General features: G+C 39.4%; 1 protein-coding gene and 1 long non-coding RNA gene across 3 annotated transcripts; both read right to left on the bottom strand.

Annotated features, from left to right (window-relative positions):
- Nucleotides 1-26,138: 26,138 nt before the first annotated feature.
- Nucleotides 26,139-44,598, bottom strand: CGA (glycoprotein hormones, alpha polypeptide). 2 transcript variants are annotated; one of them, XM_082729837.1, is made up of 4 exons: nucleotides 44,505-44,598; nucleotides 28,493-28,599; nucleotides 26,908-27,092; nucleotides 26,139-26,485 (listed from the first exon to the last, which is right to left on the bottom strand). In XM_082729837.1, the coding sequence occupies exons 2-4, from the start codon at nucleotides 28,590-28,592 to the stop codon at nucleotides 26,408-26,410; spliced, it is 363 nt and encodes a 120-aa protein (XP_082585963.1). In that variant the 5' UTR covers nucleotides 28,593-28,599; nucleotides 44,505-44,598; the 3' UTR covers nucleotides 26,139-26,407. The 2 variants fall into 2 exon arrangements, with proteins under 2 accessions (XP_082585963.1, XP_082585962.1); XM_082729836.1 differs by lacking the exon at nucleotides 44,505-44,598 and adding an exon at nucleotides 34,687-34,850.
- Nucleotides 44,599-49,593: 4,995 nt separating this feature from the next.
- Nucleotides 49,594-71,860, bottom strand: LOC309864811. The gene is made up of 3 exons (XR_014311772.1): nucleotides 71,807-71,860; nucleotides 50,830-50,965; nucleotides 49,594-49,909 (listed from the first exon to the last, which is right to left on the bottom strand). It is a non-coding gene; the product is annotated as an uncharacterized lncRNA (long non-coding RNA).
- Between the last annotated feature and the right edge of the window lie 229 nt (nucleotides 71,861-72,089).

Here is a 72,089-nt window from a genome sequence, read left to right as displayed (position 1 = left end):
ACTGAGGATTAAAACATGGACTCCAAGGTCTACTTTGCAAAAATGTCAAAAACATTCAAAACCATACGTGGTAATAATACATGCCTAGATATAAAAGATGATTCAAAACAATATAGTTGAGGGGCGCCTGACTTGACTTGCTCCAGTGGTGAAGCATGCAACTCTTAATCTTGGGGCTGTGGGTTCAAGCCCCATCCTGGGTGTAGAGATTACATAAAGAAATAAAATTTTAAAAAATAAAATAAAATAAAGAGGCACCTGAGTGGTTCAGTTGGTTAAGCATCTGCCTTCAGTTCAGGTCATGATCCCAGGGTCCTAGGCTCAAGCCCCAGCTCTGGCTCCCTGCTCAGTGGGGAGTCTGCTTTTCCCTCTTCCCTTCCCCCACCCATTCTCTTGCTCTCTCCCTCTCTCAAATAAATAAAATCTTTTAAAAAAATAAAATTAAAAATATATAAATAAAATGGTGTTGTTATGATTATTTTTTTTTAATTTCATAAGTTCAAAGCCAATTAAATCCCTAAACCAACCCACAGAATGCTGTCAAAGAGCCCTGGACAGAATTCTGGTGTGCCACTCCTGTTCTTGTTGAACATCTCCTAGTCTACGTGTTTATCAATAGCGTGAGACACACATGGAATGATTGTTACATTTCTAGATTATGTAACACTAGACCAGATGGATAAGACAATTCAGTAGATCCTAACAACATTGGGACCAAAATCAACAAGGCAAAATTTGACGTGAATGGTCTCATGCTTGAACTTTCCAATAGCGGTACCTCACCGTGCCCTAGAAGCCAGTCATGGCTGAAAGACCTATGTGGCTTTGAGTTTGAGATGAGCTAACATAAGGGTCCTATCACAGGTGGAAATGTAGGCTACAGTAGTCTCCCTTATCCACAGGGGTACATCCCAAGACCCCTAATGGATAAGTGAAACTTCTGACGGGAAGACCCTGTATATATTATGTATCTTTCCTATGCCTCTTATAAAGTAATTTATAAATTAGGTCTCATAAGATATTAACAATAACTAGTAATAAAATGGAACGATTATAACACTATACTGTAATAAATGTTATGTGAATATAGTTTCTCTCTCTCTCTCTCTCAAAATATATTAATGTACTGTACTCACCCTTCCTGGGATGATGTAAGATGATAAAATGCCTGCATCATGAGATGAAGTGAGGAGAATGATGCAGGCTTTGTCAGGCTACCACTGGCCTTTTGATGATACATCAGAAGGAGGATCATCAACTTCTGGACCACAGCTGATCGTGTGTAACTGAAATTGCAAATAAGGGAGAACTATTGTACTTGACAAGACACAGGCAGTATCCAAAGGAAGCAATAGAGACACATTATGGGAGGGGCCCCAGTGCAATAGGCAGGAAAGGAAGCGCTCTCCTCATGAGTCTATGACCCTTCTCAAAAGCCCTGGTAAGGTGGCAGTGGGAACAGGCAGATTTGGATATGTTCATATCCATCCAATGTTTAAACTACTAAAGTGTCTATTTCAATAATAGCCTCAGGGAATAAATACTAAAAACTATCACAAAAACTCAGGTTTGTATTTGGGGATGGGGGCAGAGTGGTTTGGCTTGGTTTGGTTTGAATACAGAGCGGCAACAATAAATGAAATGTCATGAACCAAAGGAACAAAAGCAAAAAGAAAGAAAGGTAAGAATTGCAGTCATGACGATTGCAATGGTCTCTTCCTATGCCTCTCTTGGAGTCACCAGTTTCTTCAGTTCATTTCAAAGAAAATTAATCAATTGGTTCTAATATTGCTTCCATCTCCAAATTTTATATATATATATTTGCCACACATTGCCACTGGGTGGTGCTCCAAGTCAACAAAAATATCTTAGGGTTGCAATAAGCAAGTAAATAAAAAGCAGGCAGGCATTGACTGGTTTTCAGACACACACCCAAAACGATTAAAATATTTTCTCTTTTGTGTTGATGCATAAATGAGCACAAACCCTGAAAGAAAGGAGGTAGAAGGAAGAGGCCATCTTTAAAAAGAAAAAAAAAAAATGCATCTCTGTTACCGAAGAGAAAAAAACAAAAAACAGCCAGCTATGAAAAGAGGTTGCTGCAACAGTTTTCAGACATCAGTTTCATGCAATCTCCTGAAGGTGTGATCGGTGGCTTACAGTAATGGCAGAACTAAGGGGCTTATACAGTTATACAGAGATTTGTTTTTTTATTATTATTATTATTCAGCTTTTTCTCTTGCACAGAGGCACTTGCCTCTTCTGAAGCTGATTCACGTATGGACACTGTGTGGACATGTGCTTCCCTGATGCATATATGTTAAATGTATTCCTGCAAAGAAAGCCAGGGATGCCCTTGGGGCCCAGAAGGTCTATCTGGCTCCAGCATCTATCCCTTTGGGAACATCAAATACAAAATGCCGCTCAGACAATCAACTATTGCACTGTTTTAGATAAGGCACTTTCCCCCTTTATCAAATTCCTGAAAGGAAAAGGTGCAAACCAGAGAAGAAAAGAATAATGTGCTTTTCATCGCCTACAGAGCATGTGCTGAAAGGTCCTTTGTCAAAGAGAAAATGGAAATCGGATGTGTCTTGATTGGCTCTCACATTTGCGTGTGTAGCTATAATAACATTTGTTTCCATTTTTCAGTTTCTTTTTATTGCCCTGATTTACCCGATACAGGTTTAACAAAATATAGTTGGGTAATAACAAAACAGCTAGTGGTGCTGGATAATTAAAAAAAAAAAAAAAGCTGACATTGAATGAGCTTTTATTACATGCCAGGTGCTGAACAATTCACTTCCTCATTCCCTTTAATACTCATAACCACCCTCTCAGGAAGGAATTTTTATCATCTCTACATTACAAGTATGGAAATGAAACCTCAGCAAGGTTAAGTAACTTGTGCAAAAACACCCAGCTAGGAAATAGCAGTTCCTGGCCCAGATGCATTTCTGCACCAAAACACATGCTCTTCCTTTTCCATAAGTGCATTTCAGCAAGATCTCAGTTGTCCTACTTAAGGCACTGCACCTGAGAGAAGGTGTCCTGGTTATGAGCTACCTTGCTGGCCCTGCCCCCTCAGCTCCTTCGATCACAGAGCAACACTGGGATCTGAGGGTGATGGAAGACCCGGTTTTCCGATGGGAATTTCACCCAAAATAAGCACCACGCCCCCTCTGTTCAGCAGAGTTTTGATTCTGCTGACCTTCATTTCCATCCATGACAGTCACTGGAGATCACCCAAATCTACTGAGCCATGAGGTGACTTAACCTCACTTGTGTTTTTAAATCTTTGAAACATGAATAATAGAAATACCTACCACTCAGGGTGTTGTGCAAACTGAATGAACATGTATAATGCTTCCAACCTTGCATGGCCCACTGCATAAGCTAACAAGTGTTGGCCATTATCAGCATCATCGATCCCACATCTCTAGGTTTGCAACCCCTTTTCCCACCATGGCCTCTCTGCCTGCCACCTCTCTGCACACATGACTTCCTGTCTGCCATGGAAGCATCTACCCTGCCAGGTCCCTCCTTCTCCAAGGAATCTTGCAGCTTGCTTACAAGACTATTGTCACTGAAATGCCACCAGGTTCCTCACACTTTCCATATTAAATAATAATGATACTTCTCCATGATCTCAAAGTTTACATTTTCTGTCCTTCCACTACCCAGTACTTTCAACAATCTGCTTCCAACCTATCTTTCCAAGCTTCTCTCCCCAGTTTTTGCTTTATTCCAGTCATGCCTCATACCAAGCCTTTGTACACAATGTCCTACATGCCGGCATAACCACCTTCATTTGTCAAAAGTTGACTTACCACTTAAGACATGGATGAAATTCTACTTTCTGCCAGCCTGATGTAACTGTTTTCTCATAGGAATTCCCACAGCTTTCTTTTTTGGAAACTTCTTTATTTCTCTGAACTTATTCACTTGTTTTATTGTTATTTCATCCTTGCTTTTATGGCTTTTTCCTCAAGTAGGTTATAAGCAGAATGAGGGCAGAGACTGTTGAAATTGTATATACTTAATTAGCTATATACTATAGCTAAAAGTCCTGAGCAGGTATATGAGAAGCTCTGAAGGAATTATTTACCAGAACAAAGCCAGACAGAATTCCTCCCCCAGACTAACAGGAGTCAATATTTGTGATCCTGAGAGTCTGAAAGCTTAAGTGGAAGTTCTAAGATGGTAGATGTGAGATGTTTGGTCCTCTGCATTTCCTGAGGTAACAAAGTATTGTTAGAATTACCAAAGGGAGAGAATAGCAACCTCGCTGGCACCAAAACGTTGGACAGATTAGTTTTGCCTAAAGACTCTAGTCAACCAAATGCTCCAGCAAACTCTAAGAATGTAATAGAACTTGCTATTACCAGGAAATTTTAGGAATTATCAAGAAAGAACATGCAGGCCACAAAGATTGTGAAATAAAATGTGTTTTGTTTTTGTTTCATTTGTCTACATATTTTATTACTTTAATGTGCACCGCTCCCCACAGGTTTGATTTTGATGTTCCAAACACTGACCACTCTGAAGAAAACATGGTCCATATTTGGAAACTTTTTTGGCAGGTCAAGTCTACATAGTTCTACAGGGGCCAGTCCTAATTCTCAGTAGCTCAATAAAACTAAGCTTAATTTTTCACTCATACTACTTGCCCATTGTGGGTGGGAGGCCCTGCTGCATATAGTAACTACTCAGGGACCCAGGCTTATGGAGGCTTCATCCTCTAGAAATTCACCCTGGAACAGTCCCTGGGAGGCAAAGAAAACTTACATGAAAGTCACTTTCACTCATATCTCATTGGTCAGAAGTGGTCACATGGCTCCCCATCTGCAAGCAAGGACTATATGTGGACTTTTTATATAAGCAAGCACGCCTGTATTCATCCAAGACACACTGATCTACACTTCTCCTCTAATGGATATCAGCTTCTGTTTCTTGTGTAAAAAGTTCAGAAAACTCGGGGGGACTGGTCACAGATGGCAGAGGAGTAACAGGCTGCGATGACATCAAGTCACAGGAGCTCAGTTAGATAGTTATCAAACCATTCTGAACACCTACAAATGCAATAGGAGATTGAAGAGAAGAAGAGCAGCAATTTTGGGAACAGAAAATCCACCACTTTCTGAAAGGTAGGACCTACGGAGAAGTGAATCCAAAGTGACGGGAAGATAGACCGTGAGGCGTGGGAGGTGCTGGCTCCCAGCAAGCGGCAGAGCAGCAGAGTACAAAATCAGAACTTTAAGAAGTCTGCTCCACTGAGGGACATCGCTCCAGAGGCTAAGCCAGGGTGGAGCCCTCATGGGGACAGTGTGGTCTCAGGTCCCTCAGGGTCACAAAAGGATCAGGGGTGTCTGAGTGTAGCAGAGCTCACAGGTATCAGAGCAGGGAAGCTGGCTACAGAGACGGAGCTGAGGAGTAAGCTCTCAGCTTGGGGTGACCTTAAACTGTGATCCGTGACACAGTAAGGACACTGCTCTTTGAGCAGGCACCCCACAAGTGTCAGATCCGGGGAGAGCCACCAGAGAGCAGAGCAGCAGGAATCTGCTGGGTTTGGAGACTCCAAATGGGGCTGTGTGCCAGAGACAGAAACACTCAGTCACGGGCGGGGAGAGCTCGGAGTGCGGCAGGAGACCAGGGAGACGGGAGTGATTGACCGCTTTTCTCTGAGGGCACACTGAGTAGTGGGGCCTGAGCTCTCAGCTCCTCCAGGCTGGAGATTGGGAGGCTGTCATTTTCATTCCCATCCTCCAGAGCTCTACGGAAAGCATTCAGGGACCAAAAGCTCCCAAAAGTGAACTGGAGCAGATTACTTAGTCCCACCCCTGGCAAGGGTGGAGCAATTCCACCTTGGGAAAAGACATTTGAGGATCACTACAACAAGCCCCTCCCCCAAAAGATTAGCAAGAACATCCAGCCAAAACCAAGCTCACTGATCAAGGAGAACAGCAGGATTCCAGAGCTAGGGGCAGAAAAGGATGCAATTCATGGCTTTCTCCCCATGATTCTTTGGTCTTGCAAAGTTAACTAAATTTTTTTTCTTATTCTAATTTTTTAACTATTCCTCTTTCCCTTTCAACGTTTTTTAAATAGTTTATTTTTATAATACTTTTTAAAAAAATCTTTTTAAACCTTCATTATTATAGTCATATTTTATCCTTCATTGTATCTAAAGTTATGTTTTGTAGACATATAGGAGTTTACTTTTTCCTAAAAAATTTTGGGATACAATTTCTTCTAATAGATCCAAATACACCCTAAATCAAGCACAAGACTTTGTTCTAGTCTCCAGCGTGAGCACATTCTCTCCACTTTTTTTCTCTTTTTCCCACCAACTTATCAATTCCTTTTTTATAATTTTTTTTATTTTCATCTTTACAGTCATATTCCATCTCTTCGTTGTGTTTACTCTTATTTTTGTATATGTTTTTCTTTCTTTAAAATCTTAGGAAGTAGATTCTTTTAACAGACCAAAATACCCAAAACCAAGTGGGTGGCTCTATTCTATTCACCAGTCTAATATATATATTTTTTTTAATTTTTAAAAATTTCTTTTTACCCCTTTTCTTCTCCCCCAATTTGGGGTCTCTTCTGATTTTGTTTTTTGTTTTCTTGTTGGTTTTTTTTTTCTGAGACCTTTGCCACCATTTTAGTATTTTATTTGCTCCTTCATATATTTTTATCTGGATAAAAAGACAAGATGGAAAAACTCACCACAAAAAAGAACAAGAGACAGTACCAAAGGCTAGGGACCTAATCAGTATGGATATTGGTAGTATGTCAGATCTAGAGTTCAGAATAACAATTCTCAAGGTGCTAGCTGGGCTCAAAAAAGGCATGGAAGATATTAGAGAAACTCTGTCTGAAGAAATAAAAGCCCTTTTTTGAGAAATAAAAGAACTAAAATCTAACCAAGCTGAAATCAAAAAAGCTATTAATGATGTGCAATCAAAAATGGAGGCTCTTACAGCTAGGATAAATGGGGCAGAAGAGAGAATTATTGATATAGAAGACCAAATGATGAAGAATAAAGAAGCTGAGCAAAAGAGAGACAAACAACTACTGGACCACAAGGGGATAATTTGAGAGATAAGTGATACCATAATATGAAAAAATATTAGAATAATTGGGATTCCAAAAGAAGAAAGAAAGATGGAAGCAGAAGGTATATTAGAACAAATTATTATAGAGAATTTCCCTAACATGGCAAAGGAAACAAGCATCAAAATCCAGGAGGCACAGAGAACCCCCCTCAAAATCAATAAAAATAGGTCCACACCCAATCATCGAATAGTAATATTTACAAGTCTTGGTGACAAAGAGAAAATCCTGAAAGCTTCCCAGGACAAAAAGTCTGTAACATACAATGGTAAATATATCAGATTGGCCGCACACTTACCCATAGAGTCCTGGCAGGCCAGAAAGAACTGACATGATATATTCAGAGCATTAAATGAGAAAAACATGCAGCCAACAATACTCTGTCCATCTAGGCTATCATTGAAAATAGAATGAGAAATAAAAAGCTTCCAGGATAAACAAAAACTAAAAGAATTTGTAAACACCAAACCAGCCCTACAGGAAATATTGAAAGGGGTCCTGTAAGCAAAGAGAGAGCCTAAAAGTAGTAGACAAGAAAGGAACAGAGACAATATATAGTAACAGTCACCTTACAGGCAATACAATGGCACTAAATTTATATCTTTCAATAACTACCCTCAATGTAAATGGGCTAAATGCCCCAATCAAAAGACACAGGGTATCAGAGTGGATAAAAAAACAAAACCCAACAATATGCTATGTACAAGAAATTCATTTTAGAACCAAAGATACTTCCAGAATTAAAGTGAAGGGGTGGAAAACAATTTGCCATGGTCATCAACATCAAAAGAAAACTGGGGTGGCAATCCTTATATCAGATCAATTAGATTTTAAGCCAAAGACTATAATACGAGATGAGGAAAAACACTATATCATACTCAAAGGGTCTGTCCAACAAGATCATCTAGCAATTTTAAATATCTATGCCCCTAACATGAAAGCAGCCAACTATATAAACCAATTAACAAAATCAAAGAAACACATTGACAATAATACAATAATAGTAGGGACTTTAACACCCCCTTCACTGAAATGGGCAGCTCATCCAAGCAAAAGATCAACAAGGAAATAAAGGCCTTAAATGACACACTGGACCAGATGGACATCACAGATCTATTCAGAACATTCCATCCCAAAGCAACAGAATACACATTCTTCTCTAATGCACATGGAACATTCTCCAGAATAGATCACATCCTGGGTCATAAATCAGGTCTCAACCAGTACCAAAAGATTGGGATCATTCCCTGTATATTTTCAGACCACAATGCTCTGAAGCTAGAACTCAATCACAAGAGGAAAGTTGGAAAGAACCCAAATACATGGAGGCTAAAGAGTATTCTACTAAAGAATGAATGGGTCAACCAGGAAATTAAAGAAGAATTGAAAAAAATCGTGGAAAAAAATGATAATAAAAACACAATTGTTCAAAATCTATGGGACACAGCAAAGGCAGTCCTGAGAGGAAAATATATAGCAGTACAAGCCTTTCTCAAGAAACAAGAAAGGGGCGCCTGGGTGGCTCAGTGGGTTGGGCCACTGCCTTCGGCTCGGGTCATGATCTCAGGGTCCTGGGATCGAGTCCTGTGTTGGGCTCTCTGCTCGGCGGGGAGCCTGCTTCCCTCTCTCTCTCTCTGCCTGCCTCTCTGTCTACTTGTGATTTCTCTCTGTCAAGTAAATAAATAAAATCTTTAAAAAAAAAAAAAAAAGAAAAGAAACAAGAAAGGTCTCAAATACACAACCCAACTCTATACCTAAAGGAGCTAGAGAAAGAACAGCAAAGAAAGCCTAAACCCAGAAGGAGAAGAGAAATCACAAAGATCAGAGCAGAAATCAATGAAATAGAAACCAAAAAACAGTAGAACTTATCAACAAAACTAGGAGCTGCTTTTTTGAAAGAACTAATAAGACTGATAAACCCCTGGCCAGGCTTATCAAAAAGAAAAGAGAAAGGACCCAAATTAATAAAATCATGAATGAAAGAGGAGAGATCACAACCAACACCAAAGAAATACAAACAATTATAAGAACATATTATGAGCAACTATACACCAGCAAATTTGACAATCTGGAAGAAATGGATGCATTCCTAGAGATCTAGAAACTACCAAAACAGAACCAGGAAGAAATAGAAAACCTGAACAGACCCATAACCAGTAAGGAGATTGAACCAGTCATCAAAAATCTCCCAAAAAATAAGAGCCCAGGGCCAGACGGCTTCCCAGGGGAATTCTACCATTTAAAGAAGAATTAATACCTATTCCCCTGAAACTGTTTCAAAAAATAGAAATGGAAGGAAAACTTCCAAATTCATTTTATGAGGCCAGCATTACCTTGATCCCTAAACCAGACAAAGACCTCATCAAAAAAGAGAATTACAGACCAATATCCTTAATGAACACAGAGGCGAAAATTCTCACCAAAATACTAACCAATAGGATCCAATAGTCCATTAAGAGGATTATTCACCACGATCAAGTGGGATTTACTCCTGGGCTACAATTTGGTTTAACATCAGCAAATTGATACAAACCATTACTAAAAGAAAGCACAAGAACCATATGATACTCTCAGTAGATGCTGAAAAAGCATTTGACAAAGTACAGCATCCTTTCTTGATCAAAACTCTTCAAAGTGTAGTGATAGAGGGTATATACCTCAATATCATCAAAGCCATCTACGAAAAAACCCACAGCGAGTATCATTCTCAATGGGGAAAAACTGAGAACTTTTCCCCTAAGCCCAGAACACGGCAGGGATGTCCATTATCACCACTACTCTTCAACATAGTACTAGAAGTCCTAGCCTCAGCAATCAGACGACAAAAAGAAATTAAAGGCATCCAAATTGGCAAAGAAGTCATCAAACTCTCACTCTTTGCAGATGATATGATACTTTATGTGGAAAACACAAAAGACACCACTCCAAATCTTCTAGAACTTGTACAGGAATTCAGTTAAAAATACACAGAAATCAGTTGCATTTCTCTACACCAACAACAAGACAGAAGAAAGAGAAATTAAGGAATCGATCCCATTTACAACTGCACCAAAAACCATAAGATACCTAGGAATAAACCTAATCAAAGAAGCAAAGAATCTGTACTCAGAAAATGATAAAGTACTCATGAAAGAAACTGAGGAAGACACAAAGAAATAGAAAAATGTTCCACGCTCATGGATTAGAAGAACTAGTATTGTTAAAATGTCTATGCTACCTAGAGCAATCTACACATTTAATGCAATCCCTATCAAAATACCATCAACTTTTTTCAAGGAAATGGAACAAATAATCCTAAAATTTATATGGAATCAGAAAAGACCTCAAATAGCTGGAGGAATGTTGAAAAGGAAAGCCAATGTTGGTGGCATCACAATTCCAGACTTTAAGCTCTATTACAAAGCTGTAATCATAAGACAATATGGTACTGGCACAAAAACAGCACATAGATCAGTGGAACAGAATAGAGAGCCCAGAAATAGACCCTCAACTCTATGGTCAACTAATCTTCAACAAAGCAGGAAGAATGTCCAGTGAAAGAAAGACAGTCTCTTCAACAAATGGTGTTGGGAAAATTGGACAGACACATGCAGAAGAATGAAACTGGACCATTTCCTCATACCACACACAAAAATAGACTCAAAATGGATGAAGGACCTCAGTGTGAGGAAGGAATCCATCAGAATCCTTGAGGAGAACACAGGCAGCAACCTCTTTGACTTCAGCCACAGCAACTTCTTCCTAGAAACATTGCTAAAGGCAAGGGAATCAAGGGCAAAAATGAACTATTGGGACTTCTTCAAGATCAAACGCTTTTGCACAGCAATGGAAACAGTTAACAAATCCAAAAGACAACTGACAGAATGGGAGAAGATATTTGCAAACAACATATCAGATAAAGGGCTAGTATCCAAAATCTATAAAGAACTTTTCAAACTCAACATCCAAGAACAAATAATCCAATCAAGAAATGGGCAGAGGACATGAACAGACATTTCTGCAAAGAAGACATCCAGAGGGCCAATAGACACATGAAAAAAAGTGTTTCACATCATTCAGCATCAGGGAAATACAAATCAAAACCATAATGAGATACCACCTCATACCAGTCAAAATGGTTAAAATTAACAAGTCAGGAAACAACAGATGCTGGTGAGGATGTGGAGAAAGAGGAACACTCCTACACTGTTAGTGGGAATGAAAGCTGGTGCAGCCACTCTTGAAAACAGCATGGAGGTTCCTCAAAAAGCTGATAATAAAGCTACCTTATGACCCAGCAATTACACTACTGGTTATTTACCCTAAAGATACAAATGTAGTGATCCAAAGGGGTACGTGCACCTGAATGTTTATGGCAGCAATGTCCACAATAGCCAAACTATGGAAGAAACCTAGTTGTATATCAACAGATGAATGGATAAATAAGAAGTGGTATATATATATATTGGAATTCCATGCAGCCATCAAAAGAAATGAAATCTTGCCATTTGCAACGACATGGATAGAACTAGAGGGTATTATGCTGAGCAAATAAAGTCAATCAGAGAAAGACAATTATCATATGAGCTCCCTGATATGAGGTATTTGAGAGGCAACATGGGGGGTTTGGGGGTAGGGAAGGAAAAAATGAAACGAGATGGGATCAGGAGGGGAAAAAAAAGATAAGAGATTCTTAATCTCACAAAACAAACTGAGGGTTGCCGGGGGGAAGTGGGGGTATGGAGAGGGTGGTTGAGTTATGGACATTGGGGAGAGTATGTGATATGGTGAGTGCTGCGAAGTGTGTAAGCCTGACGATTCACGGACCTGTACCCCTGGGGCAAATAATACATTATGTGTTAATTTTTAAAAAAGAGAATTTTTTTTTAAAAAAGTTCAGGAAACTCAATGTTATTTAAATAAATGAACACACTGGAAAGAACAGAGAGTTCAAGCAGATGACTTCAGTGTGTTTAATTCCTGATCAGGATTTTAAATTCCTTCTGAACTCCACCAATATCTGTCTCTTTTAGTTAAAATAATCATCTAGGCCTTCTTTGATATTTTGATTAATGGAACAATCAGAGAATGTGACTAAGTGGAACATTTTTCTCTTTCCCTTCCGAGTAGAGAATGGACAGCCAATAAACACTTGAATTTATTTGGTCAAGAACAAGGTTAAAGACTTACCATTTTCCTTTGTGCTCTGACTTCATGGAGTTGTTGTTTGTAGTAGCAGTGATTTTTTATTGCCTGTGTCCTGTGAGAAAGATTATGTGTTAATAAGAACCCCCTAACCAGCCTTCTTCACATAAAAATGTGAAGTGACATGACAAATGAATCCTTTGAGGAAATTTCTCTAATTTGAATAGAGCCAAAACCACGGGGGAAAAGGGCAATAATCATTGCTGCTTTCTCTTGCTGAAACTTAGCCCAAGATGTTTATTTGAGAGAGTTAAGGATGAAGAAATGCAAAATAAATGATTTTCAAGCAGTACTTCAAAACTAAGATCAAATGTCCTTGAGGAAAACAGTTTCAAAAATTGTCCAGATTCTTATTGCATTCTTACATCAATTAGGACTTTAGGAATCATCTGGAACAGCAGTTTGCTATCACTGGTGGACATTAGAAATACCTGTGGCGGGGTACCTGTCTGGCTCAGTCAGTAGAGCATGCAATTCTTGATCTCAGGGTTGTGAGTTCAAGCGCAGAATTGGATGTAGAGATTATTTAGAAATAAAATCTTAAAAAAAAAAAAAGACATTCAGAAATTAAATTCTTTAATAAGTCAAGCAGAGAAAGACAACTATCATATGATCTCCCTGATATGAGGAAGTGGTGATGCAACATGGAGGCTTAAGTGGGTAGGAGAAGAATAAATGAAACAAGATGGGATTGGGAGGGAGACAAACCATAAGTGACTCTTAATCTCACAAAACAAACTGAGGGTTGGTGGGGGGAGGGGATTTGGGAGAAGGGGGTGGGATTATGGACATTGGGGAGGGTATGTGCTTTGGTGAGTGCTGTGAAGTATGTAAACCTGGTGATTCACAGACCTGTACTCCTGGGGATAAAAATATATGTTTATAAAAAATAAAAAATTAATTAAAAAATAAAAGAAATTAAATTCTTTAAGAAACACCTGTGGGGGTGCCTGGGTGGCTCAGTTGCTTAAGTGTCCTACTGTTGATCATGGTTTAGGTCTTGATTTTGGGGTCATGAGTTTTCAGCTCTGAGTGGGCTCTACTTTGGGCATAAAGGCCCCTCAAGGGAAAGACTATGTTATTTCACTCACTAATGTGTAAAAAAAAAAGAAGAAGAAAGAAAGAGAAAAAGAAAAGAAATACCTATTGAGTTTTCAAGTATACACATACTTTGGCTCAAAAACTAGGAAGACTGATTCATTGGGTCTGGGGTTGGGCACAAGGATCTGTAATTTTTAAAGCCTTAAGTGAGGTTACAATTTTTTTAACTAGGAAATTAAAAGAACCTGTTACCTAAAGGAACATGGCATTCTGCATTTTGTTCTTCAGTGCTATCACCAATGTATTCTCCATTTATTGAACTAGGGAAACTGAGTCAGGGCACCAAGGGAAAGAGTCATTATCAGAGCAGAAAATAGGATTTTCTCAACCAATAATCATTGCCCATTATTTGCAGCCACATAATTGATAATCAAATTCTCTTTCCAAACGTACTATCTTTATCTGCTACAAGCAGGTTGTTGGTGCATGACAAGAGAACAACTGGCATTTATCTTCTCTGTGTCCTTGGGACAAAAGCAAATTCTTTGTGATGTGGCCCTGTCTACCTTCATCCATTCCAGAGATACCAGCCAGATTTTTCTATTTCAGCAAGTCAGCTGGACTCTAGGTAGGGCAGAAACATGGATTAGATGGCCCCAACTGGAGCAAGAATTGGGGCAGGGACCCAGGTGTGGCCGGCCCTTGGAGAGTCTAGTCAGGCTTTACTGAGGAGTAGCCAGTCAGTGTCAGAGAGATCCAAAAAGTAAGGAATGCGTGGGAGTACATAGTCACCAAGAATTCAGAGATAAATAAAACCTGGGGAGCCACTAGCAGCTAGACTTTCAGAGTCTGAAAAGGCATTGAATTAGGGCTCTAATAAACCTAGAAAAGTATCTTAGGTAGATGTCCAAGCAGATTGAAAGTCAGGAAAATTCTGTCACAACAGTCTGTGATTAAAGAACAATTAAGCAGCTTAACTGAATTTCTTTACTAATTTTTTCAACGAAAACATGAATAAGTCTGTTACTGACCCCTTTACATAGGTTGAGAGCAAAACTCAACTGAGAACAAAATCACTTCCTTAGAGCAGCATGCCTCCCGCACAGATTCAGCCAGAACGCCTCACTTCCCAGCCTACAGCACTGAACCACCAAGCCGAAGTACTGGCCAATTTCCTCACTCACACCACATCAGAGCAGGCCTTGGAGTGCGGAGACAGCCATTGCCTCTGACTGGAATGTCCTTGGATTTCCTTTTCTGCCTTCTGAGGTGATGTCTGTGGGTCAATGCCTGCCTTAGAGATTTCCAACCATAGAGAGTGGCCCCTACCCAAACCTCCTATCCCAGGCAGAGATGAATACCCCCACCCCTCCCCACCTCAAGCCAGCACACCTCAAGGCATTCTCAGGGACAGTGAGGTTGGTCGAGGAGGAGAATCATTGTCTTAGAATGAATATCTGTTACACGTGTATTTGAAAGTCAACAATTCTAACTTCTTCACTTAGGTTGAATTCAGATGAAACTAAATTTAAACAGCAGATACAGTGTGGCCATGTTAGTGAGCATATTTCCTCTTCTTTGTGTGTATGCATTAAAATATCTATTCACCGTGATTGTTTCCGAGTGGTGGGATCATGAGTGGTGGGATTACGAGTAATTTTTTTGCACTGATTTTTGTGCTTTTCCATATTGATAGAATTATTTTAACAATGATATTTTTATAAAATGAGTAGTCCTTTTAAAAGAGACTTTATCTATCTTACCTAAAAATATCTACCCAGTCCCACCCAGCCCACTATCCTCTATCACTTCATGATATTGGTTTTCTTTATAGCCCTTACCACAGTTTGTAGTTATATACTTATTCATTCATTTGTTCATTTTCTGTCTCCTCTTGACCTTAAACTCCTCAAGGGAAGGACTATGTTATTTCACTCACTAATGCGTACACAAAACCTAGCTTTGGGCCTGGCACAGAGCAGCTGCTTGATGGAGGCCTGGCACAGAGCAGCTGCTCTGAAGTATTTGTTGCCTGACAGATGGGTAGACAAACATGTGATGTAGTAGAAGGGGGTCCAGCATGACTTGAGGGAAAGAGAAGAGACTGAATACTGATAAAGAAGATCAAAGAAGGCATCCCAAAGAAGGAGACACATGAACTGAGTCTGGAGCATTGAACAGGATTCCAGGCAGCAAAGAAGGAAAGCTCTCTAGGTGGGGAGACTATCCAGAGTGAGGGTACAGAAACATGCAAGGATATAAATGTTTGTGAAACAGAATCTGCGTGTGGCCAGAAGGTAGGCAGAATCATATGGGGGAAAAAAAAAAAATGAGACAGGAGGGTTGGGTTGGAGCCCACTGTAAAGAGCTTGGAATCCCTATTAAGTAGTGGGGACTTTAATTTACAAGGCAACCTTAGAACGTAAGGGCAAAAGAAAAGGAGGGCAAAGGACAAAAAGTCTAAGAAATACCTTGTGGAGAGACGAAGATGAGAAATGAGTTCAAACAGAGCAGCTGGAGTTGAGGAAAACCAGGAGAAAAAAGTGTGGTGGGAGGCAAGGAAAAAGTGTTTTAAGAAGGAAGAGGCTCAGAGTGTCAGATGCTGCAAAGAGAGAAAAACAATAGAATTTGGCACATACACAGATTAGCAATGACTGTAAAAAGACTCAATACAGTGGAGAAGGGGATACAGGAATATGATTATAAGGAGAGTTTCTGTAAACTTATTTTTTTAAAGATTTTTATTTATTTATTTGACAGACAGAGATCACAAGTAGGCAGAGAGGCAGGCAGAGAGAGAGGAAGGGAAGCAGGCTCCCTGCTGAGCAGAGAGCCTGATGTGGGGCTCGATCCCAGGACCCTGGGATCATGACCTGAGCCGAAGGCAGCGGCTTAACCCACTGAGCCACCCAGGCGCCCCTCTGTAAATTTATTTTGAAGTTATTGTGGATTTGCAGAAAAGTAGGAAAGTAGAACAGAGTTTCCATATACCCTTCACTCACCTCCTGCTAATGTTAACATCTTGCATAACCAGAATACAATGATCAAATCCAAGAAATTAACATAGGCACCATACTATTGACGAAAGTACAGATTTTATTTGGATTTTACCAGTTTTCCACTACTTTTGTTTTCCTGTTTGGGGATCAAACCCAAGAACCCCACTTTGCGGTTAACTGTGTGTCTCCTTATTCTTCTCCCATCTGTGATGGTTTCTCATCTCTCCTTGTCTTTCATGACCTTGAACTTTTTTAAAAGAACTGGTCAGTTATTTTGTAGGTTTTCCCTCAATTTGCACTTGATGATTTCTCAAGATTAGATTGAGATTATTATGCATTTCTGATCTGTCTTGGCTTGTCATTTTGGGGGGCTTTGATGTTGATAACACGTTATTCCTGGTTCAAAGTTATGACTTTTCCCTTTATAATGAGTAGGTGTCTTTGAGCAAATTCTTCTTGATGATGTAAACATCCTATTTTTTCCTCAACTTCTGCCTACCAATTTTAGCATCCAGCATCCTACAATTATTACTGTGGTGATAACTTGCTATTTTTCTCATTCTTTCCCTTTTTATTAATTGGGAGTCTGCCATAAGGAAAAACTATATTGTGTCCTCATTTGCTCATACAGTTAAGCATTTATATCAGCAAGGATTCATGGATATTTATATTATGGGTTTAATCCATTATCTTGCTATTTAAGTTGTTCAAATTGCTCCAAATTTGATCACTGGGAATTCTTTTAGGTTGCTTCTGTACTTCACTCCATCAGGTGAAGTTCCTCATTTAGAGATTTGATTTCAGCTTTTCAAATAAAATCAGCCTTGTAGAAAGATTGTGCTACAATACTCTACCCTCACAAAAACTCTCCACTCATTTCCTCCTCAAACCTTGGAAGAGATTGATTAGGAGGCTTGGATAATGTCAAAAGCTGTTATAAAGTAGCCAGTAAGGTTTTAAATTATTTGTTGTCACCTTACAGGTGAGTATGAGAGCAGGTATGAGAAGAAGCACATTCTCCTAGAGCAAATGCCAGAATCACCTGTGTGGGGGGGGGAGGGGCAACCACACCATCTCCTTCCAAGTAGTGGTGAACCACTGTCACTAATGGGTATCACACAGTCCTTCAAGTCAGCTGTTATGGGGAAAACATAGAGGTAGGGAAACACTAATATAGGAAGTTCTGAAAATGAGAACACAGCTGTTTGTCAACCCCCCCCCCCAATCTGCCTTTGGTCATCAATGTATTGTCCTTTTATAACATAATTTTAATCTACAACTCTCTTGAATTCCCAGGCTCATCAAACTTCCAAAGGCACAATTCTGAAAGGCAAAGGGGCCATCTGGAACTCAAATGGCCCTGTGTGGGGATCTAGGAGGATTTCAGAGATTTTAATGTTCCTGGTGAGGGGCTAAGCATCAGCCTTCAGGAAGGTCTCCTCCACCCCCAAATTTCACCACAAATTGCTGCTTCCCATTTTTACATTGGAACTGCTCATGCTAAAAGGTAAAAGTATATTATTTCTCTTCTAAAATATAATCAAAGACTTACTGGTATATGGAATAAAAGAGTCTGAAAACTTCAAAGGTTGATGCAACTGGAGGTACCCTTAGGGAAACTGTGGAATTGATAACAAAATTTCCTCAAAGATATGGGGTAGAATTCTTTGAGAGAAAGGTTTGTGAAATGTTCAGAGAGAAAGCCCATAAACCCGCCCAACTTCAGTATTTCTCTACCACTCCTTTACCTTCTCTTCCCTTCATGCTCCTAAGGGGGTAGGGAGGACAGATTAGGGCAGCAAAGTTGTCCAGCTACAACCCCTCTCCTCCAGCAAACAATGGATAGGTGGAGGGACACTATCCTTCAAAGCTCTGGAGCTGAGTAAGACTTGGGGATGTCATGTACAGTACGGTGACTTTTAACAATACCATATTAACAATATGGTATTTAACATTATACGGTAGTTAACAATACTGTATTATATAGCTGAGAGAGTGGATCTTAAAAGATTTCATCACATAAAAAAAAATTGTAACTCTGTGAGGTGATGGATGTTAACCTGGGGCAATGATTTCACATATAATATATGATATATAAGCATACACAATATATTTATGATATATAAGCATATATCAAATCATTATGTTGTGTACCCTGAACGAATACAATGTTATATGTCAATTATATCTCAGTAAAAGTTGGGGCGGGAACAAACACATTAAGAGCATAGTAGTTTTCAACAATATCTCCTAAATAAACTAATTTAAAATTCAATTTTATGTTTCAAAAAAAGAGAAGGCCAGGATCCCCAGTCCCAATTTATCTCTATGGTAAACTGGGCCCAGAACTCTCTGAAATCTTAAGTAAGTTATTCTCACCATCCTACCCAAATTCAGCTCTCAAAATCAAGTAAAAAAACACATGAGTAAATGAGTCCACAGAGATGAAAAAAATATTCTGTGGCCCTTTTTCCAACCACCGGAGAGAAAATTGACTTGACAGAATGAACTTATGAAGGCACTTAGAAATATTTTTATGTTCACTAATGTAAAATGATAAAGACAGTGAACCAAATGAAGATAATGTTAATGGAATATCATACATCTTAAATCATATAACAAGTTACTATATAATTAATTCTATTTCCGTTCTTTATCTTGCTAAACATTTTTCAGGATCTCTCTTTCCTGAATGTTCAATAGATGTGTTTGTGTATGCTTTGTTGTAGACAGCAACCAATCTTTTTTGTGTTTTTTTTAAAAATCTTGCCTTCTATCCTACTGCTTCCTAACCTTTCACCTCATGGCATACAGGAAATCAAATGGGATGAACAGACAGGTATTTCGAGATGTCCATATGAGCCATGATTTTTTTTTTAAAGATTTATTTATTTGTCAGAGAGAGAGCGAGCGAGAGCGAGCACAGGCAGACACAGTGGAAGGCAGAGTCAGAGGGAGAAGCAGGCTCCCTGCGGAGCAAGGAGCCCGATGTGGGACTCGATCCCAGGACGCTGGGATCATGACCTGAGCCGAAGGCAGCTGCTTAACCAACTGAGCCACCCAGGCGTCCCATATGAGCCATGATTTTAAATAAATAAATAAATAAATAAATAAATAAATAAAAGATGTCAAACTCCTCATCAAGTCTTTTTAATGACAGTCTCTTACAATTCTGGATAGTCCTTACCAGATGAAAACATTGTGCATGTTGGGAATAAAAGAATTTTCAAGCCACTATTTCACAAGCATTCAAAACTTTATAATAGTATAAACTCTATATAAAGAACCGGTGGCTTTTCCTTTTTTTTTTCATGGACTGTTGTCATGTTGAAATTCATGTAATAATGTGAATAGATGTTGAGCTTTAACTTTAGCTCATCCAATATCTCTGAATAATGTTGAAGCTATAATTTGCTGAGTGCCCATGCATTAAAACTGTCACCCTGCGGCTAGCTGAATGTCACTAAAAGGGCACATGAGAGGCAAATGAACAGAAGGATGGCATCAAGATGAAGACAAATGTACCCCATCAGCTAGACCCATCCTGCCAGGCATCCCTGGAAAAGCACACAGGCTCGCCGACCTCGCCCTCCAACTCCTCCAAACACTCAGTGTACCATTTGTCCACGAGGTGCGGAGTCTCTGCCTCTGACCTATGAACTAGAGGAGGGAGCAGAGGGGAGAGGCCTCTCTTGGCCAGGCTCAGTTTCACAATGCCGTGCTGAGCCCTTTTGTCTTCAGCTTCAGGAACCACGGGGCACACCTTCAGAGCTTACTCTAAGTAGATGTCTTCCACATCACAGTGTGGTAACAGAGACACAGTCACTAGAGTAACTATAATTTAATTTAAATAGTTAAGAAATTCTCTCCCTGGGGGCTCCTGGGTGACTCAGTCGGTTTGGGTCAGGTCATAATTTTACGGTCTGGGATTGAGCCTCACATTGGGTCTTCTCCCTCTCCTTCTGCCCCTCCCCTCTGCTTGTGATCATTCTGTCTTTGTCTCTCCTCTCTCTCAAATAAATAAATAAGATCTCTTTTTTTTTTAAGATTTTATTTACTTATTTGACAGAGAAAGATCACAAGTAGGCAGAGGGGCAGGCAGAGAGAAAGGAAGAAGCAGGCTCCCTGCTGAGCAGAGAGCCCAATTCAGGGCTTGATCCCAGGACCCTGGGATCATGACCTGAGCTGAAGGCAGAGGCTTTAACCCACTGAGCCACCCAGGTACCCCAATAAATAAGATCTTTAAAAAAAAAAGAAATTGTCTCCCTAATACTCAAAGTTAAGTCTTTAGTTTCTCCCACCATAACTTCAACCCGAGCATCTGCCAGCACCTCCTTCCTTATCCACATGCCCATCCCACTTCCTCCATCTTCACAAAGCACAGGTGCATTTCTAGGTCAAGCCCAGGTTTCCTTTCTTCCTCTCCTTTCATCCCTCGCAAACCGTCTTGGGCAAACCACTACTTCTGCTTTGCCTCCCAGTTCCCCTCTGTTTCCCAGACCTAGCCCTGATGCCTCCTTTTTCTAGTGATCCCCAACAGGAGTTGTAATTGAGAAAAAGGTATGTGTAAGGAAATCTGTACATGGTGAAATTCTACTTAATGTCAACTTACTTGAGAATCAATTACTGTTACAGATAATTTACAACTGAATAAGGGATCACTTTGTGATCAAGAGCACTTGGAGAAAATGGATATAGTTTGCTTCCCAGCTTTACTCCCCTACTTTTCTGCAAATATTTCATTCATGGAAATGGCTTTAAAACAGCAGAATATCTTCATTAGAAACATTCTCCCCAACTTTCAGTTACGTGCCAAACTCCCTGGCTGCTTCTTCAGAGACTCCTCCCTGACCCCCATTTCCCTCACTCTCTTCCCAAAACCTCGGTTTGCAAGTCCTTCAGATGAGTAAGCTCTGGAAGTCAGGTTCAACAGGCAAGTACTTATCGGAGCATGCGTTTCTCTAGGGTTCCGGAGCGAAATTCATTTAAAAAATTCAAATGTTATTTCCTTTTTATGTCTCCCATGTTGAAGTTTGATGCAATAATTAATTTCTCTCTTTGCTTCAAGCAAACTCAGACTTGGCTTTAGTTCTTTGTGAAAACAACATTTAATATTTACAATTCCATATGCTACCCAGTTTCGAATAGGAGAATATGGAAATCCTACTTGGGTTTCAGAAGAAATAAATCACTTTGTTTCTCCTAATGAAGTTCAAAAAGAAAGTGTCTGAAGGAGGTGTTGAATGAATCAAAAACAAAAACAAAAACAGAATGTCATAATGGTAAAACTGAAGCTCTAGCTTCAGACAAAACATCAGTGGACAGTTCATAGTTCAGATTTCATTTCTTTTACTAACATGACATTTCACCCTGAGCAAATCTCCAAGAGAGTGCCGATTCAGGACCCAAGGAAAAATAGGTTCTTTGCAGTTAAACACTTCATACCTTGAGAGGAAATTGGAATTTGAAAGAAACAGCACAAAACTGGATATGGGGAGACCCAGGGTTCCATACATTCTCAGTCCCTGTACAACCAAAGTTCTTTGTGCCTCCATTTATTCAATTGTCAGATGGAGACAATGCCACCTGCCCTGACTTGCAGTCCACAAAGGGCTGAGTCAGACACACCGACATGAGGCACAGAAAGCTTTGAGAAAGTAAAAGTGCTGTACTGATGTCAGGTGGTTTGACATTGACTAACTTTTTATCAAGTGAGGGGACCTCTCTGGACCTCTTGAGGTTTGTGGTCCTCACCAACTTCTTCATGTCAGCTTCATGGTCATTTACATGTGTATTCTCTGGTTTTACCTTCCTGTTGGACCAGATTATGGGCAGCTCTTCTAGTTTCCGCATAGGTGTTAAAAGCAAAATCAAACTATTTGGGGGAATATTTTCTCCAGAAGCCTCCCAAACCTATAAGAATATTAGGAATCAACATTTGGGATCTCAGATTGGAATTGGAGACATGTGGAATCTAAGATTCTCACCAGTTTAGGACATTATCTCCCACAGTCATATTAAGATAAAGAGGTCATGGTCGTGGCTAGCATGGAAAGTTGCACAGTGTGTGGACTGCACAAAGGGGTTAAGAGCTGACTGATATCTATTTTTCTGTGCCATTTAGTTCTGAAGCCATTGACTTAAGGTGCTCTGCCTGCCCAGAGAGGGCATTTTCATCCATTTGCACAAAGGCTCCAGAATGGCTAGAGGTCTTCACTTTGGGTGATTACTTGGATTCCGGCAATGGTGGAAGAAGAGGTGGCAGCGTATAGAGCCATGACTTTTTCCTCTCTGCTTTAATCCAGGTCAGCCACCTCTGAGGCTGCAAACTCCTCCAGCACCCCTTCTTGCCTCTCCCCTGTCCCTCTCACACGTTTTTCCTGCCCCAGCTTTTTCTACTCCCTCCATTCTTCTTTCTCTTCCCTTCCCTGGGTCTCTTTCCCCCTCATTGTTTGCTGCCCTTTCCTTCTGCTCCCAGGAGACAGACTGAGTCGCAGGAACCATCCTTGTTCCCTGGCCTCCTCGTTGAGCTCTCATCATCAGTGGCATCCCCATCATTACTTAGAAGTTATGGCTCCAGGATTCTTGCTACAACTACAGAGAAGCAGAAGTCTAGCTTTTTTGTTTTATCCTTTCATCATTCCGCCTGACACCCCTCTCTCCCTAGTAACCAGGGTCCATGACCCGAGCAGACAGACCTGGTGGTCTGTTTATCTTATCTCTCAGGTTAATGGTCAACTATGTGGCCTCCGTCAGATGTGTAGTCATGGGGGGAAGAAAAAAGATACCCAGGAGACTGTGTCTTAGTCCTAAGGAAAGAATCCCAAAATGGTAGAATTTCAGGCAGCTTTCTGGCTGAGGTAGATGGTAGAGATTTTTTTGGGTAGAATAATCGCTCAAACACATGCTTGTTCTACCTCTTTCTTTTAGGAATTTTTCACAGATAGGCTTGAAACAAAATGTCCAGCCCCCATGCCTGCCTCTCTTCTGCCTCGCTGCTTTTATGGTTGAGATTGTAATCTGTTCTCTAGAGAGCTCATATCAGGGCTTTGAACTCGACCGTCGCACAAGACATAATCATTGTCTCAGCCAGGCTGGCCCAGAATCCATGGTTGGCGGTCCAGCATCTCTTCATCACACCCTCACACACTCCTGAGCAATCCTAGACGCCCCTGTGCTTTTGGCCTCACCCACCCCTGACGACCCTCAAGCCTGTACCTCAGGGCTGGAGTCCTTTCCTGAGCTCTGTGTCACTGTACAGGCTGCCTATCAGACAAGTTCACCTCATATTCCTTAGACGCCTTAACTCACAGGTCCCAGACGGAATGTCATTCCCGCCTCTGCTGCCATGCAAACCTTTTCCATTTCCTGGTTATTAACCCAGTCATCCACCAGCCACCCAAAGAGCCAGGAGCAGCACCCACAATTAGCTCCTCATTTCCTCCTAATTCCTCCCAACTCCATCTCGTTCTTTTACTCTCATCCTCACGGCCAGCGGACTAGCACCGTCTCAAGCCAAGACAATTGCAAATTTGTAATCCTGGGTCCAGCCTCTCACTTTGCTTGCTCCCAAAATGATTTTTCCAAAATGGAAAGCTAACCATATTAATTCTTTAATAATACCTTTTCCATTCAAGTACTCCTAAGGCAAGCTCATAGCAGGTGTGGGAGGGGTCAGAAGAGCAGGGTCTGGAGAGCCCCACTCTCTGCACAAAGCATTTTTTTTTTACTTTGATTTTTACAATTTCACATTCTATTCTATAATGTGTTGGTCTTTGTTTTAAAATCAAAATAATATTTCCCCAAAGCTTCAAGCAAAAATTGATCTTGCAGAAAAGGGTGTTTTATCCTGCAGCTTCTGGAACCCTCAGGCCCTCTAGTTTGAGAAGCTGCTGTCCTAGCTGGAGTGCACTTTCTCTGCATGTTACACCAGGACTTTGACAAATGTCCGTTTGTCTCTGCGGTTGCAGGACTTATCCATCTCCCTGTGATCCAGTCACACTGAACTTCTTGCAATTCTGTGAGTGTCACATCTGTTCCCATCTCAGGATGTTTACTTTTACTGTTTTCCTCCAACTAGACTGAGCCCCTCCCTCATCTCTCTGCTTAACTCTTAGGCCCAACTCCAGTATCATCTGCCCTGTGAAGCTGTCCATGACAAACCCTACCAGGCCGAGTTAACCATCCCTGTTTTGTGCCACCAAAGTCCCACACCTCTCCCATAGCATATATCCCATTAGATTGTAATTCTTTGCCTATGTCTTTTTTCCCCAGTGGACTGTGGATTGCTGCAGAGCAAGTCTTCCCAAGCCCAGCATCATGCCTGGCCCATGCCCAGATGGGAAGTGAATATAGCCAAGACATTTTGTCCTAATGTTCTCCAGGGTTGATCTGATTGATCTGAATGACCATAAAAATGTCTCCTCCTCCTCCAGAGTGTCAATGGACAAGGACACTCTGATCAAGGGCAGGTCAGTAGCTTTCCTCTCCTGCGGAATTCCCCGACGAGATCTCCAGATCTGACACATGGTAGATTCTCAGTGAATATCTATTAAATATCTGTATGAACTAATGATCAGCTCCACTGTTCTCTTGAATTAAACTAGATTGTATTTTCTCCATCTTATCTTTCCAGGAATCCTGATATCCCTGATGTCTCCCATAATGTAACAACATGCCAGCACTTACTAGACACTAAATAAATGTATAATAAATGAACAAATGGAGTAATATCTTCATGTGTTTTTCTAAAAAGTACATGCACTCATTTTAATTTTTTATCCTGCTACCCGGTGTGTTTACCAACCTGTTAGGAACTAGTTTTTCATTTAGAAGTGGAATCTTGACAAATTAGTGATAACTAAAATTATTCTGAAACCTTTATCTGTGACCAGTGTGATTTTTTTCTTTTAATTTCAGGCTCCTTTAGGAAAGAATTTTTGAGTGGCTTTAATCTCTTCCAGAGCTAATATAATTTAAGGTATAAGGCCATGAGCCTCAGAGGAAGGACCATCTCTGTTTTTAAGTATAAATACTTAATAAATGTGACACCGCTCTTAAGTATTTGGATACAAAAACATAAAATTCTACTAAAGTAAAAATCTTGGCACCCCATCTAGCCCACTGTGAGGGCTCAGTGAGTACTTTGCTCATCATTTATTCATTCCCTTCTAGGCTTGAATGTGGACTGTAAGAGCCAATGTTGGTGGATTATCAAAGCAGTGCTCAATTTTTATTGAGGACAACAATGCCCTTTCCTTAACCACCATTCAGTTGTAACATTGTTGCCAAGGACTAATAAAATGTACTCTTTTTTTAGCTAGGTATAAGCCAAGTGGATAGGATCTTCAGGTTGGAAAGGATTTTGTCTTGCTCAAAACTTACAGCAGTGTTTTTTAATTCTTTTTCCCTAATTTTGCACATTTCTCTCAGTAGAAAGTATCTGATCAAACGTCCTCAATCTATGCAGAATTATTTATTTATAAATTTTATACATTTAGTACCATTCTGCTATATATATACTTTTATAAAAGTCATCAAAGGAGTGATATAAAAATGAATAGCAATGGAGGTTCTTGTGTTTTCTTTCCTCAAATCAACAGATTGTTTTATAACTAGCCCACTGGCTAAAGGAAGTACTTCTGGATCTTACGAGAAGGATCTTGGCAAGATCAGTGTTCTCCAGGGTCACTGAGTGCATGGCACCCTGGCTCACCCATTGGCTCCCTCCCTTCAATGAATCTTATCAAAAGTACCTGGCTTAAACCCTTAAGAAAAAATTAGAATCCAATGACAGAATGATGTTTTAAAAGGCTTTATTTCCAGAGGAACCAGCTTTTTATGTTCATGCTAAATGCAGTACTTCACTCCAAATGAAAAGAACTAGACTTCTGATTATACTGTAGAATAACGAGAAAGGCAGTAAAGCTGCAGTACATCCCCGAAGCACACCAAAAGGAGTATGGTAAGGAAAAAAGGGGTTTTATCTCACAAGGCCATAAACACTGAAAAATTAACTTTTCACTCCAGGAAATCAGCAGTCATCAACATGCTCTTTTGCAAAACATTTAAGATTTGTGATAATAACAAGTACTGCAGTGGCATTCCGTGTGGTTCTCCACTTTGGCATTTCCCATCACTGTGGCCTAAAAGGAAAGTAAGAAAAAAGATGGACGGACGGATGGACGGATGGATGGATGGAGGGACAAAACTGAAAAATGTTAAATAACACTGTCTGTAGGCAGCTGGACTAAAGAGATGCTTGTTCTGATTGCACATTCTCTATTTCAGCTAATATTTCACTCTAAAAGTTTGGGTTTGCCCTGTGTACAAATGTTATACTTTCTTCTAACCCACCCCTCATCACCTCCACAGCTGTTCCTTGCATTCTGAATAAGTCCAGCTTGTCCCCACAGGTTATTTTTGATGTAAAGGGATGAATCCATGTACCAATGTCAAGCAAAGGATGGGTCATTAGACACTTCTGACATGAAACCCCATGGATGTGTTCTGGGGACATTTCTCAAGTTGCCAGTTAGAAAACTTCTGGGGCCCTCTAAGTTCTCACCTTGGTAAACGCTTTGGCCACACAGCATGTGGCTTCTGAAGTGATGTTCTTTGGGACCAACATCGTCTTCTTGGACCTTGCTGGAGTGGGATATGCTCTGGAGAAGCAACAGCCCATGCATTGAAAAATTGGGGCACCCAACTTGGAGAAGTATTTGTTTTCCTTTAGCTTGCATTCTGGGCAACCTACCACCAAAAAAGGCAAAGAGTAAAATAATCCAAGAATGACTCAAAAAGAAATAGCTCAAGGGGTGGAACATGTGACTCTTGATCTCGGGATTGTATGTTCAAGCCCCACCCTGGGCATAAAGCTTTTTTTTTTTAATTGAAAAATAAATTTTTTTTAAAGATTTTATTTATTTCTCAGAGAGAGAGGGAGAGAGAGTGAGCACAGGCAGACAGAATGGCAGGCAGAGGTTGTGGGAGAAGCAGGCTCCCTGCTGAGCAAGGAGCCTGATGTGGGACTCTATCCCAGGATGCTGGGATCATGACCCGAGCCAAAGGCAACTGCTCAACCAACTGAGCCACCCAGGCGTCCCAAAAAATAAAATTTTTTAAAAAGAACCTGAATTTTCCCTGATTATGAGACGGTAAATATTCTTTTTCCATTGGAAATAGAAGGAAAGTAATAAACGTTTTTTTGGCTGTTCACTTTCGTGCATAGTATCTATTTGTACTGATTGTATTTATTTTCATGGGAAATAATTTTTGCAGATGCATGAGAGATCTCAACAGTCATAGTTTCTCACATAAACATAAAAAAAAAAAAAAAAGAGGAGTCGTTTCTGTCTCTTCAACCATGGATTCTCTATCCGTGTTAATAGCATGCCTATAGGAAGCACAAAACTTGACAGATGAAACACCATGCTCATCTGAAAGGAGAATTTTGCCCAGAGGCAAAACAGTTTCCCCTTTAGAACATGCTATTGTTTCCCCGCCCCCCGCCATGGAAATTCCAAATATTGACAGAGAAAAATAAGTCAGAATTAAGAAAACTTGGTGAATGGAGAGCCCTGATATCAGATGGGGAGCATCCACATTGGAGAACTGGGATTAAAATATTACCAATTGTCTAAGAAAAACCATAACCAAGAGTAGCTCACAGTTTCATCACATACAGAATTATATCAGCTACTCTATGAGATTTTTCAAACAATACAGCAAAACAAATGTACTGCATAAAATGGTGTTGTTTTTCTCCTTTGTTAACTGATGTGAAAATTCATCTACAGAGGAAATGTTAAGATCTTCTCAAATCTTCTGGGAAAAACGTAAAAAAAAAATCGAGCTGACTAAATAAGGAGCATTTTCTACTTATAAAACTCAGATAAGGAATAATAAGGAATTTATTTCAGATGAAAATGTATATGCTGCTATTTAAGTGGACATGTTAGATAAATTTTCACTATACATTATCTGAATCTAATTTAACTTTATGTGTATAGTTCAAAAGTGTCTGGATATGTACCCAGCAGCAAAGATTTATCACATTTGAAAAGGAAGTAGAAATGAAATTAATGGAGTTATTGATGTACATCTAGAAATGTGTGTTTTTCTTATTACTGCAAATCCGTTCGGTCACATACCTTGTATTGTAAACTCTCCCTCAGGAAAGGAATGGAGAATATGCAGAAACACAGACAATGTGGCCAGAATGACAGCTGCATATTTTCTGTAGTAATCCATGGCTCTCCTGCAAAACAAAAAAGAAAAACAAAGTTACTCTAAAATTGGCTTACCAGTCATAAAAACAACTAGTAGTTTTAACAGTACTACTAGTAATACTCATCAGTGTCTTGACCCCTCAGCTTATAGCTCCAAACACTCTCTGGAGCCATGTAAATAGGAAAATAATTTTTCCTTAGGAAAGAGCTAGGAAATCGAATCTTTCCATCTCAAATATAAATCAATAGAATTGGACTTGATGCAAATAAAAAATTCTCTTTTTAAATACATCATTCTGCTAAGCCTCAGTGTTCTTAACTGTAAGACATGAAACTTGAACTAGATAATGTCTAAGAAGACAGAAAAGGCAAAAGAGAGAGATAAGCTCATATAAAATAGATAAGCTTATATGTGATATATAAAATGTATAAGCATTTGAGTTCATCCTTCCCATTCCTACACTGCCAGGTAGGAGAACAGAAGGAAAGGATAATGGGGCACCTGGGTGGCTCAGTGGGTTAAAGCCTCTGCCTCCGGTTCGGGTCATGGTCCCAGGGTCCTGGGATCGAGCCCCGCATCGGGCTCTCTCTGAGTCGGGGGGGCCTGCTTCCCCCCTCTCTCTGCCTACCTCTCTGACTACTTATGATCCCTGTCTGTCAAATAAATAAATAAAATCTTTATTTAAAAAAAATCAGGAAAGGATAATGTCTTTCCTGCTTTTTTTTATTAAGATTTATTTTATTTATTTGAGAGAGAGAGCATGAGAGGGGAGGGGTCAGAGGGAAAAGCAGACTCTCTGCTGAACGTGGAGCCTGATGTGGGACTCTATTTGGGACTCAATCCAGGGTCTCTAGGATCATGACTTGAGCCGAAAGCAGTTGCTTGACCAATTGAGCCACTCAAGTGTCCCTCTTTCCCGCTTTATATTCACTGTTAGTAGTGAGCTCTAAGGTTCATTATCAGCGTGCAACGGTAAATGCTAACCCAGCAATGTGGCAAGAGCAGACAGCAGAGAATGTTTATCAAAGTTTTCCTAAATGCATTTCTTGAGTTATTTATACCTGTAGATACAGCTTTACCTAAGCATTTTGAGTGCATAAGATCAGGCCAGCCATTGTCAGCTGAATGATTGACCATATCCAGCATTGACCTTACCGCACCTGAGAATGGGCAAACAGGGAATTGGATTGTATCCCTACATTTCCTACAAAAACCTCAAATAAGATAAAATGGGTAAGTTTTATTCCTATTTTTTTAAGTGAAAGTGTTATGGATTACTCATGTTCAAACCATGAGAGATAAGATGAACAGAGCATCAATTACCAATAAAAAGATAATTCAGAACATTTAAAGGAGAATTAGCACCAACTTTACAGAAACTCTTTTAGAAAATAGAGGAGGAGGAATAGTTTCCAACTCATTTTATGAAGCCACCATTACCCTGACACAAAAACTAGACCAATTCAGTATGAAAGAAAGAAAGAAAGAACACAAGAAAGAAAATGAAAGACCGGTATACCTCATGAAATTAGATACAAAAATCCTAAACAAAATAATAGCAGATCAAACTCAGCAATGTATAAGAAGCTTTATATATGACCTACTGGGAATAATTCACATATGCAAGGTCTGTTCAATATTTGAATATCATTTAATGTAATCTACCATATCAGTAAGGTAAAGAAGAAAAAAAATGATTTGATATATCAGTTGACAACATTCAATACTTTTTCATAATAAAAAGTTGCCACAAACAAGAGTCAAAAGTTTTCTCAACTTGATAAAGAGCATTTACAAAAAACCTGCAGCTGACATCATACTTAATGATGAAAAAATGAATGTTTCCCCCCAAGATCATCAACATGGCAAGGATGTCCACTCTTACCTGTTATTCCGTATAGTCCTGGAAGTTCTAGCCAGTGTAAAATGGCAAGACAAAGAAATTAAAGACACACAAAATAAAAGGGGTGAAATAAAATTATCATATATGTAGATGACAGGATCATCTATGTTTTTTAAAAAAAGGAACCTACAGCCAAGGTCCTGGAACTAATTGGTGAGCTCAACAAGATTGCATGTTGTAAGATCAACACACAAAAATGAACTGCATTTCCTCATCCTCAAAAACAATAATGTGAAAACAAATTTAAAACACAATACCATTTACAATTGCTGCAAAGAAAATAAAATACTTAATCTACCAACATATATACAGGACTCCTTTGCTGAAAATTACAAAAAAAAAAAAAAAAAACCTGATGAAATAAATTAAACCTAAATAAATGGAGAGACATATCAGGCTCATGAACTAGAAGACTCAACATGGTAAAGGTGTCAGTTGTTTCCAAATTGATCTTTTTTATTGAATGAAATGTCTATCCAAACCCCAGAACGGCTTTTATAGACAGAGACAAGATTATTATTGAAAGGCAAAAGATCTAGAATAGCTAAAACAATTTAAGAAAGAAAGTGGGAGGAATCGCTGTTCTAGTGTTAGGACTTACTATACAGCAACAGTAATCAAAGCTGAGTGATATTGGCAGCGGGATAGATACATAGACCAGAAGAACAAAATAGAGATCCCAGAAATAGACCTACACAAACATAACCAGCTGGCTTTTGACAAAGATGCCAAAACAATTTAACAGGAATTCAACCTTTTCAACAATGGCTGCCAGTACATTTGGACATCCATAGGCAAACAAACAAACAAAAATTAAATACAAATCTCATACCTTGCATGAAAATCATTGAAAATGAATTATAGACAAATGTAAAATGAGAAACTATAAAATTTTTAGAAAAAAAATGGGGGGACCAAGGACTAGGTTAAGAGTTTTTAGAATTAACAACAGAACGTGACACATAAAAGAAAAATTAATAAATTGGACCACATCTAAATTATGGGTTAATGCTTTGTCAAGAAGATAAAAATACAAGGTAGACACCTGAAGAAAATATTTGCAAGCCACATATCCAACAAAGTGTTAGTATCTAGAATAGACAATAAGCTCTCAAAATTCAATAGAAAAAAAAAATCTAATTAGAAAATGGCTGTTGCAGGGGCACTTGGGTGGCTCAGTCTTTTAGGTGACTGACTTTTGGTTTCTGCTCAGGTCATGGCCTCAGGGTCGTGAGATTGATCCCTAAGTCAGTCTCTGCGTTCAGCAGGGAATCTGCTTAAGCTACTCTCTCTCCCTCTTGCCTGCCCCTCCCCGCTCAAATAAATAAAGAAAATAGTTTTAAAAGAGAGAGAGAAGAAAATATGTTTTGCAGCAGAAAGGATATACAGATGGCAAATACATACATGGAAAGCATTTAACAGCATCAACATTTAGTAACATGCAAATTAAAACTACCGCAAAATAGTATATATCCATCAGAATAGCTAAAACAAAATATAATGATAATACCAAACACTGGTATGGATGCAGAGAAATAGGATAATTCAAACATTGCTGGGGGAAAATAAAATGAGAAACCATTTGAGAGCTTCTTTCTTTTTTTAAAAAAAAGGATTTTATTTATTTGAGAGAGAGAGAGAGAGAGTGGGCACATGAGAGAGAGAAAGAGAAAGCATCAGCCAGGGGAGGGGCAGAGAAGCAGACTCCCCACTGGATAGAAAGCCTGATGTGGAGCTTGATACCAGAACCTTGGGATCATGACCTGAGCCAAAGGCAGATGCTTAACCGAATGAGCCACCCTGGTGCCCCATTTGGGAGTTTCTTATAAAACCGACCATATAACCCAACAGTTGTACTCAGGCATTTATCTCAAAAAAACGAAAATTATGTTCATACAAAACTTATATACAGAGAGGTTCAGAGCAGCTTTATTTATAAGAGACAAAAACTGGAAATAGCCCAAACGCTTTCAGTAGACAGATAGTTATACAAGCAATGGTATATCCACATGAGCTAATACTATGTAGCAATATAAGGAATACATTATTGATATCCATGCAAGGCAGATGGAGCTCAAGAGTATTGTGTTGAGTGAAGGTTGCATGCTGTATGATTCCATTTATATAACACTCTATATAATATAATAAAATTAGAGAGATGCTGAATAAATTAGCAGTTTTAAGGAGTTAGTGTCGGGGAAGGAACTGAGGGGGGGATAAGACTGGCTATAAAGGGAGCCACGTGGTGATGGAACAGTTCTGGATCTCGATTGCCATAGTTGTCATACTAATGTACACACGGGATAAAATTGCATGGAACTACACACACATTCACTCACACGAGCACACACACACACACATACAATACCAGTGAAATCTGACTAAGCTCTGTGGGTTGTACCAATGTCAATTTCCTGGTTTTCACATCATACTACAACTAGTCACAGTATTATCTTCGGGAGAAACTGGCTAAAGTATACCCAGGTCTTCTCTGTACATATTTTTGCAACTTCTTCTAAATCTATAATTTTTCGGGCGCCTGGGTGGCTCAGTGGGTTAAAGCCTCTGCCTTCAGCTCAGGTCATGATCTCAGGGTCCTGGGATCAAGTCCAGCATATGGCTCTCTGCTCAGCAGGGAGCCTGCTTCTCTCTCTTTCTCTCTCTGCCTGCCTCTCTGCCTACTTGTGATCTCTCTCTGTCAAATAAATAAATAAAATATTTTAAATAAAAAGAATTTTAAAAATCTATAATTTTTCAAAACAGGGATTTTTTTTAAGGGCATTCTAAAATGAGGTTTAAAATTGCATGAGTCAAAATTTGTGGTTATTTTTCGTGCAGATTGACAGAATGAGACCATATTTTGGCCAAAGGTTTATATCTACCTATACATCTTTTAAGAAAAAAATTGTCAGCAGAACTAACAGTTCATAATACAGAAAAACAAACTGTATGAATATAGGTAAGGTTAAAGCAGAGGTATCTTATTATTTCTCCCTGATGTATGTACTTGTACATAAGTAATTATGGGTTTTATTTATCTCTGTACCTAATTAGCACCAAATAAACATTGTTCTGAGTTGGTGGTTCTCAAAGTGTGATCTGGGGACTCTCAAAACTTTTCAGTGAGTTTGTGAGGTCAAAACGATTTTCATAGTAACCCTAAGATGCTATTCACTTTTTTTACTCTCAGCTTCTCGTGAGTGTTCAGAGAAATTTTCTAGAGGCTACATGACACATGCAATTGCAACAGATGGAGTACAGATGCACATGGGAATCTAGCTGTGTTCTATTAGGCCAATTTTTGGGAAAAAAAATACAGAAAGATAAAACCATGCCATCTTTCTTACTGGTTTTTTGTTTGTTTGTTTGTTTGTTTTGGGAGTTGTCATTTTTTAATAAATATATATTTGTGTTAATATGTAATAGGCTAAATCTTATTGTTTTAAAATGAATAAATGTGTTAAAACTTTTTCTAACATAATTTCTAAATCAGTAAATATTGAGAAATACAACTTCATAAAAAATTCTTTGGACTCTTCAACAATTTTTAAGAGCATAAACAGTTTCTGAAACCACGAAGTCCGAGAACCAGTGCTTAAGTGATTTACAAAGCCACAAGGAAATTTTCAGAATTGAAACTGGTTTCCTTTTTTAAACTAGAATCATTTTTGTGCTTTGATATTGCAGCTCATATATTATGAAAATTCAGCATTATGCAGTGAACAATTATATCAGAATTAATTCAGAGAGAAACATTTATAACAAGATTGCAGAATGTGAGAGCATGAAGTCAACGTACATTTCAGAATCTGCTTCACGGTAAAGTGAAGAGCAGGTTGAAAAAGCAGAACAAAAGTCACCATTGCTGTAGCTTTCAGTAGCAGAAGTGACTTTATCTTTATTTTTAAAAAGAAATAGGATTAATCAAGCAGAAAGGGATTAACCTTCAAATGCTGAAAACATTTAAATAAATATTTTTATCATTCAAATCACCTTCAGGTCTTTCTGCTTTGGAATTTGGGAGAAAATGTTAAGAATCAAGACAGGAAAAATAATTATGTCCAGCTGGGATTTATGCTATTTTGCAAAATATGCTCAATCTTATTCAGATTTCCTGACCTCAGCCTCTTTTGGCATTGCAAGTGGGTACCTTGCAGACATCCCAGACCCTCTACATCTGATGCCATGGTCAGTGCTCCAACATGCTCTTACCTCCCGCCACCTGCCACATCAGAATGGTGTGAATCCAACAGAAGGTGTGTTTTCTCAACTTGGCCAGGAAATCCTCCTCCTCTATCTTGGTCCATCCAACTCAGTCCTTTAAGAAGTGGTCCTGCTGCCAGCCTCCCCATGAAGGTTTCACACAACCCCAAAGCCGGAATACATCTCTCCATTGCATCCACCTACCGCTTTGCTTGGAATTCTTAGACCAAGTTCCACAATCTGCCCTGTACTCTAGCCAGTAATGTACATGTTGCTCTCTCCATTTCCGTGAAAACCTCCTAAGGGTAGAAACTACGCTCCTCTGATCCACCACCATCCCTGGCTGCCGGGTCTTGCACAGAGTAGATGCAATTATGTTGCACTGGGACTTTACAACAATAATCATAGTATCAACCCAAAGTTGCTAATGTAGAGCTGTCATTAAAGAAAAGATAACTCTTGAATGGGGACTTAGAATAAATGTTTAATAAAATAAAGTAACTAAAATAAAATAATTTCAAATAATAAATTCATTAGAGACTCTATGTTCTCACCAAGTCCCTAATTTGTAGCTAGCTAACATGTGAATCTCTAAGTGTTGAATATGCCACAGAATATGCCACACTGTATGCTGAGATATAAAAGTCATAAGAATTTAAAAGAAAGCTTTAGTAAAAAGCGTATGTAAGAGCTCCAAGGTTTAAATTGGGTGTCTCATCTCTTAGTTTACATCAAACTATATGTGTGCACAAATTTAAATTTGCTAAGACTGATGAAAAGACAACATTCTTGAAAGTATAGAAGAATGTTATTGCCATAATTTAATATTATTAATATTTTCATATTATTTATTGTGATTATAATAATTAATAAATTAAATGATTTACAAAATAGGTAAATGCTCTACCAGTACATATAAGCTAACCAGCTAGCTAGATAGGCCAAGTATTTGAAACATACACACACATACACACCCTGTATGTCAAATGGGGTACAAAAATCGACACCCCACTTTTGGACATGGAAGTGGCACACATGCTGTCATACTACAGAGGGAATTTAGTCTAAGATACTTCTGTGACCTTCTTTGGAAATACAACCCACTATCTCATGAAAACTTAGAGGCAATGAATAACCAGGGGGCTTCTCTTTGTATCTCCTCTGCTCTGTGGTTTGTTTTTGTTTGTTTGTTTTTAACATTTTATTTCTTTATTTGAGAGAGAGAGAGCATGAGAGCGGGGGAGAGTCAGAGGGAGAAGCAGACTCCCCGCCGAGCACGGACCCAGATATGGGACTCAGGACTCCAGGATCATGACCTGAGCTGAAGGCCTTCACCCAACCAACTGAACCACCCAGGTGCCCCCGTGCTCTGTTTTTATGGCAGAAAAAAATCCTTATAAAGTTAGGCACCTGTCTATCGACAATTCTGGCCTATACACACATATCTGTACACACATGTATGCACACATATATGGAGATGTACATGTATTGCTCCAAGAAGATTACAAGTGCTTGGTACAATGTGACATTCTGCCCTTCACTTGCAAAGATGCTGCTATTCCTCCCCACCCCCCACTGCCAAAGAATAAGGTTTTTGGTTTTTCTAAAGGTGGTGATGGGAGGGGTGACTCATCCACACTCTCCACACCGAGAAGCCTGTCTGACTCATAGCATGCTTTTGAGATGACTGGCTAAGACTAGAGGTACAATTCTTTTTGAACAAAACAGTATAAATGTAACTGACTTCAGGAGGGTTAGTTAACCCAAAGCTTCACCTCATTAGCCCAATTGAACCCAGCTAACTACCAAGGAGAGGAAAAGTCCAGCTGCCTTCAGTGAATAGTAACAAATGAAAGGGAACCTCTAAGGTAGAGCCTTTAATCCTTGGCACATTGCCTGGCATGAGAAAGGTATTTGATAATCGTTTACCAAACAGAGGCTCGGCCTGTTAGTTTTGTGTCTTGCCTGGTGAGAGAAGATAGCCATAGCTCAACCTGAGGAAAGATTTGAAGGAGGAACGTCACAAGGGAAAGTAGAATGTTTGCCATCCATCATCCCACAACTTCCACGGAGTCAGCCCCCCTCTGCCTGCTGCTGAGTGACTGCCTCTGTTTCTAGGTGGAAGAATTTAAAGAGCCTGGGGCCAGTAGCAAGGAACCTCAGCTTGGAGGGACCCTGGCAACATTTTTCTTTGCTCTCGCGCTCTAGGTGCAGTAAGTGGGTTTCTACCTTGTTCTTTTTTTTTTTTTTTTAAGATTTTATTTATTTATTTGACAGACAGAGATCACAAGTAGGCAGAGAGGCAGGCAGAGAGAGAGGAGGAAGCAGACTCCTCGCTGAGCAGAGAGCCCGATGTGGGGCTTGATCCCAGGACCCTGGATCATGACCTGAGCTGAAGGCAGAGGCTTTAACCCACTGAGCCACCCAGGTGCCCCTCTACCTTGTTCTTATAATGTGCTCTGCACCGCAGGTCCAGAATGAGTGTCTTGCATGATCCCATGCTCCAGCCCCCAGCCTCAATGATCCTCTAGGTTCTAGACATTCCAACATTGCTTCCAGGCACACAGAGACTCTCAGACCCATTAACATATTTACTGACAGTTTTTCCAAAGATGATGATGTGGATGGTTGAGCAATTGGGGGGACAAGGAGAGACTGATTAATGCTCCCTCAATCTGTCCCTGGTCACTTCATCCACTCTTGAATATAGATAATTACTATTTTCTCTATCTTATAAGATGAGTTTGGGGGAGAGGGGAACTAGGTGGCCCAGTCAGTTAAGTGCTTTGGCTCAGGTCGTGATCCCAGGGTCCTGGGATTGAGCCTCCCATAGGGCTCCCTGCTTTGTGGGAGTCTTCTTCTCCCTCTCCCTCAGCTCCCCCCTCACTCATGCTCTCTCTCTTTCTCTTGTGCTATCTCTCTCAAATAAGTAAATAAAATCTTTTAAAAATAATTTAAAATAGGCTAAAAATAAATAAATAAAAAGACGAGTTTGGGATAATTTGAGAGGAGTTCAATGTCGTTAAGTGCAAAATTTAAGGTCCAAGTTGAAACTCTGAAAGACTTAAAAGACTTTGAATAAGCACCTGCTACATGTTGGGCACCATGCCAAGCACTGGTGACACAGACTTGAATAAGCTTCCTGCTCTCTGGCCCAGATACAAAGGCAACTAACTCTGAGAGGTGAAGAATGCTGTAATGAAATCATTTGTTAACACTGAGGCATTTGCTGGATGAAGGACATGAAAAAGGAGAGATGACAAGCAAATAAGGATAAGGAGCATCTACTTGACCAGAAAAGAATCTCTATAGCAGTAAATGCGTATTTTAGTGTTTTGATATTTGCTCAGGGGCTTCGTGGATTCAGTAGTCCCCATAACTTATGAAGCAGCTACAGGTAGCAAACAGTGGGATTCAAAGCATCCCAGGATCCAGAAGAAAATAAGGCCAAGTAAAGTCACACAGATCAGGGGCAGTATTAGGGATGGGATTTCTGTCTATGAGTCACATAACAGTGTTTTGTGCCTCTTTCGTTGGGCTGCTGACATGCCGTCCAGGTGAGAAAGACTTGGAAACTTCCGGGGAACGTAAGCCACGGCCACGGCTGCTTGGGCAAGCACCGGAAGCACCCAGGGCCCAGGGTCGTCCTGGTGGCATGCGTCATCCGCCCAGGATCAACGTCAACAAATCATACCCAGGTTACTTTGGAAAAGTTATTTTTAAAGCAGAGTTCTTATTATTACCGAAGCCAGATACTGTGTATCTGCACAGATACTGTGCAGATACTGTGACCTTCTTTGGAACTACAGCCCACTATCACATGGAACCAGAGCTTCTGCCCAGCTGTCAACCTTGCTAAAGTGTGGGACCAAGTCCATCAGGCAACTGGAAGAAATGTGGCCAGAAAGAGGACTGGAGCTGCTCTCATCATTGATGTGGTGTGATCCGGCTACTGCAAAGTTTTGGGGAAAGGAAAGCTGCCAGAACAACCTGTCGTGGTGAAGGCCAAATCCTTCAGTAGAAGAGCTCAGGAGAAAAATTGGGTGGTTGGGGGGATGCCTCCTGGTAACTCAAAGCCATGTGGAGGGAGGAGGTCCAATAAATGCCAAAGAGTGCTTTACAAGACAACAACAACAACAAAACAGCAACAGTGCTTTGTGTCTTCACAAAACCTTCGAAGGGATCCCACGTGTTTTCCAGATGAAATGGGGAGGGAGGAAATGGAAAAAAGCGGTTCCATGGACAGGAGAAATATACAGCACAACTTGTACCATTTCTGTCTTACCGAACAGGGGTTTCCATAAGGAAGCACCGAACAAAAGATGACCTTGAGATATTTATCTTAAATATTTATTTTAAAAATAACGGAAAAAAACAGTAATTAGAAGAAAATTCAAGGGCTTATGGATTTATGAAAATAACTTTAATCCCCATGACCATTCTTTTAACCGTCATATTTTAAGAAGTTTCTTTTCTTTTCTTTTCTTTTTTAAAGATTTTATTTATTTATTTGACAGACAGAGATCACAAGTAGGCAGAGAGGCAGGCAGAGAGAGAGGAGGAAGCAGGCTCCCTGCTGAGCAGAGAGCCCGATGCGGGGCTCGATCCCAGGACTCTGAGATCACGACCCTCATGGAAGGCAGAAGCTTTAACCCACTGAGCCACCCAGGTGCCCCAAGAAGTTTCTTTTCTTAATTGAATAAATTTAAGGGGCTTATAATAAGATGCACACTTTCTACTGTAATTTTTATTTAAAGGCACTTTACAATGTTAATTATGTAATTAAAATCTTGGTTTTTCCATTACCCTCTGGTTTCCCTGGCATATCAGCATTTTTAAAATTGTCTACATATTAAATCTATAAGAAATTTTGATAAAACGGACTCTATGCACCACAAAATACTGTTCTAAATGAGAATTTCAAGTGTTTGCTGTTTAAAAATACCCAATTTTTAAAATTAACATTATTGGAATAATAAATACTGGCCAGAATAAAACACTGGATAGTATCAGTTTATCACTCAGAAAAGTAAAATATCCAAAGGCTAGAAAAGTTTCATATGGAGCATTATTATAGCAATATAAGAATGTTTCTTGTAACTTTTTAAATTTGTGCATTGTATTTTGTTGTGTTTCTCTGAGCTATTTTGATGCAATCTTTTGACACACCACACATCATCCCCATTTAAAAGCATTAAGGCATAAAAACATATTTCATTTGCCTTGAAGTTTTTCAATAATAGAATAGACAGGCAGGGTTATTGATTTCTCTTCCCTGGTATCTTACTTTATAAGGATTTGTTTTTCTGTAATAAAAACACCAGAAGAGCTTCAAAGAAAAGCTCCTTTGTTGTTCATTGCCCCTAAGTTTTCATTTCTGTGGCAGATTGTATTTCCCAAAGATGGCAACAAAAATATATCTCAGCCCATTCCTTCTGTAGCATGACCTTGCCATTTCCACAACAAAACACAGTGTGTCTAGGGTCATCTGGGTGGCTCAGTCGGTTGAGCATCTGCCTTGAACTTAAGTCACAATCTCACGGTCCTGGGATTGAGCCCCACATTGGGCTCCCTGCTCAGTGGGGAACCTGTTTCTCCCTTTCCCCCTGCCTGCTCTCTCTTACAAATAAATAAACCTTTAAAAAAAAAAAAAAAAGAAGAGGAAGAGGAAGAAAACCCACAGTGTGTCTATTTCTGTACCCCATTTGACTACTGAAACCAATAGAATATGGCAGGAACAATACTGGGCCGGTTGTTAGGTATATCCAGGCCCTAACTTGGCAGTTCCTGCTTCCTGTCTCTTAGAAGACAGTTGCCAGGGGCACCTGGGTAGCTCAGTCATTAAACGGCTGCCTTGGGTTTAGGTCATGATCCCAGGTTCCTGAGATCGAGCCCCACATCAGGCTCCCTGCTCAGCGGGAAGCCTACTTCTCCCTCTACCACTCCCTCTGCTTGCGTTCCCTCTCTCTCTCTCTCTGTCAAATAAATAAATAAAAATCTTAAAAAAAAAAAAAAACAAAAAACAGTTACCAGATAGAAAGTGCTACTACTCTGAGATGACCCTACAAGAAGAAGCCAACCTACCCCGAGAGAGAAAAGAAGGCTAAGCAGTAAGAAATGAAGAAGTCATCCTAGATGACCTGTCCAGTTGAGCCTCCAGATGACTCCAACCCCAGCCACAACCTGACCATAAACACCTGAGAAACCCAAGTGAGAAACTGCCCAGGTGAGCCTAGGGCCACCTACAGAACTATGACAGAACAGTAACTTATTTTACCCACGAAGTTTTGGGGTAATTGGATTCACAGCAATAGATCACTGGAACAAATATCTATTGCTCTCTCTTATAACAAAAATTTTTCCTCCAGGGTCTGAAACATAGGACCCCAATCTTGCCTTTCTGCTTTCTCCCCTTTCTACTGTCCTCTTACTTTTCCCCTGTGGGAGGTTATTTCTATAACACATATTCAGTTTACTCTATTTGAGAAATGTAGCAATGTGTGAAAAAACATTTGGAGTGAACATTATACACAGTATCTGTAATACTGGCTTCGGTAGTAATAAGAACTCTGCTTTTGGGACGCCTGGGTGGCTCAGTTGGTTAAGCAGCTGCCTTCCGCTCAGGTCACAATCCCAGCCTCCTGGGATGGAGTCCCACATCGGGCTCCTTGCTCAGCAGGGAGCCTGCTTCTCCCTCTGCCTCTGCCTGCCATTCTGTCTGCCTGTGCTCCCTCTCTCCCCCTCTCTCTCTCTCTGATAAATAAATAAAATCTTAAAAAAAAAAAAGAACTCTGATTTAAAAATAATTCCTACATTTAATGGAGCACTTGTGTGTGCTAGATGTTCTTTTGGGCACCTTGAACACATAAACATATTCAATACTGATGACAATCTTGTCAAGTATTACTTTCATTTTGGCTAAAGAAATTCTTGAGGCAAAGTAACCCAGACAAAGTCACAAAATTTGTCGCTAGTGGAGCCTAGATTTTAGAATATCTCTTTACAACTCCAAACTCCAAGCTCTGAACTACACTTCGCTATACAGCCTTCAAATCTTTATATTTTACAATGGAGTTCTTAAATGATTTTTTCGGATGGTATATCCCTAAATAAGATGTTGACATCTTTTTGTCTAGAGCAGTATTATGTTATGCCAGCTTAAATATAACTTGCCCGTGTAATTTTTGATTTTACATATTTATCTGACTTCACCTTCTTCAGAACAGCCTCAAGAAAGCCATTCCATCTGGATAGAGAGGCATTTTATACCTGATCCAGTTGTGAGGACTGGTATCTGACTGTGGGAGAAAGGAGGAAACATTGACTTTCACGTTAACAGTCCTTTGTGTGAATCTTTTTACATCTCTAAGAGGAAAGCCTTGTGGTGGCACAGATTTTGCAGGCTAGAAAACTATGCTTCAGAAAATTAAAGGGATCAGCCAAGGTCACGTGGAAAACGATCTTTCCTAAGATCATACTTCTTCCACCCATACCACTTCTATGGCCCTACTTAGTTAATCCATTACCTCCTTTAGGACATTGATTTACCTATAGATCATGCTGTTACAATTGTCTTCTCTAATTTGTTTCCCAATATTGCCCCTGATTCCATACTAGTTCAGCCTCAGCCCCTTCTAAACCCTGTGTGAACCTTAAGCCCTGTTTAAACCCTCTATTGTATTAAGAATGCTAGAGCATTTTTATAATGTTATCTCTGAGTCTGATGAACCAAGAAATAACCAGATTACTTTGTGCAACATTACAATATGTAATGCTGAAATGTTACACACCAAGACCAGAATTTGCAAAGATCATAAACTGATAACAAATATCTAAAATTTCTAAATATCTAAATACCTAAAATATCTAAAATTTTTTAGATACTGACAGGATTCACAATCTGTAAAAAAAAAAAAAAAAGGAGTTTGGTGCTTTGAGTTGTACTGTTCTCAATGGAAATATTAATTGATTCCTATACATTTTCTCTTTGTGAAAGCAGATTATCCTGATCTCTTTTTGGACAAGATGTACATTACTTTCTAATTTTACTATTTCTATTTCACAGCTTTACTTTGAGTTTTCATGTAAATTTGAGTCCCACATTTATAAGAAATGTACAATGAAACCGAGACTCTGTTCTGGAACATAATCAATTGCTTTTCTAACATTCTTCACATGCTACCCTTTTCAGCAGGAAATGGTAAGAAATATGACTCAAAATTTCAGAAACTCTATTACAGAAAAGAGAGAGAGAGAAAGGAAACTTAAACCAAAACCAAAGTTAAAATTGAAATGAAAGCACATGAGCTATTCATAAATTATAACTGTTCTTATCTTTTTTTAAATAATTCAAACTATAGCAAAGTATTACAATGCAATTTGGATGACCAATATTTTAAATAGTTGATCTGGTATTGGGTCAAGTAATTATTTAAAAGGTATCTTCAGGGGTGCCTGGATGGCTCAGTGGGTTAAGCCTCTGCCTTCAGCTCAGGTCATGGTCTCAGTGTCCTGGGATCAAGCCCCGCATCACGCTCTGTGCATTGCTTCCCCCTTCTCTGTTTGCCTACTTGTGATCTCTCTCTCTCCCTGAGAAATAAGTAAACAAAATCTTTTAAAAGATAAATAAATAAAAATAAATTAGAAAAAGGTATCTTCAGAAAATTAGATCTAATATTAAAAAATATTATTTTTGGGTGGGGAAAGGATCGTAAGTGCTTAGGAAATAAAAGCTCCCATGATGTTTAAATGGAGCTTCTGCATTCTCCAAGACCCATAATTCTTCCATGCACCCAAATCCTATTTCTCAAAACTAATAAAGAGGGACAAGAGAGCACTTTTATTTTCGAGTCTCACTTTCCCAATAAGCTGCCGTTTCAACTAGTGCTCATGTAAATATAAGGTTAACAAAAGTTTCCAGAAACTCGCGTTAGAACACAACCAACTAGACTTGGTCAAGAGATTCAGAATTACAAGGTCATCAGTAATAACTGGAGAAATAGCTCTGACTCTTATTTTTGTAGCATTTTATGAAAGAAGAAAATGCAAACAATGTTGTCCAAAAATTTTCAGCGTGACTCTATTCACGTCTACAGGAAAACATCTATTCAGAAGATACCAGAAGCTATGGTCATTCATTCGGCTAAACAAGTGAGCAGCTTTATCACTGGCCAGATTGAAGATATAGTTATGCATCATTTAAAAACTGATTAGGGGCCCCTGGGTGGCTCAGGCTATTAAGCGTCCGACTCTCCATTTTGGCTCAGATCATAATCTCAGGGTCCTTGGACCCAGCAGAGTCTGGCTCCCCACTCAGCAGGGAGTCTGCTGGAGATTCCTCCTCCCCTTTTCTCTCCCCCTGCCCCAAATAACATGCTCGCTCATGCTTTCTCTCTCCCTCTCTCTAAAACAAACAACAAAAATCTTTAAATAAATAAATAAACAAATAAATAAAAACCGATGGTAAAACAGTCTCCACACCTCATGTAATATCTACTCTCTTTCTACCTGACCCCTGTAAACCACTCAAACTAATGTCTTTCAAATGACACCCAATATTTCTTGAAGAAAATTTTTTAGATACTGACAGGCACTTGCAGATCTCAGCAGGAGACATTTGGTTTCTGGTTTCTGGTTTCTGTTAGATAACATCTTTGCCTGTGATCACGGACCACAGTTTTGCAGACTTCCTCCCAATTCAATTATGAGTGCCAAAAAGAGAACGTGTAAATGTCTCCTCAAGAAGGCTTATGCATAGCTGACCTATGTTATAGAATATTATACTCCTTACTCAATTAGAATCCCAGAAATTGTTTCATTTATATTACCTTCCTCAGGACTTTTTGCAGGATGTGTTCAGGGCAGTTGATTGTGGATCTGAAGAGGGATTTTAGCTTTGCCTTGTGATTTCTCAGTAACTACAGTTAATAAAGTTCTCACTTGTCTTTTATACCAGCAGAGTAATAAAAACTGCATGTTCCCACCTGCATCTAAGCCCAGGGATCAACAGTAAATTCCACCCAGTGATTGAATGGTCCTTCATGTAATTACCATGACATCAATTTGATCTTATCTTGTTTCAACCCTTAGATCATTTTTTGTTTTGAGCCCTTTTCAGGCGGTGGTGACTTCAAGGTCAGCCTATGAAAAGAGAGTACACTCATTATCTATGTAATTTTATCAAGACTTACACACAACATCCTGAAAGTGGACACTTTCCTATAAACAAGACTCTATTAATATTAGATTTAATTAGCTAAGTACCTGATGTTTACTTAAAACAGGAGAGGAACTATAAATGTCAGATAGTAGATATAGAACATTACCAGGCTTACGTTATTCTAGTAGGAAACAGAAAAATAAAACACATACCTATTTAGATTTTTCTAAACCATTACTATGTATTTGGATTTGATAAGGATGCATAAAAAGCACAAAATAGTTCTAAGAAAGACTGATTAGTTCTCAACCGTGACTTTTTTTCCTTTTTTAAAAATTTCACATCTGTAAGGCTCAGTTTCCGCCTAAACAAAAAATACATGTTACAACTTGCCAGCTGGGGACATTTAACTCCAAGATTCCCAAACCATGTCTCTCTAAAACTACCCAGCTCCTCACAATTCAACTCTGGCTTTTATCCAGAGATTATGATCCTTCCAAGCATCCACTCTCCATCTACTGAGCTCAGTGCCATTTCTGTAGCAATTGGCTTGAAAATAAACTACCAAGGACCTCCCCAGGAGAGGGCTTAGAAGATGTGTGGGATACAAAAAAGCAACTCTTGTTTCACATAAAGACACAGACCAAAGAAAGTAACATTGTGCTGTGATTTATTATCTGTGATAAGTTGATTTGTTTCAGTTCTTACACCTTTTTAGATTTCCATTATCTCGTTCCAGTGGTTTTTCTTAGGATCCACTCTAACCATTCACCTTTTTCTGGTGACAATTGTTGTCACCATTATTCATGAATTTCTATCATTTACATCTCGAAGGATTAGCAGTACATTTTCAAAGTAGCAGACTTACTGTGGAAATCTTGAGCCTTTATAGCTTCAGAGGAAGGAAATCTCTCTAGTCTTAGGGATAGCTTCCTTTCCCTCCATTCCGGCATTTTGTTCTATTCTCTTCCTTCCCTCTATGCCTTCTTTGGATCCTTTTTTCTTTTTTATCTGTGTGATTAAGTAGATAAGATACTTCTTGTGTTCTCTTATTAAGTTATTTTCACTTGGTTTATGATTCAGCAATGGGCTTCATCTTTATTTCACGTTTCTGTATAAGAATGAGGAATATTAGGGACTCATGAAAGTTCTTAGAGTACTTTTAAAGTTTACAGTGTTTCTGTATTCTTTTTTAAGCATGGTATGGCAAAATAAATAAATTAGACAACAGAGTTGTCAAAACAGTCCCTTCAGCATGTGACCTCTCCTGCTCCACAGACTCCCAATTTCCCTATTTAGGAGTGACATTGAATCACTGCATTCTACACCTGAAACCAATACTACACTAATGAGAATTTAAATAAAAATTTGAAACAAAAGAAAAGAGTGAAATTTTTAGTTTTTATGTTTCTGCATTTATCCTATGTATATATAAAAAAGTTACACATAACTTTCCTTCCCCGTCCAAATTATCTTTTACATGATAAATAGAACACAGAAGTTGGAGGAAACTGAGTTTGTACTCATAATTTAGAGGCATTTCTTTCTGTTAATATAGTATAAATTCTAGCTCTCCATACTTCCAAAAATGAGTATATATTACTTTTTTGGAGTATATATTACTTTTAATTATAACTGCAGAAATGAATTTTTAGTTACTGGAGGAGAAATAACAATTTTCAATTACAACCAGTTAAAGTACCAGTACTAAAAATGTGTTTTCAAGTCTCATTTTTTTATGTCATTGTTTTCCTGTATTACTAACAGTTCTATCCCATACCAGGCCATTCTCCTCTTGGATAACAGGTAGGGCTGGTGGGTAAGAGATCCAAACCATACCTCATTCATTTATAGTTACTCTCCAGATGCTAAAATTTGGAGTGGAGTGCCCATTTCCAAGAAAGTAGACCGGCTGAAGAACATGAGATGACTAGGCAAGGTCCTGAAAGGACATCATGCTACAGAGAGTGTGTCAGGCACGTCTTTGCATAGCAGTATGACACAGTGAATTTCATACATGCTAGGCTAAATGCATAAATTTTTCCTAATGAAGTTTTGTCATCTACACATTGGATATTTTTTTAAATAACCACCTTTGTAAATGATTCATATGTCTAATTGATTTGTTTTATTAAACATAATTTGATCTTTCTACTAACAAAGTATAATTATCACAAACATTACGCTATAATCAAAACAGCTGAGGCATGTTAAATGCCTGCTTTCTCAAGTAGTTTATTCTTCAGTAATTTTAATAATACATGACACGATTTTAAATTTTCAAGCAATCTAAGAGTATGTATAATGAAAATTAGTCTTACTTCTACCCCAAAATCTTCACTTCCATTCCCAAAGTTAATCAATTTTTCACAATTTCTTTTTTTGAGAGAAAGAGAGAGAGAGACAGAGAAGGGGGAGGGTCAGAGGCAGAAGCATACTCCCAGCTGAGCAGGGAGCCTGCTGCGGGACTCAATCCCGGGACAACAGGACCATGACCCAAGCTGAAGGCAGTGACCCAACCAAGGCACCCCATTTTTAATAGTTTCTTAACGTTTTCTGACATTTTCTACATATATAGATACATTTTCTGAGGTATTACTGTGTCAGGGAGCAAGAATTCCTGTCCCTTCAAAAGTCCTTTTGGCTGGACTAAGAACCAAGTTGTCATGAGGCAGATTAACGGGAGAAAATCAAATTTATTAGGCGTATTACACAGGGAATCCACACAGACATGGATTCCAGAGATTATGATCCTTCCAAGTGTCCACTCTCCATCTACTCTGCTCCGTGCTGTTTCTGTAGGAATTGGCTTGAAAATAAACATCAAAGACAGGCAAAATGAAATATATATGCTGAACTAAGGAGAAGGAGCTTATAGGGGTCTGGGTGACAGGGGTGTCAGACTTCAGAGAGAACGTCTGGGATTTGAAAGGAGAGAAATGCACTTTACAGGGTAATAAGAAGAGCAGATATTTGGTAATTAGATGTTTGCCCTACCATGAAGATGGGTCACTCAGGTAAAATTGATCTCTGTAAATAACCCTTATTCTGGGAAAGACCCCCAATTTAGATTCTTCTATGTGGTTAAGGGAAGGACAAAGTTTCTCTTGGGCCCACAGGGTCTCAAGTGCCTTTCTTCTTTTTAAACATTATGATGTATTTTGGTGGGTTTTTTTTTCCCCCCATGTGCAGATAAGTAGATCTAACCATACTTTTTAAACAGCACAAAGTATTATGGACCATTAATTATTTAACCAGTCCTCTGTTAATGATCATTTGCATCATTTCCAGTTTTTTACCATTACAAACAATGCTGTAATTATCATCCTTGTCCTGGTTACATATACATTTATAGTTCTTCAATACATTTTTAGAAGTACAGTTGGATCAAAGAATATGAGTATTTTAAACTGGTATAGAGATTGCTCAAGTGCTCTTCACTGTTCCTCAAAGCCAATACTATAAAATATGTTATTTTTTATGAAATAGATGAAAAATCATCTTATTTTCATTTGCATTCATGTAATTTTGAGCAGGGTTAAATGTCATTTCATAAATTATAGTTTATTTATGGGTTATTTTTCAAAAATCTTTATTTTCAAAAATCTTATTGTTCAAAAATCTTTCCCAACTTGTTAATTTCACCTTTCATTTTAAGCTTGAGTTTTGACTCTTTTATTATATTTTTATCATACAACAATTTATGTAAACAAAGATGCCTATCTTTAACTTTTAGACGTGTTAGTTTTACATAATGCCAAGATACTAAAGAGAAATCTTCTTTTTTTTTTTTTTTTAGAGAAGTCTTTATTTTTTGCTCTAGCATGTGAGCTGCTTTATTTATTTTCAGTTCAGATCTTTAATCCACCTATAACTTCTTTGGGAGTGAAGAATAAAGTAGAAATCCAGTTTCTTTTTCAATGTAAATGGCAAAAGAGTTGCTATCATGTAGGGAATAATCAATCCTTTATTTTTCTGGAGTAGTTTGAAATGCCATTAAATTTATAAATATTTGGGGTCTAGTTTTAAGTTCTCTATTGTGACTCATAGCAATAAAAATTGGTCCATAAAGGATAATAGATGTCCTAAATTTGTTAAGATAATTGAGTAGTAAGATTAGTAAGATTAGTGATTATCCACAAAGTGTACCAACCAGAGTACATTTACAAGCAAAGAGAAATTAGATGTAAATAATCTCCTTCAGTAGCTAATAATCTCCTTGCTATAAACTGAAGTGTTGGAATTTTTCCCTCAACATTCTCTTTGATTTGTCATGAAGCTACTAAGACAGAATCCTGATCTCTTAACCTCCACTCAACTCTTTGGTGCTATGAGGCTACATTTCTTGCACTAGGTCCCATTTTTCATCGATAACCAGAATTTTCAGGCTGTTTAAGATCCAGATTCCTGAGTCCCCTCTGAGACCTACCACATCCAAATCTGTCAGTTGAGCTGAGAAATTTGCATTTTGGGTACCAAAGCTTGAAACCCATCAGTGTACAGCCTCGTTCCATAAGCCAGAAACGTAGTTAAGGAACAAAACGGTTTGTTTTCATCTTCAGCTGCTCCCGTCACACAACTAACTAAAATGAAAAAGTCATTGATTTCAGCCGTGTGGGCCTCCACTCTGTACAAACAGCAGAGACACACAGCAGTGGGAATCTACCAAAACGATAGACCAAGGCGCAGAACAACTACCCCAGGGTCACAGCCACAAAAACAGCAGCAGACAGTTTCTTGGTAGAGATAAGGTTTTTAATCAGCACAGCAGGTAAGGTGACCGGCAGGCTGAAAGGACAAGGTGAGACGTGATGTCTAACACAGGCGGCCGCCACGGAATCTCCCCAGAATTGATGGACAAGAAGCAGGCGGACGTGACACATGCAAAGCAGCCGAGGATATTCTCCACTAATTCAGTCAAAGCAGCGTAGCCTAATCAATAATGCAAACATCCTGTTTCTCGGGCTAACAACCTCTGTCACTTGAACCCTCCGAGAGAGATAGAGAAACTGCAGGGACAATTATGCAGATTCTTCTTCCAGTCTGAACCGTCCATAGATGAGGCAAATAAGGCTTTGGAGAAAAAGGAGGAAAATCTCACAGGTGAAAAGGAATTTGTTGAACATGTTCCCATTTCTCTTGCTTTGTGCCGCTCCCCACCCCCCCCCGCCCTCCCCCCCCCCGCCCTTCCACGGCAGGAAGCTTTCCAGGATGGGCTCTCAATGGGAAGCTTCACGAGACAAATGGGTTTTGTGCAGAATCAAAAAAGCAGCAACACGGCTGATAGAGAAGTTCAGTCATATTTATAGTGCTGCATGGGAGGGACAAATGAAGCCCAAAAGAACTTCCTACCCTCTTTTGTGGGGGAAATCTTGGGAAATTCCATGTCAGGTGGGTTTGCCAAAGGCATCTCTGTGCTGAAGGGCTTGGCTATTTTGCCGTGAGAGCTTAAGGGTGCTACATTTAGAAACCTGTCTACATTCCTTCAGTGGCTGCATGAAAGGCCCCGTGCAGCTTTAGAGACAGTGAAGAACCTTGTGGGAGGGAGTCAGAGCCACTTTTATTAAGTGAAAGGAGCTTTCCTTTGGACAATGTTTTTGGTGTGCGTAACAGAAATCCCACTGTTCCTCGAAGAAGAAGAGTCATCGGTGCTGCTTGTCCTGGCCTAAAATCTTGGCTGCTATCCAAAAGAAAATACATTAAAGGGGGGGGGGGGACCCTGTCACAAACATTACCCTGATATCCTCCCTCCCCACATACCCAACCACCCTGGAGCTCAAACTGAATTGGAGGGTCGAGGGATTCTGTCTAATCTCAGCCTCTAATTGCTGTCAAACACTCATTTGGGCTGGCTGATGTGAGTTCCCATCGTTCACTGGGGGGACTCTGCCTCCCACATAGGTGCCTCCAGATTTTGCCAGCCTTTTTGAAATACCATGAACCAGCCAAGACCCACCAGCCCTTCTCCACACCCATACAGTTCCCACACTCACATCTTCAGGATAACTGTCCTCTCTCGGAATCGGGGACCAGTTGGAAATAGAGGTAAAGACATCCCCTCCTTCATCCTTCTCTGTGCCTGATCAGATTTCATGGGAGAAGTTTTAACTTGGGTCTCTCTCTGAAGCACTAAAGCAGGATTCCAAGGAAAAAGTGAAGAAAGAGAAGAAAGATGAGGAGGAGGAATGGGATGTAAAGAATTATATATACCTGGAAATTGTCAAGAGAATAGAAGCCATAAAATAGAGCATTAGAACTGTTGATAAAGACATGGGAAAAAAACCAATGTGGAGATTGACACCCAGAATTCAGAGAATTGAGACAATACAATCTTTATTTGAGTATGTGGCCACTCTTCATACCCTCCCCTCAAATACTGTATTTTTTTTTTTAAATAAGTTTGTTTGGGGTTACCTGAGTGGCTCAGTCTGTTAAGCATCTGCGTTCAGTTCAGGTCATAATCTCAGGGTCCTGGGATTGAGCCCCGTGAGAGGCTCCCTGCTCAGCAAGGAGTTTGCTTCTTTCTCTCTCCCTCATCCCCCCTCCAACTCATGTTCTCTCTCACTTTCTCTCTCTCTCAAATAAATAAAAAAAATTTTAATAAATAAAATTAATTTAATTTTGAAAATTGTGTTTCTCCTTTGAGATAAAGATATTCTAGGTGTGGTCCAGGAACTAGGGATGGAAGCTCTGACCTTAAGCACAATCCACACAAAACTAGTCTTCTGGCATCATTTCCCATGAAATCTCTATTCCATTCAACCTGGCATCATTGTTGAGCTTCATGCCAGTGTTTTAGTTCAGTGTACTAATTATCTATTGCTGTGTAATCAATTACCCCAAATTGGCAGCTTAAAACATATATTATTTCATGTAGCTTCTCAGAGTCAGAATTCTGGGAGCCTCTTAAGTGGATGGTTTTGAATCAGGGTCTTTCTTGAGGTTGCAGCCAAGCTATCAGGTGGGGCTGCTGTCATCTCAAGGCTCAGTCAAGGTGAAGAATCCACGCATAAACCCATTTTTGTGATTGCTGCAAGTCTCCATTCCTCAATGGCTGATGGGCAGGGACAGGGAGGTTACCACATAGAGGTCTCCTTGGGGCTGCTGACAAATTATAGTGAGATTTCCTGAGAGAGACAGAGAAAGAGAGAGAGCAAGAGAAGACACCTAAAACAGTCACTGCCCGTGAGGATACAGAGTGATTGGACCTCTCATACATTGTTAGTGGGAACGCAAACGGTATAATTACTTTAGTAAACAGTTTAGCAGTCTCTCTTTTTGTTTTTTAATATTTTATATATTTATTCGATAGAGAGAGACACAGTGGGGAGGGAGCACAAGCAGGAGGAGTGGGAGAGGAGGAAACAGGCTTCCTGTTGAGCAGGGAGCCCGATGTGGGGCGTGATCCCAGGACCCTGGGATCATGACCTGAGCCCAAGACAGACGCTTAACAACTAAGCCACCCAGGCACCCCAGTTTAGCAGTTTCTTATGAAGTTAAATATATAATATATATTTATATTATCATCCAATAATTTCTCTCCTAGGTATTTATTTAACAGAAATTAAAACATATGTCCATACAAAGACCTGTATGTGAAAATTTATAGTAGCTTTAAGTGTAATAGCCAGAAATTGAAAATAATTCACTTGTTCTTCAAGCAATAAATGTATAAAGTATGGTTAACCCATACATAGAAATGTTATTAAACAATAAGAAGACATGAACTACTGATACATGCAGCACATGAATGAAACTCAAAATCATGCTAAGGAAAGAAGCCAGACATGAAAGGCTATACAAAATATGTATGATTCCATTTACACGACATTCTGGAAAAGGCAAAACTATAGCCACAGTTTTTCTTACCCCACTGTGGTCATACAGTTCAGGCTTTTATTTCTTCTCACCAGGCAGCCCTCTGCCTGATCTTGGTACATCTGGCCACTCTCCCTTCTTGACAGATGAGGCTTCTGAAGAAATCAACCTCATCCCACTACGTCCTAATCAAAAATTCAAGGTCCTTTTCAATGAAAATACCCTCTTCCCTTGATCCCAAGCTACTTTTTTAAGTTTATTCCTCAATACATGTAAGTCAACAACCTGCTTCAAAGCCAGCCAGCTTGAGTGTTCATGCCCACCTATGCATATCTTCAGATTTTACAGTTCTGCCCAGACGCCCACTCCTTTTGTCTTCACGAATTAAGCTCCTCCTTGTCCACCATGACCCAGCACAAATCACTGCTCCCTCTCAAAGAGATTCTGAGAGTGACACAGTTTTCCTTCTCTGAACTGCAGTTCCTCTTGGTCCACCCGTTTGGGGGTTTTGGATTAGATTGATAATGGTAGCATGTATTTCTACAGCCCTTGAAAGTTTTCAAAGCGCTTTCCTATTCATCATCCTCTTTGAGTTCTACTCAACAAACGTGTGAGATGATTCCTGTCTCAGAGATAAAGAAGCTATGGTTCCATAATGCACAGTGAATTGTGCACAGTCACATGGCTATGTAGAAAATTTTTAATACATATATATATGTTTTAAGATTTTGTTTGTTTATTTGAGAGAGAGCAGGAGGTAAAGGGAGAGAATCTGAAGCAGACTCCATGCTGAGCTCAGAGCTGGACTCGGGGCTCAATCCCAGCAACATGAGATCACAACCTAAGGCAAAAACCAAGAGTCAGATGCTTAACTCACTGAGCCACCCAGGTGCCCCCCAAATTTTTAATATATTTTTAAAATGAAGACAGAACCAGAATGTTGGCTTGGCAATCAAGAGGAAGAGGCAGGACTTGTTTGTTTGTTTTTTAAAAAATCTTAATAATATATTCTATTTAACCCAATGTATCCAAAGAGGCAGAGCTGTTTTTAATAGGGAAGAAACTATTTAAAGTCCAAAAAAGACTATGTAAAATCAAAATTTGACCACAACTACATCCAATCTGACCACTCTGTCTGCTCAGTTTTTGTGAGACTGGTAAGATAAAGAGCAGAATTTAATCTAAACTGTTCAACACGGGAAGCCTGGCTGTCTCGGTCAGTGGAGCACGTGACTCTTGATTTCAGTGTTGGGAGTTTGAACCCCATGTTGGATGTAGAGATTACTTAAAAATAAAATCTTTCAAAAATAAATCAATAAGTAAACACTTCAACAGGAGAATTTTTTAAAAGCTTAAAACTGGAAAACTATGCCCTCAGCAAGCACTTATTTCTGCTTTTGCGACTGCTGGCACTGACTGTGTGGGAGAGTCAACTGCTATGTAAAAAGTGAAATTAAAATTTAAAAGTTCTTATGTATATTTTTAGAGAACAGAAACAATTAAGATTAAATGTAGCTCAAAATACAGTTAGTTGAGTTGGCACTTAAATTGGCTGTTTAATTAGCAAAATTCTATATGATTAAAGTAGTCACTTGAAAATGTCTTTCAAATCAAAGCATTTTAATATGCCTCAGTTCTTAGATGATCTGAATCACTGGACCTTCGTTCCCCCTGTGGAATTGACTTGCTCTGCAGTCTGAGTTAAGGTGCTCCTGGACTAAAGATTTAAAAGGGAGCTTATCAGAACGAGTGCAGAAAGTGAATCTTATTTGACAATGAAATACCCAAGACCTTCAAAAACTGTTAGCTATCTCTAGTAAATGAAGGATTATAGGGAGAAAACTTTTTCCATATTGAAGTCTTAGACTCCTAGCCTACATTTCATCTGAGACACTGAGAAGGTGATTACCTGTGAGTGCATTAATGAATCACAGAGTTCTTCAGGTTGTGACCCTGATCTAAAATGGGTTTGAAAGCACACACTTTTAAAAACCCTTATACACAACCATAAGAAGGTCTTTGAGGAGAGGATATGTAGTTCGACCCCCCTTTTTCACTTAGAAGTAGACCAAAACTGTAACGAGTAAATAAAAATCCAGAGAGTTTTTTATTTTTTATTTACTTTTAAAATTTTATTTTTAAGCAATCTCTAAGCCCAAGGTGGGGCTTGAATTTACAATCCCCAAGATTAAAAAAAAAAAAAAAAAAAAAAAAAATCACGCGTTCTAACCACTGAGCCAGCCAGCCACCCCCAAATGGTGTTTTAAAACTCCCCATGGCAGGGACTAGCTAGGTATTCACCAAATGTCTTTCGCCTCCCTGGGCACCCAGATAAACTACATTTTCCTGACTTCCTTGCACCTAGAAGTGGGATCTTTGGAATGAAATGTGAAAGAGAATGTGTAACTGCCTCATCATGGCGGTTAAAGAGGGCATGCCTTCCCCTTTGTGCCACCTGGATGATGCCAGGGCCGTTGAGGTGATACATTGAAGCTGGCAGAACCACAGCATGAAAAGAGCCTATCTTTAAAAGTCTGTATACAGGAGACCTCCCCGCTACATTGTCATGCACAGCCCTATACCTCCCCACCTCCCACCACTGATTGCATTGATTTGTGAGGTGAGCCAGAATTCAATTGCAATTATGATAAGTCTCTGGGTTTGGGGAGATTGTTTATTAGACCACTGGGTGTTGGCCTACCTGTGAACTCTCCATTGCCTTGGAAAGAAATTCCCACTACCACTATAATTCACAATGCAATGTCCAAACAATGTTGCTTCGTGTCCTTTTGTATTAGTTGCCCATAATAGGGCCCTGTGGATCCTAACCTTTTTGGAGACAAGGACTTTTTTGAACCTGAAAAAAATTCAAAACTCTCTCCTTTGGAAAATAAATGCATATGTACTCAAAATTTTGCCTGAAATTTCAAGGTGTCTTGAGAACCACAAGAAGCTCATCAATAAATTCCCAGTTTAGACCCCTGCTACCAGTAATTAGTGTATTAGAAATGTAGAGGGGCTCTGAACAAGTAGTATGTGTATTCCAAGCTTTCTAGTTGTCTTCATCATCCTTTCATATACAGCTGCCCTGTCATATTCATGCCTTTGATCTTTGGATTTTAAAAATGCAGAAAATTAAATGTTTCAACATTGATATTTCTTTCCCAAAGCAAAAATGTCAGTGTAACAGTCTTAATGCCAAACATCAATTCTGTGACCTTGCCTTTTGATTTCTGGATCGATTGTGAGCAGCCTGTACATCAGAACCACCAGCAATGGTTCTGTGATGATCGCTATTTTATGCCTGGTACAGGGCAATTGCTTTTGGAAACAGAGTCTTAACTACCTAACATGACCCTTGAAATGTTTTCAGTTTTGCTTTGCCAGGTTCCCCAACTTCATTGTCATCATCCCTACATCAACTATTTGTTCTTTTAATTAATTTATTTATTTATTTTTAAATATTTATGGGGTGCCTGGGTGGCTTAGTTAGTTAAACATCTGCATTCTGCTCAGGTCATGATCCCAGGGTCCTGGGATCGAGTCCCACATCAGGGTCCTGCTCAGCAGAGAGTTGCTTCTCCCTCTCCCTCTGCCTGCTGCTCTGCCTACTTGTGCTCTCTCACTTTCTATCAGATGAATAAATAATTAATTAAATCTCAAAAAATAATATTTATGGGTGCCTGGGTGGCTCAGTCAGTTAAGCATCTGGTTTCAGCTAAGATCAGGATTCCAGGGTCCTGCGATAGAGCCCCACATTGGGCTCCCTGCTCAGCAGGGAGTCTGCTTCTCCCTCTCCCTCCTGCTTGTGCTCTCTCTCTATATATTAAATAAATAAATAAATAATCTTTTAAAAATATTTATTTAGTGATTTGAGAACGAGAGAGAGGAAAACAACGAGCGAGTACACAAGCAGGGGGATGGGCAGAGTGGAGCCCATGCGGAGCTTGATCTCACAACCCTAAAATCATGACCTGAGCCAAAACCAAGAGTCCCATGCTCAACTGATTGAGCCACCCAGGTGCCTCAACTCTTTGGTCCTTTTAGTACCACAGTGATCATGGTGTACTGAACATGTCCTTCAATGTCTCATGACTTTGGCTGCAATGTCCTTTCCTTGACTGTCCAAAAGCTCCTATGGTCCTCATGCATGGTAAGGATTTACTTCTCTGCCTCCCATGGGAACTGCTGGCTCCTTTGGGGTAAAGACTGTCTTCTATTGCATATCCTTCATGTAGCACAGAGCAGGCGGAAGCATGCCACCCAAACAGCATGTCTATGTTCCAGACAACATGAGGGAATGAATAGCTGTGAAGTTGCTTTTACTTGATTAAGCGATTAAACTCCTCTGAGTACCCTCAACAGCTAAGAACTTCTTTATTGTAATGTGACATTTAGCTAGGAAACAGGTCAGAGAACTTTTAGAGTTTTTCTCTCTAAATTTCTGATTAAAAAAAAGAAGAAGAAGAAAAGAAATGAAGATGAATTAGCCACAGTTACCTCTTTCATCCTTAGGTAACTTAACACTCACACTTCCCTAATAAAGGCCCACCGTGAGGTTTGGGTGTATGGCTTTTCTTTTTGTTGTTCTCTCTCTCTCTCTCTCTCCCGATTTCTCAGTGGGGTCTTCCCTGAGCACTACATTTAACATAAGATTTCCTTGCACCTCCTACTCCTCTCCTCTTTTGTTTCTCCCCAAGCAGCCATTTACTATAGAGCCACCCTTTAATACATTCTATCACCTACATTTTTTTAAAAAGTATTAGCTGAAATGTACGGGTTCCACAGTGATTACAAATTAATCCTGATTTCTCAATGGCTTAACATAATGCAGATTTATTTCTTGCTCATACTACACATCCATCACAGGTCAGCTGGAGTTTCTACTCCACTCAAGGACCCAGGCTGACAAAAGCCCCACCAACACGTAGATGCTCTGTAGGGAACACACAGCACCCCTGATCAGAAGAAAAGAGAGACTGGAAAATCATACATAGCTTTTCACTGCCTCAGTCTGAAGATCACTTTTTTTCCTATTTTATTGGCCAAAGTAGTCACAAGGGCTTACGAACTAACTACAAGGAGACTCCTAAATGCAGGAGGTCAAATGGAACATGTGTGAGCATTACTGTCTCTGCCACAAATAATAGTTTGCTTGGTTTTATTCATCCATCTTGTCCCTTGAGAATAGAATAAATTATTGGTTCGATTACATGAACTCAAATAGAAATCTTTTTGAAATTTTGTTTTATGCTTATTTGAAATCCATATATATTGAAAGTAGCTTGAGAATATGAGTCTGAGAAAAAGAAGAATCTTTTAAAGAGTGGTTTCTTTATGTGTTAGCTAACAAATTCCATTGAGGCAAAATGGGAATGCAATGGCCTCCCTTTTTGATATCTTTTTGTCCTTGTGATTTGACACTTTTCCATGATCTGGTTACATGACCCAACTATGAAGAAAAGAAAGATAAATATTCTCTTATATAGATGATATATCTCTATTCAAACGTTCTAAGATTGGCTTTAAGAAAGAATTAACCATTGCTTCCCCCCACCACCACCAAATGGTTAGATACCAAGCATTCTATAAATAAAGTTATCATTTTTTAAAAGATTTTATTTATTTATTTGACAGAGATCACAAGTAGGCAGAGAAACAGGCAGAGAGAGAGAGAGAGAGGGAAAAAGGCTCCCTGCTGAGCAGAGAGCCCAACTCAGGGCTTGATCCCAGGACCCTGTGATCATGACCTGAGCCGAAGGCAGAGGCTTTAACCCACTGAGCCACACAGGTGCCCCTAAAGTTATCATTTTTGTTCAAAATCACCCCACATTAAATGGGTTCATGACTTTAAACTCCATAAATCTACTTATCAATATTTAAAGATCACTTTAACTTAATACGTTCACCAGGAAATTATATTTCTTAAGGGTATACATCCTCTGGATCCTTTACTAAAATAGTTTTATGGCCAAGGCCAGTGTCTAGTTACAACTGCTCTATAGTTTTTCTAGGATGAAATAATCGTGGATATAATCAGGATGAAGAACTTTGACCTTTTGAGAGCTCATTTGTCTATGTTTTAGAGCTCGCCACATACCACTTTTGGAGAAGAATTTTGCCCTGCCTAAAGATGTTGCCATAGCTATCTTTGTGCAGAGGTGAGGTAGCTTCCTCATCAGACTCTAAATTATGCTTGTAACCAGTACACTGTTAAATACTAAAGCCTGTGTCTCCACACATTTGCATCACCAGAGAGTTTGTTAGATTTGCAGAAAACAGGGCCCTAAGTCAGACCAGTAAATCAGAATCTGAACTTTTAACAAGATTTATATGTCCAGTAACATTCAAGAAGCACTACTCTAACCCACATTAACCTTGGGATCTATGTATCCCTGGATGGGCCCCAGGAAGACTCTAAATCCCTTGAAATTGTATTTAAGTGTTGTGCATTTGTACAGTCTTTAGGGAAAGACTACATGATCATCACCAAATTTTTGAAAGGTTTCACTTCAAACGTATTTGTCTCCATCTGTAGATTTTCTAAAATATTTACTAAATTATTCTTTGGTCTTAACTAAAGAATCAGAGAGGTTTGGGCCTTTACCACTTCTATTAGTGACTCATCGCTGCATAACATATTACTCCCAAATTTGGTGGTTTAAAGTAACATTTATTATCTCAGTTTCTATGGGTCAGGAATCTGGAAATGGCTTGGCTGGGTACTGCGCCTCAGGATCTCGTATGAGGATGCAGTCAAACTACTGACCAGGGTTACAATCTTATGAAGGCTCAGCTGTGGCTGGAAAATCTACCTCCAAGCTCCCTCATACAGCTGTTGGCAGAAGCCCTCAGCTCCTTACTGGCTATTGGCTAGAGACCTTAGTTGCTCAGTTAAGTGGGTCTCTCCATAACCTGCCTGAGTGCCCTCTCAACAGGATGGGAAGGGAGGTACTTCCCCCAGAGTAAGTAAGCCAAGAGAAAGACAGAAGGAGGCAGGAAACCACATGGCCTTTTATGACCTGTCTCCAAGTCCCATTGCATCACTTTGGCCTGATTCTATTCTGTATCACAATGTTTTTGTGAGGATTAGTTGACATATGTGTGTAAATAAATACCTCAGCCAAGTGTTTCTCACATGGTAAAATTCTCTGGAAGTGTAATCATTTCACTGCTGTAAAGACCAATCCTATACAGACCACTGTTACAGATACACTGTTACATAAAGTGTATCTGTAAACTGTATCTGTATGTAACAGATACGCTGTTACATAAAGGTATTTCTAAGAACATTGTCCACTATGCTCCTCAGAAATCTCTTCACAAAGTACTATGGAAGGATTTCTGTTTGGTCTCAGTGAAATGAATAGGGGATCCATTTCCTAGACATTGTTAGTTAGATGATTGTGTCTTTCTTGTGTTGACTGGTAGAAAGTATATAACCACAAGCATGGCCTGACCTAACAAGGGACAAAGACCCTCTCAATAAGCATTTTGTGCTCTACTCTTGCTCTTAACTTCACATTACTTTCCTACACTATCTCCTATCTACTCTGGTCCCCTCACATATCTAAAGTAATATTTTATCTTGTTTCATTATATTTAGTTTTTGGAAACTTTTTAAACCATGCAAGATATAAAATAATCTTTCAAATTTCACTAATAAGAAAGAATACATGAGTTATAGGAAATTTTACTTTGTACATTCTCTCCATAATATGAAATTTAAACATTTTTTAGTAGTAGTTACGTATTGATGAAAGCTATGGAAATTCTCCCTCTCTCCAAAATGCACAAACACAAAAGACATTTAGCAGAATTTTAGGAGGCTTATGCACTGCACTAAATCCCATCCACAAGTCCCAGGTTAGAACCCATTCTCTGCCGGGGATGGTTTAGAACCACGTCCCAGGTTTAGAACCCATTCTCTTCAGAAGATTCCTCTTCCCCAAACTTCCTATGAGTAAAGCACAGTCATTAAGTGGGGTCCACATGATTCTAGGAGTATTCTAAAACTTTTCAAAGAATAGAGGACATAAATAGTTTTGAGACCATCAATTTCCAAATCCTCAAATTCTCTAGGCATTCTTTTCTAAACTTGATCTGCTTGAGAACACCTCACACAGTCAAGACATGCCTGTTCTCCTTTCCCACCTCCCCTTTCTTTTCATAATTGCATTTCCCACATTACAGAATAAAGACATGTCTCTCATGCACCCCAGAGCTTACTGCATTGTATTGCCCTGAGAGTAAAAATCCACAGACTGAAACCGAAGGAAGATCCAAAATAATCCAAAATATCTGTATCAATGAAGCCATCTTTTTTTTAAAAAGATCTTATTTATTTGTTTGTTTATTTAAGACAGAGTGAGAGGGGGAGAGAGAGAGAGAGAGAGCACACAAGTGGGGTGAGGAGAAGGGGGAGAACAGGCTCTCCACTGAGCAAGGGTGCCAATGCTGGGCTCGATCCCAGCACTCTGGGATCATGACTCTGGCCAAAGGCAGATGCCCAACTGACTGAGATACCCAGTGCCCCTGAAGCCATCTTTGAGATGCCATAAGCCCACAGTAGATCTTAGCACCTTTCTTTGTCTTAAATCTTTATTTCCATTAAGAGTGAAGGTAGATGCTAGAAATCTTTGTTGAGATGTTTCAATTTAAATTTTTTAAAGTAATCTCAGACACCCTGAGATATTTCCATTACAGATGGATAGTAAAGTTGGGCAGCAGTGATCATGGCAATTGTTGCTCAAAGACCTCATTACCTGGATCACAGTGTTACAATGTGCATTGCCTGTGAGGATAGGTTCTCTTGAGAGCAAAACAAAAGAATCTTAGCAAAGCAAAGTAATAGTCTTTTCTTTCTTTCAGTAACAAACTCCCAGCAAAGCTCCGTGACTTAATCTACACACTTACCCTTACACTTCGGACATTTTCATGCATCGAAAAAAGCTCTAAGGATTTTGCCCCCTCTTAGAGAAAAAAAAAAAAAAAGTAAATCACAAGATAGAATATATTTGCAAAGGTGAATTGACGTCAATGGTTTCTCAATTTCCCCAGTCCTTTCTGAATATATTGGGATGCCTCTAAGGGGATGAGTAAGAGTAACTAATACTCATTTGATAACTCTTAGGGAAGCCTCTTTGGAAGACTTCCCAGAAATCAAAGGACTCCAATGAATGAGTAAGTTAGGTGGTTTCTAATTCTGTGCTTTCAACAAAATTGGAGGAGCCACTAATCAAGAAGTCAGTTGCAGGGGCACCTGGGTGGCTCAGTGGGTTAAGCCGCTGCCTTCGGCTCAGGTCATGATCTCAGGGTCCTGGGATCGAGTCCCGCATCAGGCTCTCTGCTCAGCGGGGAGCCTGCTTCCTCCTCTCTCTCTCTGCCTGCCTCTCTGCCTGCTTGTGATTTCTCTGTCAAATAAATAAATAAAATCTTTAAAAAAAAAAAGTCAGTTGCAATATTTTTAGCATATAACTTGAAAGAAATTTTTTTAATTGAATAAATTACCACAATAAAACTTCTTCTATTCCATTAGTTATAGGAATAAAGATTTCTCAGAGCTTACCTTATTAAAATAAACAAAAATAGAATAGAACTGAGGCTGAAAATCCCCTCTTATAATGATAACAGTTACCCATAGATGTACCTAAAATGTGAGTGGTAAGCATCACCACACCATAGGATTGGTGTAAAAAGTAAATAAACTAACATGAAAAGGACTTAGACAATAAGTGGCACAAAATGAATGGCAATACACACGACCTGTGACTATTACCATCCTCGTCATTATCATCATCATAGAGTAGACAATTGTGAATCACAGATATCGCCACGTACATTGCCCAAATGTTTTGTGTTAATAATTATCAAATCATAATATATGTATGTTGTTTTGCTGAATTGGCACTAAAAATATTTTTTGTGGCAAAGAAGGATTTTAGGATTATCTAATAAGGATTTTCAAATATTGAAATATATCATGTTGGGATAAAATTATGTGGGGAAATGCAATAGAAATGAACTTGGGGGAAAAAGGCTACTCCTTTATTAAAGAAGAGTTCATATATATATTTTTAATGGCTTATGATAGATATCAAATTGGTACAGCATTTGCATTATATGTGATACATTCAAAAGAGTGATATAACCATTTCAATTTAAAATGTCAAGCTTAGAATAAGCAGGAAATTACACACTTTGCAACTACTTAAATTTACAATGGAAATTTTTTAGAACCTAAAAAATGTATTGACTGGGCACATATATAGTGAAAATATTATGAAGACCACTGCCCTGGAGCTCTGTCTTTGATTTTTCACTTACTGTATAACACCTGCTTAGTCACACTCATTGTTCCATCAGCCTCCTTACCACCAACCTTAACTGTAAAAAGGGAGATTCTCTGAGCAGACATCTCCACATATTTGCATGTTCGTTTATATTTCCAAATGTCTGTGGAACATCTCCAGTTACTGTTCTAACAACCTCATGCACAACTTGTTCAAACCAAACATTTCTCTTCCAAATTCTTATTCTATTTTTGCTAGTATATATATTTTGAAGTTACCAGAAAACTAATACAAATGGAGCTCATTTTAGAAGGGAATCTATTGGATCCTATAACCGAAGCTTTCATTAAGAGGGATGGTTGGACTGGCTTCTGGGCTCAAAACCTGTCTTTGGAGTTCAGCATCCCTCCTTATTCCCTCTGGATTCTCCCTTCTACTGTGCAGGCATTAGTCACGGCTCCACATGATAGCAGCTGGCTGTAGCAGCTCTGGACTTCACAGTCTCTGAGTTCCAACCCGGCAGTCTAGAGTATCTGCCTTTCTCCTCAAGAAAGACTCCTACTGTCTTAGGGACTCCTTTGGGATCGGTCACCCCCAGATGACTAGGGCCAAGGGAACTGAAGGTCTGGCCAAGGATGGAATCACCCAAATCACCTGCCTCCACATTTCAGGGCCTGATGGAACTCAGAGCATGAGAGCTACACAGACTGAGATTCTGAAAGGAGAGATCCCAAAACAAAACTTGAAGGCTATAACGGACTCAAAGGAGTTCAGATGCCAGGCCACAATGCCACTGTCCACCCTACAACCTCACTTCCATTCCAACCTCATCCTCCATCTTGGGATTACTTTTGACTTTTCCTCTTGTTTGGTCCCTATACTCATTCACTCAGAGTGAAGGCGATCTGGGCTTAAATCCCACTTCTACTCTTTCCTAGCTCCGTAAATTTGGGCAAGTTTGCTTCACTGCTCATTTTGTTTGTCTCTTCATCTATAAGATGTGGATATAGAATCCTTTCCATGGGGCTGCTGTGAGAAGTAAATATGCTAATTCAGGGGTACTTGGGTGGCTCAGTCAGTTAAGGGTCTGACATTTGATTTCAGCTCAGGTCATGATCTCAGCATAGTGAGATGGAGCCCACCTTGGCCTCTGCACTGGGCATGGAGCCTGCTTAAGATTCTCTCTCTTCCACTCTCTCTGCTCCTCCCCCACCCTCTCTCTCCCTCTCTAAAAAAAAGGCTAGTTCACATAATGCACTTAGACAATGCCTGGCACATAAAACAAAAAAGTTCTATGCAAAATTATCATCATCATCCCCCCCATGCTTGGCACAAAAGTTACAAAGATTAGTAATGGAAACAATTTAGCACATGCATGTCAGTCCCTATCTGGTCCCACACTGCTTTTCTAGCTTTCTTTTCCATTATGATCCCCAATGGAGTTGCCCTGGGAGGCTTTCATCTACTTTCCTTACATCCCCTGCATTTCCTGCCTTCTGCTTCTCTGCTTTGTTCCCTCTACTCACTTTCCTCAAAATGTTCCTGCTTTACACATCTGGGTTTACCACGGTTTGTTGTTGGTATTTGTTTCTTTTGCTTTGTTGGAGGCACAAGTTAAAATAATTACAGCCCGGGCTGTGGTTTTTGAAGACATAAAGGCCGGTTAGTTAAGGACACACTTGTTCTCAGTCTGACTTCTAGCAATAGTCCATGAAGCTTCTTTTTTAGCAGCACAATCGGGATCTTGTTGATGAAGAGAGAGAGAATGCTGCTGGTGAATAATAAAGTATACACTTCATCATAAAAGCTGAGAAGAGTGTGTTCTTCACCGTTTGGGGGCAAACTGGAGTTTGATGGAATGAGTTGGCATTCTGGGATGAGTAAGCTAAGTAGCCCAGAATTGAAAGACCCTGGACTCCTGACCATCTGTAAAGCCCAGACAGGTGCTAATAAGATTGCCTATCTCCTGGGCGCTTGGGTGGCTCAGTGGGTTAAATCCTCTGCCTTTGGCTTGGGTCACGGTCCCAGAGTCCTGGGATTGAGCCCCGCCTCAGGCTCTCTGCTCAGCGAGAGCCTGCTTATTCCTCTCTCTCTCTCTCTCTCTCTGCCTATTTGTGATCTCTGTCTATCAAATAAATAAATAAATAATCTTTAAAAAAAAAAAAAAAAGATTGCCTAACTCCTCAACCTCATCAAAGTCATTTGTTGAAATTGTGGAACATTCGAACATGTCCTTCTGACCAGCATCACAAAGCAAGATTATTCCAAGGTTCTGGGCACACCTGGCCTCTATGAGGAGATGTCTTCATAGTCCCCTCCCATGGGGGACACCATATCAACCCATCTTCTCTATACTGGGTCCAACCCAGATTCTCTGACCTCAACTGTCATGGAAAAAGTATAACTTGGCATACATAACTCCAGAGTTCTTAGCCAAAATGGAGTTTTGGCTTTAAAAGAAAGTCATGTAAGTTCATAATCCCACAGCCTTACATCTGAAATCTAAAAATCTCTTAAAACTGAAATTTTATTCATAATTCAGTTGACAATAAAACCTAACCCAATTTAGATTCATTTGGCAGTAACTCCTGGCCTGAACTGAGGAAACCATTTATAACCTTTATTTTACTTTGTGTGAATATTTATGTTTTGCTGAGAAATGTTTGTACACTTGATTATGAGTTATTTTCCCAAACTGTACCAAAGAGAGATACCAAAGAATATTGTATTCTCTCCATATATCTATATCTATGTCTATAGCCTCTAGTAGAGCTGGGGAAAGTAACTTGTAATCAAGTAATCTAGCACCCCAATATTTCTTAGCAAAACATATATATACATATACTTCTTAAAAAAAATTAGTACCTTTAAAAAAATGTCTATACATTGTGAAATACATCTATCCCCAAGGGTTGTAGACATGGAATTATTGACCTGAACAGATATAAAAACAGCTACCAAATACAGTCTTCCTTTGGCCACGTGTTTAACCCATTAGATAGGGACTGGGGTTGATTGAGGCTGTGTCTAAAAACATTTTAAATAGGTCATAATGGGCACCATATAGTTAATTTTCATTTACTATTTCCTGCTTTCTAGAAAGTTTCCCAAATCTCCTTCTCTTGCAGTCTCATGGAAATGCTGGTAAACTTGTTTCGGTTCCTTGTAGACAGTACACATCCTAAAAGTTATCCTTTTTTTTTTTTTTTTTTTTTTTTTTTTTTTTTTTTTTTGCAGCTGCTTCTTGCCACAAATGCTAAAGCCTTTCTGCTCTTATTACCCAGGACTTGGCACCGTTGTCCCAGAATCCCAATGTAGGCCTGAAGGGAGGCCCCCATTCACCTGCTCCTTTAGAGTTATCTCAATGTCCTTTGTTCTAACAGAGGTAGCAGGCTGGTTGCAAAGTGTGGCTTCTTTTTTCCATCTTTGTCTAACTCAAGATTTCTAAAATCCTGCTCTCCTCGTTTGCCATTAACACTTTTTGTCATTTTCTTACTTTTTGTTTTCAACTCTCTCTTTCTTTTATTGCTCCCAAAATAATTGTGCACTTATTTTGGAAATAAAATTTTCATAATTATCAAAATGCACATAGAAATAAAATTAAGTACACTAGAATTTCGTATAGAAGGAACTTGCACCTAGGGAAGGATCGCTGACTTTATAAGATTTCAAATGTAATTTCTAGGCATCACTTTCATGCAAACAGCCCTGATTGTGTAGACGCAGCATAGTCGTAATAGTTTACTGGATAATGTGACTTTGACCCAAAGCCGACACCAATAATTCTTGTTCCTGGGTTATGGGTGGCTTAAAAAGCTCAAGCGGTCCCCACCACCACCCCGCGCTACACATGTCTTCACACCCAGTGCAAGCCATTACCAATCTGGGATTTGTTTAATCATTCAGTCTGATCATCCTGGTGGTTCTCTACCCCACATTTTTCTAAGAAGACATTGCTACAGAGCCGGGCATTTTCTCTGGTAGATAGTTCACATCTTCAGTAGTAAACTGTGCTTTTTAGTTTTATACTCATTAAACTAGACATACACATCAAGCAAAAAATCTTGAGCTCTGTGTCTGCACCAATAATCAGCAGCACAGGAATATTTTTCCATAAGATTCTCAGAGAAAGCTCGTAATCTGTACAAATTGTAAAAGCATGATCTTACCAAAGGAAGACATGAGACTTTCTAATCCCTGAGATAACACGAAAGGCTTCTCTGTCGTTTGTGCGTTGTTGGTTCTCTAAGTGATCCTCTCTTAAATAAGTAACAATTGGCGTGTCTTTGCCAGTGGCATTTCATGAGTAGACCCAGCTCTGACACAGACGTGCTGACATGGAAGTGGTAAGAAGCAGCAGTTTATGTTCATGCTAATGCTTTCCTGTAGACTGAAAGTCAATAACCACTTGACATTCAGAAAGCATCCTCGTGCTGGCGAGTCCAATTCTTTTGCCTTAGTTTGTTCAGGCTGCCAGTTCTGGAAGCTGGGAGTCCGAGATCGGGGTGCCAGTATGGTCAGGTCTGGTGAGAATTCTTCTCCGTGCTTGTAGACAAATACCTTCTCACCATGTCCTCCCATGGCAGAGAGAAAGAGCAGGCTCTGGCATCTCTCCTTAAAGGAGCACTAAACCCACCACCAGGACCCCACCCTGGTGACCTCGTCTAAACCCAATCACCTCCCCAGAAGCCCATCTCCAAACATTATGAAATTGGGAGTGAGGACTTAACCATTCATTGAAGAGAAGGGACACCATTCAGTCCACAGCAACTTCATAAGACCTCATCAGAATGAGCTATGGAATAGTTATGCAGAAGCTAAGCATTGTGTGAAAGCACCTGGACAGGGGTGCCTGGGTGGCTCAGTGGGTTAAAGCCTCTGCCTTCAGCTCAGGTCATGGTCTCAGGGTCCTGGGATTGAGCCCCGAATCAGGCTCTCTGCTCAGCAGGGAGCCTGCTTACCCCTCTCTCTCTCTCTGCCTGCCTCTCTGTCTACTTGTGACTTGGGATCTCCGTCTGTCAAATAAATAAAATTTAAAAAAAAGAAAAGAAAAGAAAAGCACCTGGAGAGAATGATGTAGTAGGTACAAGGGCAAGGGCCCTATTTTGAACTACATACATGCACACACACAAACAGACACACACACACATGATTTCACAACATGGCATCTGAGAAAATCCCCAAAACTATGGTGCTTGGTTCTTCACACAAGCCACAATGTGGTCTCTAGTTTGATGATTCTATTAGGGAAATTTACATTTCAGAATAATTTCTGGTGTTTTTGATAATTCCACCTGAAGACTAGCCACAGAAATAAAAACAGGGAGCAGTAATTTTCCCCTAGCCCTTTTTCCTGCTGAACTAGTCTCCTTGCATATCTGTGTCCACAACTGAGCCTCTACAAAGGCCCTCCTTTGCCCATTACTAGATTGGACATGTTGAAGGGAAAAATGAGTTGTCATTTACTGTTCACTTACAATTATTTTCATTTCTGTACAGTTGTGCTTCAGTGATTGGGTCTAACCTACAGGGGATTCCAGGAATAAAAGACTATTTGGGTTTTTTTCTTTTAAAGATTTTATTTATGTACTTATTTATTTGCCAGAGAAAGAGACAGAGCACAAGCAGGGGGAGCAGCAGAAAGTGGGAGAAGCAGGCTCCCCACTGAGCAGGGAGCCCAATGTGGGACTCAATCCCCGGACATTGGGATCATGACCTGAATCAAGGCAGTTGCCTAACCCACTGAGCCACCCAGGAATCCCTAAAATATTATTCTTTTGAAGACCTATTCCTTCCTTGACTGGCTTTTGTGTTTGGGCTTTGTTTTATATATTTAAAGATTTTATTTATTTATTTGACAGACAGAGATCAAAAGTAGGCAGAGATGCAGGCAGAGAGAGAAGAGGAAGCAGGCTCTTCACGGAGCAGAGAGCCCAATGCGGGGCTCGATCCCAGGACCCTGGGATCATGACCCAAGCCGAAAGTAGAGGCTTTAACCTACTGAGCCACCTGGGCGCCCTGGGCTTTGTTATATTTTTACTAAAAACCAATATCTTCACTTCCCACCCAAGACCTATCTCCTTCATGAAACTTTCCTTGGCTCTTAAAACATGTATTATGTGGACTGCATCATAATTTTCTCAAAAATTTTTGAAGGTGGTCAGATATGACACTCAATAAATATTTGACTGATTCATTGATATTCTTTATAAATAACTCAAGTCCATTAATTATATACCTACAGTGTACAGTTTTTAAAAAGAGAGGGGAAGCAGGGGAGAGAGCAAGTTGTGTGCAATTAATTGGACTTCTTCCTGAAAGCTTCTTTATTGTTTCTGCCACCCAAAGCATCTCATCTGACTCATAGGACCACCTGGAAGAAGGCAGGACACCAGACACAACCACTCTTGGATACCCAAATTTATCTGGAGAACCTATTAACATCCCTCTCTTAACCCAGAGTGTTATTTGAAGAGGTGCAGACCTCTTTTCAGACGTGTCACTAACATCTGACTACTGTTTACTTTCCAGTGTGGTCTTCCTCTCCCAGTGCAGGATGAGGTTCATATAGGAGTTTGGTTTCGTTTTGTTGTCCTCTTTCCATTGCTCTCAGGTAGGAACAAAGGGAGGCTAGGGCCGAGTGGAACTCACTTGTCAAGTATTCCTTCCAGTCTTTCTGCTTTATCCTGGGTCCTGGAAACTTGAACTTAAAAAGCAAGCAAGCAAGCAAAAGAAGGAAGTTCCTGCCTCAGCTCTCTGGTTCAGTTGTCCCTGGGGCAGTGATGGCCTACCATCCAGTAGTGTGTTATTGGGGAAGAGTTAGGGAATTAAAAAATAATAATAATAGAAGGAGACCACATCCATTCATATTTTGGAACATCATCTAGTTGTAGATTATGGCAATTTGGTTCAATGCCAGTGGTACTGCAATAAGTATTGAAGAACTTATTAAAATGAGGTTCTGGGGGAACCTGGGTGGCTCAGATGGTTAAGTATCTGCCTTCAGCTCAGGTCATGATCTCCAGGTCCTGGGATCGAGCCCCAATTTGGGCTCCCTGTTCAGCAAGGAGTTTGCTGCTTCTTCCTCTGCCTCTTTCTTCCCCTGCTTGTGCTCTCTCTGTCTCTGTCTCTCTCTCTTTCAAACAAAAAAATAAATAAAATAAAATTATATTTCTGGGATCAGGATTTTGTAATAAATTCAAACATTATTTTTAAATGAATCATAAAATTAAGTTTATCCTGGATTCCTTCATTTTCCCCCAAGTCTTAGCTCAGACGACAACTTAACGCCATCGACAACCTTTTTCCTGTGAAAGTCCATGTGCAATTTCTATCTATAAAGTGGAATTTTGATCTTTGATTGCTGTGAAAGCAGTGGGTTGCTTTGAGCAAAGGTGACATTTTGCCCCTAATCAAGTAAGAGAATAGTTGTGTAAGGAGCTGTTATCTGGGCGTGAAAAAATGAGGACTGTGCATCCCTGACAAGGAATGTATTTGCAAGTTGTTAATCTCGGGGGAGATTTGGGAGAGGAAGTTAATATTTTCTTGCTAAAATCTCTATCACCATGAACTGTGAACTAATTGTAAATAATGCAAAGGCTTGTATGGGCAAAAATTATCTGTATATAAAGAGCTGTAGGAAAGTAAATTAAGCTGCTGAAGATATATGTTATAAAGGCTTTTTATTAAGAAGTGCTTAACATTACATTCTTCTCCCAATATTTTCTACATTCTTATTACCACCAGTCAACTATGTTACAAGAGGAACTTATTACATTCATTGTATTCCTATTAATCTTTTTAAAAATAAATATTATATTGTTTTTCATTTAATCATTGCACAGCTATTGTTTTTCCACTAAGCAATGATTTTTACCATATGGCTGAAATCAATAGACATTTCACAAGTAATATACATAGATTTATCATCAATCAAAAACCCCAAGGACCTAACATAGCACTTAGTAAATTGAGTTTGAATTCATCCTCGCTATTATTATCTCTTTTGAAAGCCTTTTAAAAGGTCCTGGTTTGTTTTACTGAGAAAATAATGCAATTCTCAGTAATAATTGACAAAAAATTTAAGGAAACATAATTTGGAAAAAAATTATTTATTTCACATAGCTCAAATGTGAAAATTTGGAAACTTTTTCTTTCATATTTGCTCTGTCTCTGGTAATACAGCACAACAGGATCTTTTGAGGCTACTTCGATTTTCTGCAATTTTTGCATAGAAAACCTTCACCTAAAAAAAGAGTTGGAAATAGAGTGTTTGCTTTCCAGGAAGGCAAAACCAAACTCCTCTCTTAGGAAAAGGCATATGAAACCATGAATTGTTTTGGGTTATTTGATTATACCACCTGCCCCCAAGTCAAGACACTGAAATGAGGAAACCAAAAACTTAAAGGGCCAGGGCACTTGGCTGGCTCACTTTTATAGCATGTGACTCTTGATCTCAGAGTTGTGAGTTCAAGCCCCATGTTGGGTGTGGAGCCTACAAGAAAGAAAGAAAGAAAGAAAAGAAGGGAGGGAGGATGGAAGGAAGGAAGAAAGAAGGAAGGAGAAAAGAGAAGAAAAGCTTAAAGATCAAATTTTTAAAGAAATTGTAGCACCTAAATTAGAATATGACAGTAATCGATATTGAAAGTAGAAAGGGAAATACAGAGTTAAAATTAAGGGAATTCGTAAACATGGCTGTGGATGGGTACACATATCAAAAGAATCCAACTAGCACTTATAGGTCCTGGTTAAGAAAACCGGACAACTCCAGATACAGAAAATACAGAGATAATAGAAATCAAGTGTTGTTACACCAGGACCTCAAACTTTTCATACATCAGTTTCCACGTTTGCAGAGTACCTGGGAATTCCTGCTTCCTGTGTATAGTATAATCCTCCTTCATACGACTACCTAGTCCTTTATCATACCCATCATAGTTCAGTCAGCACTTCTTTGAGTTCTAGAACCCACCTGCAGGATTCTCCCACCTGCCAGGAAGAATTTCATGGTTGAGTGTTTACCAATGAATAATTTCTCACTTATCGTAACATGGCAGAGCAGCAACAGTGTATAAGCACTCTTTCTTAATTTAAAGAAACTTGTTGCAATCATTTTTAACAAAGCATTTTTTTTTTTTTTTTTA

This window comes from Mustela nivalis, assembly GCF_964662115.1.
Source record: "Mustela nivalis genome assembly, chromosome: 5".
NCBI lineage: Eukaryota > Metazoa > Chordata > Mammalia > Carnivora > Mustelidae > Mustela > Mustela nivalis.
The sequence above is the reverse complement of the archived record's forward strand: the minus strand, read 5'-3'. Positions and strand labels throughout refer to the sequence as shown.

What these genes read in the sequence shown, in the direction of transcription:
- CGA (XM_082729836.1), bottom strand. Translation starts at nt 34,826, where the DNA reads ATGGGGAGGCTGGCAGCAGGACCACTTCTTAAAGGACTGAGTTGGATG. An exon ending in GATGTGGCAGGTGGCGGGAG is followed by an intron (nt 28,600 to 34,686) that starts GTAAGAGCATGT and finishes TTTGTTTTGCAG; the next exon opens with GAGAGCCATGGATTACTACA. An exon ending in TGGCCAAAGCGTTTACCAAG is followed by an intron (nt 26,486 to 26,907) that starts GTGAGAACTTAG and finishes CTTTCCTTTTAG; the next exon opens with GCCACAGTGATGGGAAATGC.